This window comes from Dermacentor variabilis, chromosome 2, assembly GCF_050947875.1.
Source record: "Dermacentor variabilis isolate Ectoservices chromosome 2, ASM5094787v1, whole genome shotgun sequence".
NCBI classification, from domain to species: Eukaryota; Metazoa; Arthropoda; class Arachnida; order Ixodida; family Ixodidae; genus Dermacentor; species Dermacentor variabilis.
Genome location: NC_134569.1, coordinates 117,330,366 through 117,402,454, shown reverse-complemented (window position 1 = coordinate 117,402,454; position 72,089 = coordinate 117,330,366). Strand labels below are relative to the sequence as shown.

General features: G+C 44.5%; 1 protein-coding gene across 1 annotated transcript; it reads left to right on the top strand.

Moving 5' to 3' along the window:
* The first annotated feature begins 25,081 nt into the window (after positions 1–25,081).
* On the top strand, positions 25,082–25,519 carry LOC142570418 (cuticle protein 10.9-like). The gene has a single exon (XM_075678802.1). It carries the CDS (start codon positions 25,082–25,084, stop codon positions 25,517–25,519), a length of 438 nt encoding a protein of 145 aa, XP_075534917.1.
* The last annotated feature ends 46,570 nt before the right edge of the window (positions 25,520–72,089 follow it).

Genomic DNA, 72,089 nt, shown 5'->3' with positions numbered 1-72,089 from the left:
GGGGCGGCAGAAAGTTAGGTGGGCGGATGAGATCAAGAAGTTTGCAGGGACGGCATGGCCACAATTAGTACATGACCGGGGTTGTTGGAGAAGTATGGGAGAGGCCTTTGCCCTGCAGTGGGCGTAACTAGGCTGATGATGATGATGATGATGATGATGATGATGATGATGATGATGATGAATCAGTCTGGGACTGATACAGGCCGCTCCCTCGTCGGGACAGAGAGGTCGAGCCCCTCTGCCATCACACGGGCCCTCTGGACAGCCCTGAGTTGGTGCGCCAGCACTTTACTGTAAAGCATCCGCTGCCACCACTGTTCGCCTCGAGTACCATCACCGGCCAACGCAAAGCAGCGCCAAAGAATGTGTTCTAAATCGAGCAAACTCCCACATTTACTACAATAGACTGAAACCCCGCAGTCCAGATTAATTTTATTCATGACGACCGGGTTAGGGTACGTTCCTGTCTGCAGAAGCCTTAATGTAACCGCCTGTGGCTTACTTAATTTAGAATGTGGCAGGGGGAATGTCCTGCGCCCTAAGTAGTAGTGCTTGGTGATCTCGTTGTAGGTTAACAGTTGGTCCCTGTACTCAGGAGCGGGAGATCCAGCCCCTTCGGGGAGTACACGGCACACTAATCGGAGTAATGTGCTGGCAATTTTTAAAGTGTGTGTCCTTTACTAATTAATTAATTAATTAATTAATTAATTAATTAGTGGTGTTGACCGTACAGGTCTAAGCAGGGTGGGACAAGCAACATTCAAACACACACGAAGAATGAGATAGTAGATGTCAATCAGTAACACAATCACTTAGATATGGCAAAGAGTTCCAGCGAATAATTGTTCACGGAAAGAACAAATATTTGAAGAGCTCTGTACGTGCAAAATATGGGGCCAAACATTTCAGTTTGTGGTTCTGGGAGTGTCTAGCTGTCAAGGTTTTGGAATGTATTAAACGTTAAATAATTGAATTATTTCTGATAATTTAAGAATAGAAGTTGAGGCAAAAATTTTCTTCAGCTTTACGTGAGCAACGGTATGCCGTTTGTTGCCATTAATTATGGCAATTAATCAAACTTCAAAACTTTTCAATAAACACACCGAATGGCATTTTCTGTAATATTTCAAGTGTTCTTGAAGTATAGAGATCTCGGTTTACACATGCATACTCAAGTTTAGGCTGATTCAATTATATTTAGCTGAGAGGTTTGACACTTTCCGGTTAGTGCGGTTTAATAAGAAGTTAAGTGAAAACGGCTAAAGGTAGATTTATCTGCCAGTTTAAAGGCGTTTTATGAGACGCTTACACAGTTTCACCGCTTTCCCTAAAGAACCAAAATTGGCCACATCTTTATGTAAAATGAAGGTGGAGCACACGTCATGGGCGACAGGCAGCGAATATTCAAAGTGCCTAGTTGTTTTTCCAGTCTCCTCAGCGAAATAAATGGAGCACAACCTGTACCCTCATCATGCATCCGTTATCATAACGCCATCGTGGTGCCGTCGCGGCCATTCCATCCTAGACATTCCAACTTTATCACCGATTCTCGTTATGCCGTCGTCGTCACGCCATTATCGTCATAGAGTAACAGTGTTACCATTCTCGTCATGCCATTGTCGTTACGCTGTAGTTTTGTCATCGTCATCACTTCCCTAACCTCATCCCATTTTAGTCGTATACTGTCGTCGTCGTAGCAGCTTCATCGTAACGTCAATGAAAATTGTTCATCGTCATTTGGTTGTAATATGAAGGTACCGGTTTGGGCTAGTTGGTTACAATTCTTGATGTGTGCTATTTGCGCATCACTTGGAACGATGACTGGGGGACGACAGACACAAGCGCAGTTGCGCTTGTGTCTGTCGTCCCCCAGTTTTCATTTCAGATGATGCGCAAATAACATTGATCATGAATTGGTTGTAATCATGCTGTCATTCTTGAATCGTGATTATTCCGCCGTTGCCACGCCATCACTGCCATTGCGCCACCGTCAAACAGTCGCTGTCATGCATTCATTATCATACCGTCGTCGCCGTGCCGTCGTGGTCGTGCCATTGTCATCACTCCAGCTTCGTCACCCGTATCTCATCATGCCATCGTGTTCATGTAATCGTCTTCGTAAAGACTTCGGGGTACAGTCGTCATCCCGCCAGTGTCGTCATACAGTCGTCGTCACGTCGTTGTCCTCATACCGTTGTCGTGCTATCGTCGACATAGAGCCATCGTCGGGCATTCGTGCAGGGTCATACTGTCGTCATGATGCTTGATACCATCGTCCTATAACTTTGTCATCGGAATGTCGTCACACCGTCGTCGTCACACAGTCATCGTCATACAATTGGCCTCATACCATCACTGTCACGCTGTCATTTTACCATCGTCATCACTTCAGTGGCATCATGCGATAGTCGTGATGCCGGCATCATCATCTCACTACCTTCGTCGATCCATCGATGTCCTTTCTTCTTTGTTATTCGACTGTAATCATGCTGTCACCATTAGCTCGTGGTCAAACGCTCTTCTCATGCGATTATCACCATTTTGGGGATCTTCAGACAGTCGCTATCATGCATTCGTTGGCCTACCGTCATTGTCACGCCGTCGTGGTGGTGCCATCGTCGTTATTCCAGCCTCGTCATCCGGCTATCGTCACGCCATTGTCACAATACGCTTATGAGCTCACTGTTTTCATTCCATCGACGCCACGCTGTCGTCGTCACGCCATTGTTATCATTAAGGAATCGTCATGTCATTATCGTCATGCCGTCGTTGTCATGCCGACCTTGTCATTCTAATTATGTCATTCCTCCTTCACCATTACATAGTCACTACGTCGGCGTCAAGCAGTCGTCGCCATGTCTCCATGCTCATGGGCAATAGGCGACCTTCTCAAGCAAATGCCCTAGCAAAGTGTGACGATACCTTAGTACATCGCATACAGCCGAAGCAATGGGTGTGTCGCAATGACCACTACAGATAAATAAACGCGACATCAGAAATACGGTGTGTCGCTAGATTGCAAATTCTAATTGCGTTACCATCGACAGTCATCGAGAAGTGAGTACTGTCGTAGCTTTTTCGAAAATAAGGAACATGTCGTGGATGTACTATAAAAGAATTCACCGACGATTGCAATACTTCCTAATGTGAAATTGTAGCGCAGCTCTATACGTGTTTTTATTTTGCGTCTAAATATTTTGTATTATGGTTATAAATAGTAGACGGTGTATATAGAGAAGGAGCTCTGTGAGCCACGTTGCTGGCGCGGACAATATCTCCTGCGCCACATTGCAAACGGAGGGAACTTTGGCGCGACTGCCTCACTAATCGGAAGATCGCGAGAGGCGGCGCGTGGGTAACGCGTGGGCGTGATTCACAGCAGCCGCCGCAGACAGATCTGCGCTCATGAAGCGCTTTGTTGCCATACAGACGACGCGCTACTCTGGTGCCATATCGTAGCCATCGTCGCTGCACAGCCTACCTTGGCGCAGCACAGCGCTCTTCTTCGCAAGCTTTTGTTCACCAACGATGAGATGAGGAAGAGGAGGAGGAAATAACTTTATTCGGGTCCTGTACAAGGTAGTGCCACCTGCCTCAATAGTCCCATGTTGGGACCGGGAGCTAAAGCCTCCCAGTCCCATGACGGGCGTACTGGACCGCCAGGACTTGGAGCAATCGTGCCACCAGTGTCAGCGGCGACAACAGCCAAGGGAGAGTCACATCAAGCCTTACTCGTAGCTACTGGCCGTCGCCGCTTGCAGGAGCAGTGAACACCATCACACACGCTGGTATAGTGCAGCAGGTGACGCTGCGGACGAACGCAGCTATCCCCACCTCACGGCACCCAGCACCGTCGCCCACCCTCCCTGGAAACGCAGATTGGATTGTCCACGAGGCTGCTGACGCCGCAGCCGCCGCTAACTCAGCGCATGCGCAGGCCGTCTCAACTCCGCTCCTCCTCCACCTTATGCTTTCACTGTAGCCTCCATCTCCCACTGCGCTCCGCGTTCTCTTTCATCTTTCGCTATGCTCGTTCGCTCGGTTACGAGGTACAACAACGCTGAGGCACGCTGACACTCAACGCAGGAACATGTGCATAAGAGCTGCGCTCTAAAGTTTAATTCTGTAGTTTTATTACAGCCTTGCGGAAAATTATTTATACAGGTGCTCGAGAGATTCACCGTGGTGTTTTATGAATCGCATAGTAGGTTGTCCCAATGTCCTGGAAAAAGAAAATTCGACATGCCACGCATGTTATATCATGAGGAAATAGGGGCCTTTGTATGGGTGATGTGAGGGGAAAGTTTCAAGCGTATCAGTTAATTATATGTTTTGCGCAAAAAAGGAGCGCAGATATAACTGAGCCCTGGGGGATACCTGCACTTCTCTGGGTCCGTTCTTCGGACTCGAGATCGCCAACCGTCAGGGTGGCTTTCCTTGGTCATGCTGGGTCTCCCCAGCAAATTACGGGAAATCGAAGGAATCCACCACGCTATATACGCAGACGATATAACGATTTGAACGGACCTCAGCAGTGACGGCCAAATTGAGAACGCGCTACAAACGGCCATTCACAAAGTCGAAGAGTATCTCCAAGGAACGGTCCTCAAATGCTCCCCGAGCAAGTCCGAACTTCTCCTTTACCGGCCCACGTGCAGAGGCATGCCACCAAAGAGCTACACGGGACCCCAAAAGTACGAGGAAATCGGCATGTACACCCAAGTCGGAAATGCAATCCCCAAAGAAAACAAGATCAAAATCCTCCGAATGATCATTGAGGCGAACGGAGCTAAGGGCAAAACCACCAGATAGATCGAAGACAAAGCCACCAGCGCTACGAGACTCATAAAGAGGATAACCAACAGACACGCGGGCATGAAGGAAGAAAACGTCATTCGACTGATCCACTCCTTTGTTGTCAGCCACATCGCCTACGTAGTCGCCTACCACAACTGGTACGTCGCGGAAGAGAACAAGATCAACACGCTCATAAGGAAAACGTATAAAGTAGTCCTGGGCCTCCCAGCATCGACGAGCACTGAGCTCCTGGCCCAGCTGTGCATACACAACACCCTGGAAGAAATAGTTGAAGCACAACGCATCTCGCAGCTTGTACGCCTGTCGACCACCACGACGGGAATGCACATTATGAACAAGCTCGGCATAACGTACCACAACCAGCACGGTTGTGGTAGGTTAACAAAATAAGAGACATCATTACGGTGGTAAGCATCCCAAGAAACGTGCACCGTGATTACAACCGAAGCTGAAGAAAGGCAAGAGCCGAGGCTCGGGTCCGTTCATTCGGCAGGGAGAGAAACGCACGCTTTGTCCACGCAGCCGAATATCCGAACGGCAAAAAATACACCGCCGTAGTCATAGACACAAACTACAAAATCAGAATCGCATGCAGTGTATACACCAAACACTCGGAAATAGCGGAGGATGTAGCGATTGCCCTGACCCTCACAAAACAGGAATGCAAAGTCGTACTAAGCGACTCGCAAACGGCAGTAAAAAATTACGCCAAAGGTAGAATCTTCAAGGAAGCCCTGTTCATTCAGGCCAAAGCGGGCCAATCCAAACCCGTGAGCTCGAGGATCATATGGTTCCCCGCGCACGTCACCATAGAAGGCGACGCGCTCCCGAACCTAAACGAGACGGCGCACCGGACGGCGCGAGGCATGACCCGCCGCGCCGAACAGGGCAACGCCTTTCGCACGATACATAAGACTCCTCGCGCAGAACGGGACAGGCTCAGCAGATACAATGACATAACCAGTGCATATCGAAACGCCAGAAGGATACACCCACCGCCGAGTCACAAATTGAACAGGAGGCAGGCCGTCGCCTGGAGCCAGCTCCAGACGAACACCTTCCCTAATACTTTCCGTGTGAAACGTATATTCCCAGATAAGCATCAGGACGACCCGTGAAAATTGTGCCAGGAAGGACCAGCAACACTCAAACACACGCTGTGGGAGTGCAATGGAGTTATAGGAAGGATGGGAGTTGCTCCGGAGATCCTGTCGTCGATGTGGGCCGCCGCTCTACGCAGCTCAGACCTCGGAATCCATACGTGGGCAGTCTAGCAAGCCTGTGAGGCGGCGTTGAGGCAGGGCCTTGCCGTTCCCCCATGGGAGACCTGAGCCCGGGTTGCGTTACACCTTGCCGGATGTACAAGAAAGTGGCATCCATCCATCTATTGCGCAAAAGATAAATCCTAAGGAAGTGCTCGAAAGTATTATACGACCATTAGCCCCACTATTTACCTGTCTCCTGTAGAAGAACTGTACATAACAACAGTTCACATTTAGTGAAAATGGGAGGCATGTTAAGTGTAACATGTTGCGAATATTTAACGCAATAAATAGGAGCTGTGTAAGTAATTACTTCATACTCATTTTCCACGATGTTCATGCGTTAGGAGGCACCCGCAATTTCTCAGTGAACTAAATGATTCACCTTGTTTATATATATATATACAATGAGAATAGGGGCAAGTTATGCATGGTTGACGGTGAATGGGTGAATCACGGTCTTCACGGCAAGCGCTCCGCCGCGTCGTAGGTGTGTTTTACGAACGGCACAAAACGTATCCCGCTGTCCTGAGAGAACTATTCGGGCTGCTGAGAATAAATTTACTCGCAATGGGGCAAAAGTTACGAACGACGTAAATTCGATGGTAAATGTGTGTGGATGAACGGCCGTTCTAAAAAAAAAAGTATTCCCTATGAAGTGCTCAAAACTGTTATGCGACCGTTACTTGTTCTTTCCCGTCGCGCATGGTATGGCACAGCACTACGCAATACCTCTATGACTGCTGGTAACTCTACTGAACTGAATATCTTTGCGTAATCTATTTAGGCAGCATGAACGGAGAACAGTTTATACTGCAGACTTCTGAATTACTTCAGGGATAGCATGGATGGGATCGATAGGTTTGCGTACGAAGAAAGGAGGGGGGGGGGTACACATCTGGCTTTGCCAGTTTATGGTGAGAGCGGGGGAACAAGTCACTTGCACATTCTTTATTCTAAAGTACCCCCAGCCAGCTATGGTGGTTGCTCTGGCTTTTGTTGTGCGGCGCATAGGCTTCCACAGTTCCACATAGGGTTTGCGCGTTCAGCATAAGTCAAGAATGCTTTAAATAAGAGATGGCAGATTGTGTAGGTGCTGCATTGAAAAACACAATGCAAGACTTTTGGAGACGTTCTCTTCTATTTAGGAGTATATTAAATTTTCAAGTTTACTTGCGGATGTAAGGGCACTTAAAAAGAAGCACACCTTTTTGAATGCGCGACAATCTGTAGCTTGTAGACTTACTTGTGCAAAAAGAGAAACCTGTTGATAAAATTTCCTTGTTTGATACAGTTTTCATCGTAGTGGCTGTGCGTGGTTGCAGGTAATTTAAAATAAGCTGAAGACAGAAAACACATTTCCCAGCAGCCTAGTGCGTTACAAAGCACAACTGTGATTATTGATTTTTGAAGACCTAATAAAAGTTATAATCTATCATGCCTCAATAAAAAATCCCTGCGCACAGTTATGACGGAATAAATTGCTAAACATCTCATTCGAAAACGAGCCTGTTACCTGGGTTAATTGTGGTCAAGTGTGGCTCTTAAGTTATTCGAAATTACCGTAACAATTATGCCACACAAAATCTTGAGAAAGGGATAAAAGAAGACAGCGAGATTAACCAAGACTGAGCCGGGCATGCTGCTTTCTACCAGAGGTAAGAAGGAGAAAGGAGAGGAAATGATTAGTAAAAGTGAAGTCAATGTTGCTTTTTTATTCAAATATTTAACACCGCATTCCTTATCAAATTGCATTGCGTCGGCTTTCTTGCATGTCCCTGGTAAGATGGGCGTCAACAGGCACTGCGCAAAAGTGTTGCATGCATTTCGAGTACAATATCCCCACCATTTTTATAATTAGGCCAATTGGTATTCCATCATCTCATAATTTTTTGTTACCCTAATGTTTCTATACCGTCAAAATTCAGTTCTTTCTTTCTTCTTCTTGTCACAATTTTACAGTAAAAAAAAATGACTTTTTCAATAGTTACGGCGTTGGTTCCTGACAGAGCTTCTTTAAAGTATTTTTTTTTTATTTTGCATTCAAGTTTAACAACAAGTGAGCCTCATGTTAAATAAAACCGTAAAATCAAAATTTTTTTTTTTTGTTTTGGAACTGCAGGTAATCTTAAGTAACCTTCTCGCTGGCCGAATTTTAGATCACAGTCTGGGCTCGTGTAAACGTATAAAGTGTAGCTATCCGGGCATCTTTAAAGATCTACCCCATAAATCTGCAATTCAAGAAAGGAACGGCCATTTTGTTGGTATAATCGTGTTAGATCATCCAGCAGACAGCGGATTATAGCGTTGCCCTTAAATTCACAGTAAGGGGGCTGCGATCAGCATCGTCCGCCGCGTGTTTTACGAGCGATTCGAGTCAGCGATATCCGCTGGCGTGCCGTATGAATAGGCAATGACTCGTATGGCGTGGGACCGGCCACGTGGGACCTTGGTGCTCCAAAACTGGAGCACCAAGGTGTTTCATGTTTTAAACTTGTTGGACGGTTTATATCTTCATATAAGCAATGCGACCGCATGCCATCGGGCCGCAACGGTAGTTTCTGTCAGCGCTCGAAGTCATCGTATGTTTGTTGTGACCTTCGCTCGGTGCAGCGTCGCAACTTCAATATGAACACCTCAAAAAGGTGGCTTCATGGTTATTTGTCACGTGCACCTGTGTGTGTGTTTGTTTTCTCTTCTACATCCTTGTGCTATTTGCACTACAGGAAAAATCTGCAAAATGTTACACTAACGCGCACAAACATCTAGGCTATTATCACGTACGACGAAGCACCGGCTCGATGGATGTGCACTCCAGACTAAGCCAAGAAACTGTGTTTACTGTGTGTTCTCATTCTATACAAATTTACTTGGTGCATTAAAGGTGCTGTCTTAATAATACTCACTAGCTAGTTGGCACTGATTCAAACTAGGTCAGAGTACGACGCAAACAGAGTACAAGCAGAAAGGACGCGCAAATAAAAAAACTATATCACAAGCACTGTCGATCTTTATAAAATTTGTTGCGGTGTGGAGAACAGGCCAGTGTCAATAAAATGAGTCCGGACTAAATCAAATTTGAGTTGACAGCAGGTGCTTTTGTCGTTTTTTTTACATGTTTATACTGTGTAGTTTGTATCATGCTTTTTGTTGTTTGTTTGTTTCTGGGGTTCCCAAAGTGAAATTAGCCCTATGTTTTACTTGAACTGGGCACAGATGCTGAATTACGTAATTGACTTTTTAGTAGCCTTACGCTGTGATCAAGAATGCTGAGGATGGCATGTGTGGGTAATTTGACTACCTATTTCAAGATATTTTGGCACGTAAATACGATTTGTCGTATTCCGACTTGCCTTTTGTGTTGTTCATCATGTGCATGATCAACAGCTGCATAGTGCGCTTAGTGAAGATAAAGCTCGTTAATGTGGGGGTAGGTATCTAATCCTGAAAAATTCGCTTGCTATGGCACAGTGCAAATTTTTTTTTTGTTAAATTTTGGGCATATATATATATATCGCTCAATAGATCGTGCTGAGTGCACTGTTATATCAGCGCACTCAAAAAAAAAGAAAGAGAGAAATTCAGTGTAGAAGAGTGTAAGGACTGTGGAAGAATTTGTCGATGGGCGTGGCATAATATTTCTTTTTTTTTATGTCGCCTGGGTTGCCACGCGGCATAATGATTCTTACACTCCTTATGGCTTGCAGTATGTGGCTGCTGTGCTCGCTATATACTGACAAGAGTATATTGGTACCTTTTTACAGTTACCGTTCTTCACCCCTTAACCCCTTTTGTAATGCTATTGCTCGGCGCAACAGGCGCCTACTTGTATCAGAAATTTTCTGAAAGTTGTCATCAATTATATAGCAAAATAACCTTGTGTAATCTGCTTGCGTGCTTGAAGCGAGGAGTGGTGTACATTCTCCAATGAACGGGAACACGGGAAATTGCGCTGAAATGCACTATGAGTCATGTATAAATAACCAGCGCTCTTGATGCGGAGATGAAATTTTTGACGACCGACAGTCGTGCTCACCGCTATCGTGCTATGAGCTTTACTTGTTTTTATGGGCTTAAGTTCGCTCAATGAAGAGTTAGTTTCGTGACTCATGATTGTGCCGGTGCCTAATTCTTCACCGTCACGACAATGTCACATTATACTGCACGTCTCCGCATAATGAGAATTAGAGCACCAGCTGTATTCAGAAACGTTGATATAGGCAATCGTCTCCGGACCAAATCCCAAATGAAAAAAAAATAACGTTGGCTATTAGTGACGTGAGCACGCGTATCTGTCGAAAGGCGTTTTTTTTACTCAAGACATGCCTTACGTTTGGATACGAGCAATTTGTCGTTATCTTTCCTAATGACTATGCCAGCGTACCTAATACACAAGATACAGGACATAACGTTCTTAGAAGTGGTTACAATTATCCTCCACTTTCTTTGAAGCAGGTCACTGTATGTACCATACCATTGTTGCCTGGAATGAGCATTGGGACTAAATTGGTATTATGCTACTTTCTGAGCGTTGTTACCAAAGCAAACCGCCGAGATTTCTACTCTGTTACGGCGCATACAGCGGCCTATGCTCTTACAAATGGGATGGCTGCGATTCGATCAGGGTGCCTTCACATTACAATCAATTGCATAGCTTTAAGTATACGTGCCTATCGAGTTAGAAAAATATAATCCTTTACATTCCTAAATGACGACGATGACCATAAAATTCGTGCAGCTAGCGCACAACTGCTAAGCCGGGTCGATCAAGAGTAGGTATAAACCCCAGAAAGCTGAACAGGTGAAAAGCACAATTAATTTAAGCTTGCCATTTATATTTGGTGCAAGCAATACAGAAAACGACCAGCATTGATGCAGATAAATAAATGAACAAAAGTAAAATAGGTTGCGCGTTGCGTGTCTGTTTTTTTTTTAATTCAATAGTTTACTTTGGGGCCATAAAACGTGAGAAGGATAAAAGTTATATGCACATGTAAAGTACATATTTCTTACACGTATAGTCATGTCAGTATAGCCAGTATTGCCCTGTACATGACTGTATACATACATGTAGTCGGCGTTCATCGAGAAGAAACCAACTTTCTTTTTGGTGTGTTCTACCTTTGGTGCTTCGGAAGAAGACAAGACTGAACAGTTTATTTAAATGTTCATTTACACGAAAATATCCATGCGCCCAGTCGGTTGTTTTATTCACCCTTTGCTCTGTTTCTCTGAGCCCTGTAGGTACGAAAGTGGCAGCCGGGAAGGTCTGATTTGCCTGGCAAGTTCTGCAAAAATGCACACTCGCACGGGTTAGAGATGTTCAGAATCAGATTTTCACTGCCAATGCAGGCAAGGTCCCACTAGAATGGAGAGAGACAACGGGAGACCCGCTAGAATGCAAAGTCATAGCCACGCAACGGGCATGGTCGCCTTTTCCACTTAGCAGCTTCCCGCGAACGCTTTTTCCGCTTACTAGCTTTCCATGACACTGTGGAAGACGATGGGAAATAGCCTGCGCATTTGTCGAAACGTGACGAAATGTTCAGCCGTTCATAGCTACAACAATCAACACTTGGACAGGGTGGCTCAAACGGGACTTGCACGTTTCCTACGTGTACGTGTCTGAAAGGAATGAGCTGAAGCGCAATCCTCTCTTTGTTTTTAAATGTCCGTCACCCATTTCAAAACTCGTAGCTGCCCCTTTCGCCGATCACACAGAAACGTCGCCGATGGCAAAGCGTCCGTCTCCTTATTCCTGTCTCGTACGGACCTGCATGCCTTGAGCTGGATAGTGATCGGCAGTGGACCCGTCGAATACCAAGAGGCCGTACGCGGATAACCATTTAATATTTCTTAGCCAAGCTAGCCTCAGTAGAAGGCTTTCACCCATTTCCATTTCTTGTTTTGTTTTTTCCTCGTTTTCTAACGTGCATTGCCCACAGTGGCAGGGAGAAATTCTAAGTGTCCTCTCATTTGAAAGTCTAATAGCCACACGAGCTTCATACCAGTTCCAGGCGTTCGGAATGGCACTCGTAGGAAGGCGAGTTCTCCGCATCTTTGTAGGAGGAGGAGGAAGAGGAGAAGAAGCGCCGAACCGTTAGCACATTTCTGTATTGTCCTCGAGCGTGTTATACATCAGAACCACCTCAAAAGGATCACCACAAACGCCAAGGTCGGTTAATGCGCCCAACCTCCGCTGCAGACGCTGAGCAAGGAATTTGGCGTCACTCGTTCAAGGCCCTGGAGAGGAAGTGAGCGTCCCAATATATTTTAGAACAAGAAAAAAAAAACGCTAAACAATCCCTTCGTTTTGAGACACTCTTCCATTCTTAGTTTTTAATTGAGCTTGCGCTCAGCTGATGTTCCGCGCGCTCTCTCAATCTCCCTCTCTCCAAGTAAAGTGTCTACGCTTGCATTGGTTGCATTTCGACCTGTCCACGACATGCTATCACGACCGGTGAGGTGTGAATGAAGACTGCAAGTTACTTCGGGGTCTGGTGAGTGAAAAGCGGCACTCGGTGGTCGCTCGTTCCAGGATATCGACAGCGCGACTTACCAAAAAGAAGGATGCTTCTAAAGGTGGGTTTTGCGGTCTGTGCTTGACAACCTTAAGATTATCTGAATACTCGGAACGGAGCGTGAAAATAGCATCTCCACAAGTAGATTCTTGCGGTGTGTGCAGTGTCTGCTGCGTTGGTTCAGGGTCACCTCATGAGGAGGGCAGCAGATGACAACGTAAGTTCGGATTTTTCTTATGCGCCGAAATCTTTGCCTTGACGTAGTACTTGAGCTTAATATGTATTGTTTGTGATAGGTTTATATTGTTATTTATGGAAACGTGTAAAGAGGTTGTTGCTTTATTGATTAGTTGTTTGGATCCTGCAGCCGCTAGTTTCGATAGAGATCGATAGAGATAGAGACTTCGGAGGTTCGGATGAAGGCCTGACGAGGGAGAATGAACTTTTTTTACTGAGTGGTTACCGATACAAACACCCCAAAATGTAAGCCATTCTCAGTGAAGAAAGCAGCTCCGAGTAAGTGAAAGCTACCCATGTTTACACTGAAGCAACTGGCAGAACAGGCTGAACCTAAAATGATAGCTGATTGTAATATTTTATTAAATTGTACTGGCTTATTTATTCATTAGCCTAACGAAATAAAACAGCACTTCAACGTACGCCTCATCAAAGCGAAGGTATATACTCTGCATTGCCGAATGATAACAATAACCTGCGTGGAAGTACCAGAAATGGGTCTTGCACGTTTTAAAGAAAAATCCTTTCCCGTTCACCCTGCCAATGCTTCCTTTATGCGCTTGTGTCGAAATTTCTTGAATAATATATAACCTGAAACTGCCACACCTAAGCAGGCCCGGAACATTGTCATCTTACTTTGTTCGTTTAAATCTATATATGTGGTTGAATCTATGGTTGACAAGGTAGTCCTTGTGTGTGTTTATGTACTCAACCTTGCCGGCTCCATCCATGAACCAATAAAATGCAATAGCCTCGGCAACCAAAGTCCTTTTCCAGCATATTTGACCTCAGTGGAAGTTACAGCTCCTACAGTTTGGTTGTCTGTTGTGTTATGTACCATGGAGTCACTAAGGGCTCCTGGCGGCACCATGAATATGTGAATACCAATGAGATCTGCTTAACCGACTCCCTTTAGGCTCGCTGATACGCTTACCTGTGGCTTGAACATTCTCATCTAACAATATCGTACACTGGCATACTGTTTTCTCTTACATTTATTTGTATTAATATTAATTCACCTATTGAACCGGCGGCCCGTATGACATGACCACAATAAGGAAAGTTTAGCTCCAGGACGTGTGCTTGGAAGGAACATTCAGGTTCAATCACACTAATCAGCCAAAGATTGGTTCGCTTGGCAGTCCAAGGAATTCTGAAGACTCCACGAGAGCACCATAGTGCGAAAGAATCAAGTTTTTTGAATATTTCCTGAAGGTCCAGGATTCATATCTCTACATCACCACAGGAAACGCTAGAGTATTAACCAGACATATTTTCGTTTAAGAGTGGACACTTTTGTCTTCCATAACCTTTGAAAGTCCACCCATTCGCATAAGTTCTTAGTATAGTCGTCATTTTTGTGCTCCACTACCCCACTACCCATACGCCCCTTCGCCCTATCCCAGATCCTAGAAAAACATAGTGTTCTACAAAGCCTATTACGTTATTGGTAATCTACATCTATAGTTCATCAGCTGTTACCATAACTTTAGTCCTAATTATTTTTTACAAGATGCCACCTATTTCGCTTTCTTATTTCACATGGAAAATATGGATTTTTAGGTCCTTTGTGCTTCCAGCCACAAAATTAGTGTAGTGTGCATTTCCTAGGCTGGTTAACTTTGTTCCTCCAATTTTCACGTCTTTTTCAAACTCCTTCAACTTGCAGTTTCTGATTGCACATTCTGTGTAGAAAGTCAATAAACATGGAGAGAGAATACATTGCCTCACATCTTTTTGGACATTGACCCAGTATGTCCTATTAACATTGGTGCAAGCTACAACTTCTTGTCCTGTGTAAATATTTTACTGAGAAGCTGTATATGGCTAAAATCCCGCAATTCTTTCGCGTCCTTCAACAGAAAGCTATCATAATCAATGACTCATACGCCCATAAGCACCCATACCTCCTCTCCCCCCCCCCCCAAGCAAGCAAACGATGCAATGGCTGGTAGCCCCGTAAAGCAGATGCTACAAGCACTCAACAAAGTGAAGCGAAAAGTGCTTAAACTCCTTGGAATCCCGCATGCAACATAAAAAACGTCATGTCGAAAACAATCTTCATCAGTGGCTCTCAGAAACTATCTTCATCAATATGTCTTTTTTTGTGCATGGCTCTTACCTTTCCTGCTATATTTTGAATAGTAATTTACTTATGTGAGATATTAATGCAATGGTTCTACTGTTTTAACATTCTCCGGCATCTACTTTATTTATGCAGTGGAATAAAAATAAACCTCTTCCAGCCTATTAGCCATTCTGCTGTCTTCCATATTCGGTGACATAATTTAGCGATCACTGTTGTTGATTCTGGTCAGGTCTCCTTAACGATTTCAATAGTGCTTGTTGTTTGGACCACATACTTCCTCGGCAGGTAACCGCTGTAATGCCTGTCTAACTTCGTCTTCTAAGGCTGTTGGTTCTAGCTCATATACAACATCTACGCAAAGCTCGTCCTCCATCATACTTTTCTCAAATAGATTTTCTGCGTATTCCATCTATCTTTTCTTTATGTCTTGCGTCATCATTAGATGCTGTCCCTGGGTGTTAAAGGCTGCGTTATTTTTAGGTTAAAAACACTTTTGATTTCTTAACCTTGTTGAAGAGGTGTCTTGTTCTTCCGTTCCAATTGCATTTCTATATTTCCTTAGACTGTGCACTTAATCAGTCTTCCTCGTTTATTCTTCTCGGTTTTGGAAACTTGGCAGTTATTTTTCTTCTGTATGCGGTGTCACCCTTTGCTTTGGCCAACTTCCTTTCTTGTGATATGGTAACTGCTTTCTCTGGCAACCACCGCTACTATTCTCTCTTTTACCGGCTTCTTCGGTAAATTTTTTTTGGGTATCGTTCCAGAGCTCGAGTGCTACCCTGTCAATGAGATCCAAATTTTAAAACCGATTGTTCACAGCTGCATTACATTAAGAAGGAAATAATCAAGCTTCTAACGAGTACGTATAGCTGTATTTTTAATAATTATAACAATTATTTATTTCAATAATTTTTAACAATAACAATAACAAGTTTTACAATAACAATTTAATAATTTAATAACAAGTATTTTTGCGATTAGTAGTTGAGGATCTGACCAATAATCAGTACCAGGCAGTGTTTTACACTGAATTACTGGGCTTTTCTATCTGTTACTTGCTTAGTATACAGTCAGTCTGATTTTTATACTGGCCTCCTGAGGAGGCCTATGTGCATAGGCGGTGTTTGCGCTGCTTAAAGAATGTGTTACATATAAAGAAGTTGATCGTGGAGTAAAAGTTGAGATCGTGATTGCCCAGTACAGCATACTAAATTCTACACCAACTGTAAAACATACTTGCAATCTGAAGTGCTTGAATACTTAATTGACTGTGAAGATTGTAATTAACCCGTACCCTTTGAACATCACCTACACATCATCCATAACATGCCACCAATTTAAATGCACGAAATATGACTACAATGACTTGCTTGGATCAAGGAGTCACGTTGAAGAGTCCGTTTGAAAAAACGGGCACCTCAGCACACAAAAAGTAAAGAGAAAACGAGTGATAAGCTAATAATTTCAAAGTTCATAATTAAGCCTGAATGCTAAGATTTGCCGCCCATTAAACTTAACATGCCCCCTTCGCACTCTTACCGCCTGCTATTTTTTACCAAAAGCGAACTCAGTGTTATGTAGAGTTTTTTTGCAGACGCTAGGACATAATGCTCAATGCGACTGTATAAGGCCTTCAAGCACTTGGTAAAGGAATGTTTTTACAATGGCTAAAATTTGGTCACACACACGCGCATTTTCTTTTTTTTTTGGTCACACACGCAATTTCACGCGCATCCAGGATAATTTTCCCCTCTTTTGATCAAGTTCTACCTCGGTGGCGGTCATAGTTTTCAAAGGACAATGGACTAAATGTTGCGATGTTCGTAAAGCACACCTATCGCACTCCTAACCTCTTGCCTACGTAACTTATTGCACAGGCCATAATTAGCCTACGCACATGGAACTTCGCCTCTACATAAGCCAGAATGTGCCCATTTATTCTAAATATAAACGACGGACTTCGTTCAGTTAGACGGATACACCTGAGGCAGCGCGCATTGTCATAGTCAGAAAAATTGTGAAAAATAAGTGCCAAGCAATTATATCAAATGCTCACAATCAAGCGAAACACCTTATACAATCTCGACACATTTCCCCTAGCATTGTCCCTAGTTTTGTGCGAATGTGAACTCGTTGTCAAGTACAGTTATTCTAGTATAAGCGAAGAAATTACAGACAGCGGATGAATAACACTTTAGAACATTTATCTGACTAATAATTTTTGCAAGCCTCGTAATCATCTGACGCAGTTTAAAATTTACTTTACCATTCCATATAAGATACCCTTTACTTAAATAAAACATCAATTTTCTGGCACCTTCAATTCTTTCAGAATATTGGGCACACTTCTTATGCGCAGACTGTAAGATAACTTTTTAACGCTCAGAAATGCTTGCGTACACTTTTAGCACGGTAACGTTTATTAAAGGGGTATATTCCTCCAAATTTGGGCATCCTTAATTTGTAAGTGAAAGATCAACCTTTACAAAGTTAACTTCTATTAAAGGAAGTAGGCGTGCACTTAGACTAGAGGTTGCAATAACCGTTAACACTTTATCCTTGAGTATAGGGATACAGTATTGAGCGCCTTTGCCTAAATATAGAGGTTACTTGCTACAGTATACCGGTTGTACTATTAAAATGTTTACACAAAGCGGCTTGCTGGAGGTCCCGGATGGAAACCACTGTGCGCATGCTCCGTAGAGCCGGTGTCGCCCAGCAATGGTCACGCGTATCTTCTTTCTTTCGGGCTTCTTTCTGCGGTATGTTTCATAAGAGCCCCGTTGCTCTGCGCATGCTCCGCCCAGGCAGTTGTCGCCTAGCAACCAAAGGTGCGTCTCTTCCTTCTTTCGCGCTTCTTTCTGCTTGCGCCTCTTCTTTGTTACTGCTTCTTTCTGCGGCCGTATTAGGCAGCCTACAACCATGCGCGGGGAAATATGCGCTGTCGCGGAGGGCGCCCCCCGGCCAGTCCTTTTCGGACGCTGCCTTTACACGCGCTTGCGCTTCGAAATAGTTCACGTGTCCACCTCGTGCGGTTTTCAGGCAAAAGGGTGTCCCTGTGTCCCTCTCAGCCTAAGCGAAAAAAAAGAAACATTGCGTTTTGCAGGCAACTATACCTTACGCGGACCGCAACATCTCCTGTTCCAACTCAAGGATATGAAGACATAAAATGCCATTTACTCCTCAAAAAGGCGCAACAAAAGTGAGCGCGGGAGCAACAGATATTTCTTTACTTTCGAATAGTGTAGTGCAAGTGACACACTCATATTCGTTTGGGTTACAATTGTGCAGCTGCTAAGCAATAAATGAGGCAAATTTTCGGTTTGCCAACGTCAAGTGTTGCGACCTTTGGCTCGCGCTGTTGCTGTTTTTCTCCTCCTCCCCATGCATTTCTGTTTACTCGGTCGATTGCTCATAAGGTATCATTTAGCATGCGAAAATGACAAAAAAAAAAGAACTTTAGCTGACTGATTTTCTTCTTTAATTTTTGCATGCTGAATGAGACCTTTGGAACAATACATAAAGTAAACGTAAATGCATACGCAAGCGGAGAAAAACCGCAACAGCACGGGTCAAGGATTTGAACACTTGACGTTGTTCATGGGCAAATTCAATTTTTCTTACTTGATTCGTGAACAGGTACACAACTGTACCCTAATAGAGTATGCGTCTGTAACCTATTTTGCCATTCGTAAGTAAAGATCTGTTCTCCCGCACTAACCTATGTTGTGCTTTTTGAGGGTTAGAGAGCATTTTTTCACTAGATATCCTTGCATTCGAAGAGGAAATGCTACTGCTTGTGTAAGTTGTAAGTGGCCAGCAAAACGCACTTTTTTTTGCTTAGGCTGAGAGACACAGGGACCCCCTTTGCTGTGGAAACCACACGAGTTGGACAGGTGAACTATGTCGAAGCGCCAGCGCGTGAAGAGACAGTGTCCAAAAAGGACTGGCCGCGTGGCGTCCTCCGCGGGGGCTCACATTTCTCCGCGCACGGTTGTAGTCTGCTTAATCCGGCCGCGGAAAGAAGCGAGCAAGAAAGAAGAGGCGCAAGCAAAGAGAAGCGCGAAAGAAGGAAATGATACACCTTTGTTGTTTGGTGACAACTGGCTGGGTGTACCATGTACGGATTAGGCATTTCTGGTAGAAAACGTAAGAGGTGGCGCGTTCCCGTAGCTAGGCCGCGCCCGGCCAGGTGGACCATGCAAAGAGCAGGGCCCTTATAAAATTGTCTGCAAACAAACCGCTCGCCTGAAGTGGGTAACAAAAGCTTACTTCCGTTTAAATCACTTAAATCGTTATATTTTAGCCAGCAAAGGGCTACTACTACTATACTTTCGGATTTCGGGCGAAATGAAACTCCCCGTGAGATAGTCTATTACCCAACAGTTCAGCAAATATGTAATGGTAATTATCCCTACAATACAGTTCAAAACACATATGAAGGCCTGAGGAGTAGGCACAGTTAGCTTGTATAAATAATCCGAGTATAAACTGACAGTGCCACAGCTAGTATAAGGTTCTTTAGAATGCAATATTGTTATTTGAAAATACAGCATAGGATACAACTCAAATACAGCAGGCCTTGCTGGCCACATGACTAGATTTGAAACTTGAAAAGAATAGTATCACTTCCAAAATATCACAAGAAATCCCTTGTATCATATCATGGTGTTTGAGCCATGCATGTCATCATTAAACCTGTGCTAACTGTCCATGTAAATGTTTGTACTGCAGTCAGGAAGAAAGAAAACAAGGCAAAGGTTAAGTATATGAGATTGCAGGCACTAAAGCATGAATGGGACACTTGTGTTCAGACCCACCTTGGACACCACCGGAAAAAAAAAGCTTTACACATCATGTGCAGCTTTAGAGCAGGACAATAAAGATGCTCCCAATGTAATGTAGCAAATGCAAGAAATATACAGAGTTTCGGCTATGGTGACACCTAAAAAAGAAGGCGGGGCCATAAGGCCATGCATGCGTCCAAACCAATATAAATGTAAATTGGCATCAAGACCGAAAGCTAGTCTTTCAGCCTACGTCTCAGCAAAGATAACATTAAAAACAAATTTTGAAATTAAAGCTCTGTATATGTCCATGTAAGCACTGGAGGAAGCAATTTCTCTGTGCATGTGAGCAATAAGTATCTCACAAAAGTAGTAACATTGGCATCATAATAGAGTATACACTGTCAGCTATACACTGTGAATACAGAATACACTGTGAGTACAGAATACAGAATACACTGTGAACTATACATGACGTTAGTGAAATGCTGTTAACTGTCTATATAAGTTTGCACTGCAATTAGCACACAAGAAAACAGGAAAATTTGAACTGCACCATCACGTTACAGGCACTATAACAGGAATGGGACAATTGTTATTATATAACCTTTTAAGACCACACAAGTATTGTTGCACACCCTGGTGTACATTAAGAATATGGTTCCAAAGATACTCCAAATGCAATATAGGAAATGCAAAAATGCAAAATTATAAATGTTTGATTATGGGTAATATCTGAAAAAAGAAGACTACCATAGAGCCATGTGCAGCGCTTCCAAGTCAGTATTATAGGGAAAGCGGCAGGGATAGAAAAAAAAGCAGCCTTCCAGGCTGTAATTGAGCAAGAATAAAATTAGGAACAGATGTTGAAATTACACGTCTATACATGTTCATGCAAGTTGTAGAAGCAATGTTTGCATATATGTGAGCTAATACTAAAATCTTTGCAAATGTACCAGACGAATATTTCAAACATACTGACTAATAATGTGTAACCCCCCTCCCCCCCCCTTTGTTATAGTAAGATCATCATAGTTCAATTGTGGCACTTCTATGAACACACACACTCCACCACAAATATGAAGAATCACCTCAAATAAAGTATAGCTCACTAGTTAACATTTGTAGGTATTTAAATTAAGTGCTCATATTGCAAATAGGAAATCAAGGCTACTGAGTTTGATCATGCTGTTATATACATTTCTATTGCTGGCACCATAAGTATTCACTCTCAAAGTCTACTTTAAATTACGGTAACCTTGTTAAAAAGGCTATGGCATAAGTATGATAGAAGCTTTTCGCTGTGTTTACTGAGATAATGTATCAGGATCCCAGAAGGTCATATGACACTAACAGGTCACCAATAGCATCTATAGATGCTATGTTCGTTTGTACGCGGACAATTTGGGAGCTCGAGGTTGCTCCATGAAGCAATAATGAAAAAAAAACCGTCAAGCACAGCGCTGCGTGGCTGCATAAATTTATTGCTACAGCAGCACTAAGAATGATGCAGTTATGTCTAAATACAGATACAGTTATGTCGAAATAGAGTTACATATAAGTTTTAGACTATCATAAGAAAGATGATCTCAGCCTTGTTGAGAGCACAATCATGTCTGTTTGCGGCCAGTATGTCAGTTGTTAATTCTCCGATCACCTTGCTGGGCAGTGGAGGCTAAAGTACAGAATAGTAATCTTAAAATCTTATGTTTACTAGTTTAAGTCTCACTGCAAACAGCTATCAACATGTAATGAAAGATACATAAATTAACCACAAGTAGATAAATATTGCCACAGAACATATAATTAAATACGCCAAATTTAAGTATGTTCTATCAAGGACATTTCGGTAACAATAAAACTTCAAGGTTAAATATTAAAAAAATATCAGTCTATTCAAACTAATCACGCAAATTAATTTGCAAGTCCGTTCGTACTCCAATACAAAAAACAACACTGGAAGAATGTGACAGCTTAACAGTAAAACGCGATATCAAGTGATTACAATCTCAATTACTGCAATTATTATTCTTTTATTAAGCATAGTTTACAATTCATTTGTAAACATGACCACATCACCACAAAACACCAGTTCCGTGCATGAGGTCTAATGGTGTGCGTACGCACAAAAGTGTAACATGTACTCGAGCTTTAAGAATAACCAACACATTGAATCATAGAGATTTAAAAGAACAGTGTTTATGAAGTGAGAAAGTAGTGCGCTTCAAGAAAATTCAGCAGCGTAAGCCTGAGCATGAATTCACGGTGAAATATACGACACACACACACACACGCCAGCAAATAAATAATTGAACAAGAAGCATTGCTTACCTGGGTCACATTTATTGCTGTCTTCGGTATTCGTTACAGCAGTCACAACATAAGCGATGCTCACCCCTCTCGCGTAAGCGAATAACTTTTACCATATTCCATCGGCAATGCGATTCCTTGCAGCGGCCACGCAGCGCGCCAAACGTGTCACTGCTCCGCGGCGGCAGTGCTTCTTTTGAGCGGCTCGCGCACCTTTAGGGGTATTTTTGGAAACTGTACCATGCGTCACGAGCGACTCAGATACACAACACGCTTGGTAAGCGCGCGCCACAAAATCGGAGAGCGTTGAAACGTGGTTAAAGCGATGAAACAAAGCGCGACATGACCGTTACAAAAAGACCGCATCGGCGATACCCTTCCCGGCATGCTTATTGATAGCTACACAACGTGGAGGAGATATGACTGCGCTCATGTTTGGCAGAAGATGAAGCGCGTTTGATTATGGCGTCCATCTATAGAGCGTAAATAAAAACGATAACCAAGCTACAGCTCCGCCAAAGTGCCACGTAACAGTATATCAAGATTTTAATATTCATAGTTTAAAGATGTTGCTGTTCGTTTGTATTTGTACATTTTCTCTCTGCTCAACTGGCCGGCTGCCATTGTGGCCTCATACCGTGAGCGCCCGTTCATCTCTCTACGAGACCTTACAGGAGCGGCTGTCGCCCGCTGTCATGTGAATGTAGCGGCGTCTTTCTCGCGTGTTAGCGAGCGGGCAGAAGTAGTGCGTGTCTGGCGTTGTCTAAGAAACCCGACATTTGCTGCAGTTTAGGAACCACCCCTATTGTACGTTAAAAAGGAAAAAAGAAACACAGCGGCATATTACATTCTGTTGCAGGGTACAAGACATTTTTCTCCCCTACAGAATAGTTACTGGGCGTGCTCGACGCTTTCATTCTGTCGGTCGACGAGCTTTTACAGTATTCCGGCTAGCACCCGCGTGCGCCCTTCAATGTGCGTCTCGCTGTCAAAGGGTGTCATGTTTCAGGAGAGGATATACAAACGCGATTAAAGGAAGCGTTGATGCTCAAACAAATAAGAAAAATATCGGGTACAAATGTACATTCAGTCACCATAATGCATCTGCGTTTAGTTTTTCTGTGGGCAGGTTTTATACCACAGCATAAAATGCCTGCAGTGGTAGCGGTAGGCTTTCCGCCACTCTGAATCATAGTTATAATTTATGCCACAGCATCGTTCACCGCAATATTCTCCGATGTCGGTTTAATGTTTCTGGGACTTGCTTTTACATTATAATGGCACGTATGCAGTATATTAAATTGATCACTGCATTGCTGCTGGTTGTCTTGAGCACGCGCTTGTGCAAGATATAATTTTTTTTATATATTGCGAAAACAAACATTCCGGCTGGAACCAATAACAACCTAATTTAGTCCAACCTGCCTCCGTACCGCGACCGCAGACCATGTTTCACACGTTAGACCTGGCCCAAAATATCATATCAGGATCGAAATGCGACAGAATAATCAGCAAATTTCCAATCCATGTAGTAAATTCCCTGAGCCACGAATTCCAGCTTTCTTTTTATAAGTTACAATCTAGAAGTTACGAGACATTTGGCGTTGCAGTAACATTCGAAATGGTATACTTCGATACATTTAATCTCTAGCCGTGACGGAAATTAGCAAAAACACAAATATCAAGTTGGTTTAGTAACCAAGTAACCTTTATGTTACAGGTTACTTGCAACTAAAGGTACACTTAACCGTTACCGCGATAGGACTGTATGTATTTTTCTACAAAAACTGTAATTTATCGATTCTGTTCAAGTTGAGAAAATACATTACCGATGATATTTTGATTATTTCAACCCTATACAAAAAGAAGTTTTCTACCTGCGTTCACCGAGGCCTGGAACACCAACTACGTACAGCATGTAACGCACAGACATTTGAAGGAACCGAGCGTTTGGCTATTAATTTCATGATCTCATAAACGCTGTAAACAAATCAAACTAGCAGTGTACATAAGCAATCACATTTCAATCACTCTCTAAATATGAAATAATTTCCATTTTTGTTCTTTGGTGCACAATGGGAAAACTTTGTGAGTGTTTCATAAATGCCGGCAAGCCCTACAGTTACAAATTATACTTGTATAATTCAATATATCCCTTCAATTCCTGTAATTCCTATAATTCCTGTATCCCTTCAATATATTTTTTCTCAAAGCGAGGTGCAGGCTTTGCAAAAGAAAGATAAAAAAAAATTTTGTACCATCTCATGGGGTTGGTGGGCATCATTACAAACAATAATTTATTATGAATATTGACTTCTTATATAAAATTTAACATGTCATAAAAAGAGCTGGAGAATCTATTACACCAAGATAGACTGAGTATGATTGCATAGACCTTGCAGACTGCCTCCTAAATTACCATTGTTTTGCATAACTCTCCTAGCTAAAGTGACTTAAGACGTTGCTTTTACTTTGTACAGCGTTATGTTAACATTCATCATTCAGCCATTGGTCAAGATATTCAAAGCAAAATTGTGTATTCTTATGGAGACTGCGTGATTGAAAGGGGGGTGTTCGGAATTTTAATAGTGCCTGTAATTTACTCACACGTGTGAAAATTTGCCTTAAAATTTACCTCATGTGCAGCTGAGCAAAGGCATAGGTACTAAGCCATTCTTATTTGGGTGTTCCTAATTATTTTTTCAGTCATATACCTCGGGCTCAGTGTTTAATCTGAAGTGCGTGTGTGAAATGCTCGCTTAGTTTTTTTCCCGGAGGGAAATATAAATATTTATCGTATGTTTCATTATTAGTTTAACATAATAAACAGACCATAAACTACGCACTTTGATCTACAAACGTTGCAGCTGTGGTGTGGCTAAGGAGTCCGCATGCGTACCTGTAAAGATGTGAATCGCGTGTCGGTTTTCGCAGATCGCGAGTACGCTAGCTGCAGCCAGAGCGGCAAGCGCTTAGTATAAATACTGGCCAAGTCAAGTTGAGTTTAGCTCACGTGTTCACGCTAAACGTTGCTCGCACTTCGCTTACAGTTGTTTTATGTGTGCTTTCAATCTGTTCTCCAAGGAGGCGGACGTTCCATACACTGTCAACTACGACCACACGGACGAGCACGGTACGCGCATCTACAGGCTGGAGATCACGGACGCCGACAACGTGCGGATGGGCACGTACGGCTACATGGACGCCAAGGGCCTGTACCGCCAGGTGCACTACCTGGCTGACGCCACGGGCGTGCACGTATTCGTGTGCACTAACGAACCCGGCACCGAGACCTCGTACCCCGCCGACGCGGTCATCCACATGCACCACTGGGAGAAGGTTGAACCAAACTCGACGCTCGGAAGGCTGCTTGCCAAGCTGCCGCCAGTCACTCCACCGCCGACTGTTGTTGCTGAAGGCAAGAAAAAGAAGAAGAGGGTACCACATAAGCACAGCAGTGCCACGCTTGTACAGGGGGATGGTGCCAAAGTGTAAATCACGTGCCACGGCTGCTGTCAGCTGGGAGCTTGCAATGACGCGAAAATAACGCGCCTCATTTTCCTGTCGCTCCGTGGACATTGCTATTATAATTCTATTTTTTTGTGTACAGAAATAGGTGATGCCATGAACAGTTCGTTTCTAGGCTAGATATGACTAATTTATAGGAAAAGGCAAATCATTCGTCCGCCTTCAAAACTGTATATGTCGCCACCGTAACGACACGAGCAGGTTTTCAATTTGTACGGCTGCGTAGACGCTGCTTTCAACCAGAAAAAGAGATACCTTGCTGGTGAAGATATTTGGTTACTTTTTTCACTAACCATAGTTGGCGACAGGGGAGCGCTAGAGGCTCCTTGTGAATCGATGACAGAAATGCAAAGCCAGTGGCTCTATAGTCAAATATTTCTGTACTTATAGTTGTTTAGGTTCTATGGTATGGGCGACCATGACATTTAATTGTCCACTCCACACACAAGTCGTTGCAAGCAGCATTCATATTGGAATTCGTGAAAGTGAAGGTTGCCAGGCCAAAATATGCAGAACGGCATCTTTCATTGCTAGCAGAGCTGTAAGCGTTCGCTTACAATATTGTTGGCAAATCAATTAGTTCTACTTGTCACAACAATTAATTTTTAATTTTTATGTTATTTTTTTATAACAGCCAGTTGCTACCGCTGCACTTGTAGATTAAATGATGTGGGCAACAAACTGTGGCACCATATTAAGAAGTGGTTCCACCAGTTGACCGGTTTAATCCCTTTTAATAAGTGTTAGCTAGCCTGCATTTTCCGTCATCAAAAATTTTTAGTTGTGTTCCACGTTTTCACTGGCGAAGAAATGGAAAGAACAATGCCGTACCGAATGGGCATGCCTTGTTAATTATATATATATTGCGAAGAATTGTATACACGCGATACGTTGCTATTGCATACGGTTCTCTATGTCCAAGGAAATGCTTACTTATGAAGTCCTGATAAGTTGTATAAACAATTCATAAGCTGAAATTAGGTAGGTGCAACTTACACTTTGAAAATATCAACACCCGAACCTTCACACTTGAAGTGAATGTGGGCGAATGTGGGAGGTCTGTAATGTGTGAGATCGATATGTTGTCTTATTGTTATTGTAAAATATGTCGGAAGCTAGAACACATAGTGAGAGGGTAAGCCCTTTGTAGATAGTAAATTTTGTTCCTAGAAAAGTTTGGTCTGATGTCGTCCATGTATCTCTCTCAGTGTACAACGCCTGTTGTCGTTCTTAACTTTGTTGCGTTAGTACCAAGAGGCATCAGTTTCACTAACTCAATGTGCTGTTTCCTAAGACATAGACAAAGTTGCCGATATCGTCTTGTCATAGAAAATATTATCTCGACAATTGTGGCTGAACACTACCTGAAATGGTGCATGCGATCTCATTTTCTTCTTGGGTTCTCAGAAATGTCGGAGTGATTACCTATATTTTCTGGCACTTTTTGTCCTCTTCATGTGTTAGCGTCTAGGCTACAAGTTGTGTAAAGTGCTTAAACGTGCTGACAACTAACAATCGAACGGACATTATAATGCGCTTATAATACTTTTTTTTCTTTTAGAGGTGCCCTGCATTCAGTGTTTGCGTTAATAGAATATCTATGTTGAAAGGTCACTTAAGTGTAACTGATGTTTTGATAAGTCAGCTGAGCTGCTGAATGCAAAAAAGCAAGAGTACAAATATTTTACACGTTGTCTGTGTTAGATGGTGTATCTGCCGCGTACCTGTGCATCCAAATGTTCATAGAAATGCAGAAATAGCCCGAAGTAAATGTGATCTAGTGCTGCACTCTGTACCAGTACATAACCGTTCCAACAAAGGTGTGCGAGAATTATTTCACAGACACAAGGCTAGCTACGCATGCCACTGCTTACATGTGGAATGACATATGCACAACACCGAAGGTTACATCAAGCTGCAGTTTTGCATTCGGTGATTCCAAGGCTTTAAAAAGGTAAGAAAAGTGCTTGCAAAAGATTCATGAAGGTTTTATGCTCAAGAATAACCTTAGCGAAAATCAACTTTTTTTTTTTTGCGGTTCGTGCACTTGGAAAAGTGCGGGATTTTTCTTGGTGATAGCCGCCGACTTCCATGTAGGCTAGTGTAGTTACGTGTGCAGCTCATTTTCGGTTTGCGACGACTTCCTTTTCATCATGTCGCCCATAGACAGTATAGACCATTTGCATCTGTCATGTGGTAGCAGAGCGTTCATGATCCCGGAGAACTTCCGGTCAGCCATTTCCGAGAGTCCAGTTAGCCAAGAAAAAAAGAAGTGCTTTGCCGCATAATATACAGTAGGCACATATTCTGGATGTTTTCAGGTATAAAAGAACATGCGCCACACGTCGAGCTCATGTACAGGCTATATTTTGTTACACTTAACAATATAACTCAATTGTCAAGCACTCCAAATCTGCAGCAAAACTGGTGCCAGCTGGAGGGTCCTATAAGTTAATAGGCTATTGTAACTTGTGTTGCTCCTGAGGGCTTAACCGGAAGTCTTCTGGGAACTCCGTTTATAACCATGAAAATTGTCTATATACACAGGAGCGTCATAGGCATAAAATCTGCACCTACAAACTGGTGGATAACGCTATGGGGGAAGCCAATTTAGTCCGATATATAAGTGTAATGATGAGTGCGCGTGTACTGAGATAAATATTATGTTCGTATTGAAATCGAAGGTGCTTTTGTGACCCGGGCAGTATAGGAATTTTCTTTGAACACTTAATTAACGTATGTTAACGAAGTGGTGTACTTGTTTCTGGTAGAATCTTATGCTTCATGTTACGCGTCGTGTACATTAGACGCCCACTGAAATTTGTGAAGTATCCATTTCGTGTTGGTCAGTCCATTTCAGGACCAGTATTAACAACGTAATTGTTTTCTTTGAGTTAAGGTAATTTAACAGCGGTACAATTATAATATTTTGTACAGAAAGATCAGCCATGCTTCTAGCAGACCGAGCTGAAAAAGAACTGTGAAATGGCATATGCTCTATGTCCGAATACTCTTCGTCAGAAAACTGACGTAGGTTTCGACACTTCCTGCGACGCTAAAGTAAGGGGCCGAGATGAGGCTCAGTTAGACTCGTGAGTATTGCATAAACCAACTGAATGGGCTCTTCATGTGGTAACTCTGCAACCTCATGTTTTATTTCTGTGGTGACTTTGTTAAGTCCATGATGCCAGTCCACACTACATGGCAAACAACACGCTGACCCTTCCAACATCTTACAATTGGTTGGGTATATTTTACGAATTAGGAGAAATAGAAGACATATCATCGCGTGCTGCGTCCCAGACTGATATTTAAGGCGGTTGGGGAATGCTATGTGCAGCTACAGCGCTCTCCTTTCCTTAAGGGCTTCGGAGGTTTAAAATGGGCTTGATTAGCCAGATATTTTCAGGAGAACGATGAAATACTAGCTCCAACAATGGCATAATCAATGACCTAGTAAAAGGGCTACTCATTTTTTTTTTGCACTTCTACCTTAGTCTCGCGTCGTTCGTTGTTCTTCAGAGTGTCCTGAAACCATATCAAAAGCGAATAAAAATATTCGCGCAATTGTTTGAAATTAAAATTAGAGCCCACTAACAAGCGCTTGTAATAAAACGGAGTATGCAGCTTGCTTACGCTGACTCACTCAATATCGTGACACTTATAGGTACTGCAACTGACCTCATGAACGCCGACTACAGAAAACAAGGCGTGGACACTATGAAGTACAACGCTATATGTAAAAAGTCTTACAAGCTCTCGCAGCGCATGGCGGGAGAAAAAGTGCGAAATCGATAAGCGCGTTTGTCGCTGTCCCAAGTTCATACTATCGGCTGTCGGCCCACACATGACTTCAGCGTTGGCGAAGAGAGGCTAGAATGCTATAGCGGTTACCACATAACAAATTGGGGGCAAAAGAAGCGAGCAACACAGGGGAAAAAATACAGCTGCGAAGAGAAGCGGTGCCACAGGGCCCCTCTTGCTCTATGCATACTGTGGCTTTTTGTTTAAAAACGACACTTGCAGCTCCGTGGCAGGGATTGACACATACATTAACCTATAGAGAAAGAGCATATGATAAATGAAAGGTGGGCAGGTTCACCAGGACTGGGCCCGGTTGGCTACTCTACACTGAGGAAAGGGAAAAGGGGACGGAAAGATTAAAAAAAGAGAAAGTCCAGCTTCCAAAAGTGCAAACGCACTCAGTACGCAACAGTGTTCGATTGGTGTTGTGAACAGTGTGACAATACATTCCACCGCCAGTGCATCAGAATGGGCACAGCAACCTTTTGAAGGAGGATCTTTACTGATGCGGACAACACTGCCGGAACGTAGCCTTGTTGTCCACAGTTTGGCGTGCGCCAGCTGCCGGCAAACGGCAGTTTCCATAATAGGCGGCAAGATTTCTTGTTTTTCTTTTCTTGAATACGAGATCATGGGAACCCCGCGCTTTGCCGACTGGCGTGGCACCCCCCCCCCCCCCCGACATATGGACCAGTGAACTAACACAAAAGTACATGACGTTAGGGTTGAAGTGTGGCCAGGTACTCGTCGGCCTTGCGATGATTGAGTGCGGTGCGAAAACACCCACTGCAACTTGTTTTTCATAGTACAGAAACTGTTTAAAAAAGTTGATTTCTAAATTGAATCTTCTCGAAACAATAAGTCGTTGCTGCGGGAATATTTCCGCTTATGTGTTCGGGCCTTACCAGTGCTCAAGCCTGCCCGTGTGATAAATTTCATGCCAAGGTTAAAGTGGGAGTCATTCATGTCGTTTATAATACGAATTTTAAGACCACTGCATTTATTAAGACATCAATTCTAGATGGTACTAATGAATGAAAAAAAAGTGTTCCGTGATGTTGCTAAGCTGAGTGAGTTGGCAAAGGTTTATCTTGACGCCTAGTGCGACACTTAAAACACGAGTGCAGCGCTATTCATCTAATCAGACTTGTCTATTTCGTTTTGCACGTAACAACGTAACAACGTAACAACAAGCGTTGTATATATGAACAATGTGTAAAAAGTAAATACGCCGTACGGAATAATTAGACGTGCCCCGCTATAACGTAAATATTTTCTCGAGATGAGTTTATTCGAATCTCTAGACGTTAAATTTACGTGCCTACCAACGCAAGTATGGGTGATTATCAGTAACTTTGCTTGAACAGCCTAATAAAACGCTGTCTTTGTTAACAGGATGTGTTATTTTGCTTAGTTTTAAAGCGAATGGTATTGCCTAGTGCAACAGGCTCTCCTTGTCTAATCGACTGACAAAACGCAGCGAGAACACAGAAGTGGAGAGAGCCTGGGAGGAGTCAGGCTAGCGAAGCGAAAGTAGATAACCGGGCGATAAGTGTAATGTCGGGGCCTCTAATTGGTCCACTTTCCCTTGCTTGGCTCGCGACGTCATGCAGACGATCACGGAGGCGTGCAACGGGTCGTTAAAAATGTCACCGAAATGGATCCACAGTGAAAATGGGTCGGCAGAGTTATGACGCATACGCGCCGAAAGGGCTCGACAGTGTTATACCCCAACTGAACTTTACAGCGAAGCCGTGAGACGCTCGTTGGGCGGCATTGTCCGTGTCCGTGGACAAAAGTGTGGGCCCTGTCCGGAGATATTGCAATAGAGGGCCGACCCGTGTCGGAGGTCAAGCACGCTTCAAGCACTCAGCAAACTGAAACAAAAGTGCACACATTCTTCGCAATCACGCATACAACATATAGAACAACATTCGTTTCAATAAAGAACAAGCACAACACAAGCATCCGAACCACAGGGCAGAGATCATGATTGATAATTATCTAGGCCATGTGAAGCATTTCTCATTGGTATAGACAACGAAAATGACGTAGTAGTTCTGCGGAAACCCGAAACGAAACTATGTGCGTAAGTTTTTATATTTCTTAACTGCTATTTTAAGTAATTTCTTTCATGCTTGTTGAGCGACCATTGATGCTGCCCAGTTCAAATAGCATAGCGGCGTATGCGTACTGAAGTATGACACGTACTTCTAAGTGGCTAGATCGACCGCTATGGTGAGCACGTAGTCGCTGACACTTCCACGTTGCGTAGCAGCACTCCATTTGCGGTGTTTAGGGCGACGCCAAACACTTTCTCCGTGTAAAGCTGGAACCACTGGCTGGCCTTGTTCAAGAGGTAAGCGCTGAAATCCCCCGAGACGATCGTGCGGAGTTTCCTCTCTTTGGAAGGGTGCAATTCCGTTCAAATTCAAATTCGAATTCTTTATTTTTCTATGAAAACACAACAAAAGTGTGTCCAGTACTGTTTGGACCCGTAGCCGTAGGCTAGTTATGGGTCCAAGAAATGAAATCCTATAATGCAGACACTTCGTCACAAAAAAACAATAAAAACTTGGAAAAGTGGATAGGGGGATATATACATCCACCTCATATACATCCACGCGTGCGGCCACCTAGGAGACGGAAAAATGAGCAAGCCTTCTCGAGCACGTCCGTTCCTCTGGGCACCTAGCGCTCATGCGAGCTCTCCGAACCTTAACCTGTGCCGCTTCCCTTGCGCACACCAAAACAAGACGAGAGGCCGCGTGGTAGCGCGCAGTGGTGGCTCTTCATAATGCCCCTGTATGCCGCGTGGGCCAGCATACGTTAGTCAATCTGTTTAATGAAAAAAAAAAGACATATTTAAGAAATCATGGTGCAAAAACTATTATAAGTCTTGCGGTGTTAAATTTCAGTGATCTGACGACCGAATAGGGTAGGTATAGTAAAATCGTATATTTTACCATATTTTCTAAACCTTTCCTTTCAGCAGCTTGGCTAACTTCAGCGGGGTCACCCTATATGCCCTCAAAGGGAGCAAAGTTGAGCATACTTCCACCAATTTGTTGCAATACTATGGCATAAAACCACACCTGGCTTTAAAAATGCGAGGCATCATTTTTTGGTTACTTCTGGCACGTTGAGTCTATCTATCTATCTATCTATCTATCTATCTATCTATCTATCTATCTATCTATCTATCTATCTATCTATCTATCTATCTATCTATCTATCTATCTATCTATCTATCTATCTATCTATCTATCTATCTATCTATCCATCCATCCATCCATCCATGCATCCATCCATCCATCCATCCATCCATCCATCCATCCAACCATTTATCCTGTGGCACCGTCGTGGTGCCGTGGTGATAGTTTGATTAACTAAATCACCTTGAACTGAATTTAATAATGATATGCATGACAATACATCATAGCATGCAGAACATTGTATGACAAGATATACATTCATTTATGGTATTCATGACATGTTATGAGATGCACATATGATACGCATGTATGATTATGAAATGAATATGCCATGACATGTATACTATAACAATAACGACAACGTGTATGCAATTACCTGATTTGCATGAATGACATGCTTGGCACTACGTGCATTTTTCTCATGTTATGTCACACCATTCATATCATATCATGCGTTGCTAGCTTGGGTCGCTATATATGTGCGCGTGCATGCAATGACATGCCATGTCATTCATATCAAGCAAGTAATGCGAGGTGTGCATGTCATTAGTGTCTTGCTTGTCGTGTCGTGACAAGTCATTCGTCACGCCATGCATGCATGTCATTGTTTTGTCATGACCTGCGATGTGATGTATCTCACGTACGCATGCCATGACATGTCATGCATGACGTTCATGATTTCATGTTACCCACGTAATGTCATTTATGTTACGACACGTTACGCATGCATGTTATTCATCTGACGTCATGCTATTCGTCACTATACATGTCATTGATGTAATGTCATGCGCTTCACGGAAGTAGAGGATGGCGATGTTGATGACATTGAAGGTAACGAAAAGTCGGTACAACGTGATGGCGCTTGATGAGTAGCGGAGCGAACGGCTAAAGCAAAAGGTTAGGCGCAACGCTACTTCTTTCGGGAGCATATACAGGGGCAAAAGCTTTCTGGGTTTTACGATCTCCGCGATCGGCACACATTTTTATGAGTAATTCGTTGCATCTTTGAGCGTGACTTTGCTGTGACTATGGCTCTGACTAGACAAAGTAATGCTGCGCATTTAGAAATGATACCTTATCGTCGATATAAATGCAAACATCGGAGTGATTGGGAAAGGTAAATTATGTTTTACCTGGATAGACTGCAGGCAGCAATACAAGATGGAGCGAGCACGTTGGCGTTGTCGAAAAAACATCGGCAGAGTTTCGTGATCGGCTCTGAAGACATTAATTTTGGCAGCAGCAAGCAAGCTTCAAAAATAATGACCACATCATCTTAAAAACAACTTCTTTGCAATGCGTACATCATTTTCCTCGGCCGGTATACTGATTGCTCTGCACTTCGAAATACAATTATTCTAGTTAATTTATATAACCGCGTAACTCCTGTCTATCCTGTTGAATATTCAGGGGCCAATATTTATCTCTAAGCAGTGCCCATCAGCGGGCGACATATTCTTTAATTCTGACGCACTGAAACACAGCTCCACATGTAAATATATAATCTTCTCGCAATTATTTCCTGCTTTCAGGCCATGAAAAGTACTCGCAAAAATAAAACACAATGAAATGGTTTTTGAGTTGAAAACGTAATCAGTACATAATAAATTAAGCAGAAATTCGTTTGATGAACTACCCACAACAGAGAATTCGCTCCAGCGTATCGTATTAGAAACGCATCGGTAGGCGATGCGTTAAGTTTCCAAGACTGATATGATATGTTGGCCATTAAAGGACTACAGTCATCATGTTTATCATTGTCATCATCAACACCACCATCGCGGTCGTCGCCACTACATGCACAGACCCCACCACTTTGAAGAAGTTTTCAAGGTACGCAAAGACAAATAAAATTCGCCAGGTCATACAAATCGCCTAGGTGTCAGAGGGGAAACAAGATGCGTTTTTTTTCTTATCTACAAAAACAATTTTACGATGGTTAGTGATCCTCGGGAACTTCACCAAGTTCCCGGTAGGTCTGTCTGTCCGTCCTCGCCTAACCGTTTTCCCACTAACTTGTCTCACTCGGCCTTATCAAAAGTCGGCCTTTACCAGTGTGCTTCAACGTGCAATTCAGCATAGGGATCCAAACGAGACACATGTTCAAAGTAAGATGGAAACTTCAACAATGAGTAGTAGTCGAACAAAGAATATCGAACATCGAATGTGGAACAAAGCTAATGCTTTGACAAAAGGGACTTCGTCAGGGCAGCAACACTTGAACACTAGCTGCCGCAGTCTAACCGGCATGCGGCACCGCGGCAGATTGCTGCCCTGACGAAGAAAAGTTCCCATGTCAAAAACTTGACTTAACGCGGCATACCTTCTGCTGCTAATCAACTCAGCATTGTGTAAGTTTAGATCGAATAAAAAGAAATAATTAAAAATGACGACGGTGACAACTATAGACGAGTTTGCGCACTAACATCGGTAAACTGACATATGAGTCGACTCAGCGTAAGCCAGACTCAAAGCAGCCCTGTGAGTGCCATGAGTACGAGTGAGAGTGAGTTTTAGCCTCACGGAGCTTCCTTGCGCCATGTTAAATAGTGTGTGTCTTAATGAGTCTGAGCGGGTTCAAGTCGGACTTGGTCTGGGCAAAATTACTGCGGTGTGTGCCCAAGCCTAAGAATTCAGGTTAGTTGAAGTGCGTATGAACATGAGTTAGTATAGAAATGCGTTCGCGTAGATGCCTCAGTGAGTCGAGGTGAGCGGAAGCGGGCATGAGTCCCAGTGTGAAACCAAGCAAATCGGAGCTTGTGTGAGCTTGAAAGCGTCCAAGTAAGTCTGAGCCACATTTGTTTGCGATTGTTTTTGAGAAAACAAGGCTTCGTATGACGCTTAGTACAGATGATTCTCAGTTAATCTTACGTAGTGTATACACGGGCGGTAACCGCTGGAAAGAGTACTAAGCGAGACTAAGTCCATGTAAATCAAGCGTTACTGTCCATAAAATATAAATAAAAAATTTTGCAGTTGTAAAGTTGCGGGTTATACTGTAATCAGATAAGTTAACGCAAAAAATCAAAGAAATGTAGATTATAGCAAAGCTCGAACAAAAAGAGCATTCTGATCTGCGCATCACTCGGCGACAGCTGCCAGCTATCAAGCGAATGGAGCGTTTCTCGGCAGCAGAGTGCTGGGCTTACGCGACTGCGCGTCTGATGTGCGTAGATGCAGGCACGCAGGCACCCATGCAGGGCCTTGATGTAGCCTTCTTGGATTCCCGCGGAAATAGTGGTGCAGCAAACACACTTGAATACTCGCTGCTGCAGTGTATTCCGCACGTGGCGCCGCGGCAGAATCTATTAAGCTTCTATAGCGCGCATGGACTGCTAGCCGACAGCGCTGAGGCACTCCTATGGCTATAGGCTGTTGTGTCTGGCGATCTCACGGAACAAAGGAGGCTTCACCGGCAGATGGGCACGTGTCTCGGGTGCTATTCACGCTTCGTGGTTTGCTCAAGGGGACTAAGTCAGCCTCACCTGAGTCTTACGGACAAGCAATTATGTTCCGTCTCATCCGTTTTTCGATCGCCTAAAGCTGACAGGCGATAAGAGTGTGCTCCGAGAGTTGAAGGCGTGTTTGTCAAAAGTCAATTATGTACATTTGAATATAAAACCTTTTCTCATTTCTTAGACGTCACTCGAGACCTTTCTTTCTCCCGGCACCTGGCACGGCACCATCCATGGAACCTTCGTGACCGCAGGGTCCCCCGACTTCGCAACAAGGCATACTCTTGAACTCGTCGTGACTGACTTTCTAGGGTATTCAAGTCTCACAATCCGACTGCTCTACGAACAGCGACTTCAGTGATGGCATGCGGCTTAATTGCAGCAAACATTGTGTGTAGCGCCACACACGTGATCTATGGTAAACAATCTGACGCAGTCGCGAACCTTGGATGCAGAATGCAAAATCTAATCTTCCTTTCTGTTATACCAGCTTTCCTCCCCCCCGCCCCCCCGTCCTGTTCATCACATTACCCTGCCCTCCTCCCTCCGCATCTGGTCAACGTTCAAGAGCCAGATTCTCTAGGCAGCAGGTTACGGTCAAGTAAATGGCAATTTTCTGCCTTATTTCTATATTTTAACAAAGAACCAAAATGAATTTCACCGATGTTCTAAATTTTCTTTACTAGAGAAGGCAATAAGTGAGCTATTTTATCCTCGCAATCATGAACGCAGTAATCTTCCATTTGCCCAAGGTAATATTCTTGCTGTGGTAGCAATTTCAACACGTGCAGATACAAAAAAGTGCGACATATTTTCCCCGGCTATAACTCGTTGAAATGCGCCAGTAAATTTATCTGTTTCTGTTAGGAGCTCTTTCAGGCACACGCATTTTCGCACTTTCATTTACACAGCTTGTCAATTACTATACCATGGTTGTATTCGCACAGTAAATGGCACCTGAAGGCTCTTTGCCGAGCGTTTCCAGTCACAGAAAGAAATGTGGTATAATAACGTTGAAGGAACAGGTCTTAAGATGATTATAATAGTATGCGTGATTGCACCGGGCCGTCGCGATACGAGCGTTCAAAATGGCACGGTCATTCAGGGAACGAGTCTATGTCCAGAACATGGTTTGGCACCGTCATGTCGCTTAGCAGAGACAGCGCATCGAAACCATCCAGCAGGGCCGTCTCATTGGCCGCCTCGCTTTTTGTCGGGACGCTCGTGGTGTCGAAAGCGACTATGGACGTATCGGCACTCGCGGTGGTGGTCGTCATCCTTCCCGCCTTGGCCATCGCCAGCGAGGTGAGCAGCCACAGGAGCAGCAAGAGCAGGAACGGGATCGAGAGGTACACGCACTGCCTGGGAAGCAGAGAATAAAAATTACTATTGCAGATAAAACAAAGCAACTAGAAGGAAAATAGGAAATTAAAAGCCTCACGTAAAACAAAATTGAATCCTTCTGCAAAGACCGCGATCGACGGCATGCTCATACACACATGTGCCATGGAGTGAATGAGACAAGAGGGCCATTCTGCCGGTACGCGTACATCTGCCTCAGATTCTTGTCTGTTAGTGCCCGTCATGCGAGTGCCTATATAGGCAAAGTATAGAAATTGCTGCAAGTAGTTGCCTAGCTTTTGGAGGAAGTTAATGGAATTATGCTGTTTTACGTGCTTAATTCACGATATGATTGAGACACGTCGTAGTGGGGGACTCCGCATTAATTTTGACCACCTCAGGTTCTTTAATGTGCACCTAAATCTAAGTACACAGGTGTTTTTGCATTTTGGCCCATTGAAATGCGGCCGCCGTGGCCGGGATTCGCAACTTCGCCCGTAGCAGCGTAACACCAAAGGCAAGGAGCAACCACGGCGGGTGCAGGCAGCAGCGTCTACGAACGCTAACTGATTTCATTCACGGCGGCGCACTGGATTCCAGTCAGGAACGGAAGCATACGCACCTGAGCGCCTTGGACTGGTAGATCAAGACGCCAACAAGTGCTATTCTCAGCACGGTCGTCATCACGCTGTTCCCTGGTTGGCGGCCCTTAAGCGCTTCCTCCAATACCGTAGTGTGGTCGCCAGTTTTTTGCTCCGAGTACATAGATGATACGTTCATGGTCATCATAGTCATGGCCCCTTCGGGCACACCCGATTCGGCTGTCAGAAACACCTCCGAAGACTGGATGCCGCTATTCGTTGTTTCCATGACTTAAGCTGTTGGTGGACTTCTGGCGAGAGGCGGAAGGAATGAGACGAACAGGGCAAAAAACAATGCGCACAGCAGAGAGCAGATCGATGCGAAAGGGAGGCTGCGATGACCAAGGCTTTGGACTAGCCTGAACACGCTCGCTTCTTCGTCCTTGCCTTCTTCTCGATCCTCTTCCCATTTGTTGTACGAGTTTTGATGCATCCTGTTGTTGACGCTGAGTCTTTCTTAACAACTTTTTATCATTTGCCACGTATTTCCAATGACTTCTTTTTCAAATATACGTATACTTAAGGGCGTTTTCCTTCCTAACAAATCTTTCCGTTAACATCAATGTTCCCATCTTATTTCCCTTTGAAGTTACCACGTTTGGGTAGAGCCACCAGAACGTTTGGCCTGCGCTGTAAAAGACCTTATTGTAGACTTACATCATCTGAACTTCTTTTAAAAAGTAGATTTATTATTACTTCTCTTACTTTATCGATTTTCAGTTTACTCCAGTGTGTTAAATATTTCACCATGAACACGGTAGATAAAAACCGTTTTCTCAGTAAGACATATTTCATACTCTAGATATTTTTTTACTCATGTTGTGCCAACAACCTGATTCTTCGCTGATCTCCAACGATCTGCCTATTTGCCCCTTGTGCAACAGTAACAACAATAATAACAACATAACATCGCTATGTGAGTTTGTAAAACGTAACCTCTCTATGATACTCTTTAAAATTTTAAGAGAGGGCCCCACTGCGGCATTAATTAAAGCATGGGCCCCTTTTTTAGTTTATCACAACGCACTGCTTCTGATTTGAGTGATGCAAGTAATCAAGAATAAGCAAGGAAACAGTGAATGTTGTCAGCGAGCTGCAAAATCGAAGCGTGCTTCATTTTAACTGCCTTGATGTGATGTGACTGGAAGAAATATATTAGTTTTAAATCAGTGATCAATGAATTCATTCAACGACCTTATGAATTTTTCATATCTGACTAGTAGAACGTCACATTTGACCCGAAGTTTTATGTTATATAAGAGAGAACTTTATCCGTCATTTATTTTAGTCACTAAGTAGTACAATTGGCACAAAGAGGAAAGTATAATTTGTTGAATTACTTCAATAGTAGCACATCGTTACAGTCCGCGTTAAAACCAGCCGGAAATCAAGGTGGTTCTTCTTAATTTACTTCAAACTTAGCTATTGGCATGGCGCAAATCACAAATGCCTGTGACCAATATATCCAACTATACCTTCCCCGAAAAAAAAATAATGAGTCATCATTTTTTCCCACTACAAAGCGAAATGAAAAATATCTGAGGACACCTAAGCGCTTCTTATGAGTTGGAAAAGAGAAATCATTAATGTAAAATTGTCTATTAATATCCAACGAACTCCTCACAGGCAAGCTAGCGCATTGAGACGCTTGGCTAACGCCTCCTATAGATAATGCAAGGCTCACTTGTGCACCCGTTGTACTCTTGAGCGCAGCACTATAGCAACCGCACAAGTGCCCCATCACGTAGTTCTTCTTGTATTTCGCGAGCTTTTGTTTTCGCTCGGCAAAACCAGCAGGCAAATTCTAGCACGAAAAAGAAAGTTTGAGTCTGAAGTTATTTCAGGTGCTCTATAAATTTATAAACGACATGTTAGAGATGTAATGAGGAGGGAAGATAACCGATGATCATTAAGGTTACTGACTGGATTTAAGAGATGGGGTGTGTAGCAGGGGGTGGCAGAAGGTTAGGTGAGCGGATTAGATTAAGCAGTTTGCAGGGACAACATGCTCAGAATTAACACATGACCGGAGTAGTTGGAGAAGTATGGGATAGGTCTTTGCCCTGCAGTGGACGTAGCTAGGATGATGATGATGATGATGGTTGTGGATGTTAGAGATTCAGGCAATAATTAAACAGATGACCAAACAAAAGCAACATATTAAATTATCAATGTTTAGTGATGAAAAATACTGCTTGTAAGGAAACACGACTATCGCTAATATGCAGCTGGTACGATTTCTTCTGTAGTATTCTGTAGTATTCTGGGTATTCTTGACCTGTTGGTAATTTCTTTGGGGATGGCGGTAATCCCCTCTCGCGATTCTGAGCTCTGGTAGCGCAGTTTCCTCTGGATGGATCTGCCCGTTTTCTGCCAGTTAGTCTGACATATTGTGCCGTGGATTTCGCCTGCTACATTTACTCTGGGGTGTTTGACACTCCTAGGTTCAGGATCGTCTCTCGGTTGATGCGCACGGTGATAAACCTTGGACAGTTTTGACACCTTTCCTGGTGAGGATGTCTACCTTGTCTATTTCAGCTTTAGTTGTTCTTAAGTACGGGATAGCGTAGGTGATTCGGCTAATGATGAAAGAGTGGACAAGCCTAAGTAGGTTCGCCTCCTTCAACCCAGCATTTTTGTTTGCTATCCTCCTGAGAAACCTGCAAGTTTGATTGGTCGTGGGTTCTAGTCTGTTTATCGTTCCGGTGTTTCTTCCATTTTCTTGTATCCGCATACTCAGTATCCTGATCTTGTCCACTCTTGGGACCGGGGTGTTGTTGACCATGAGGTGGATAATGACCTAACTCTTGCTCATGATTAGCATCTCCGATTTTTCCTGCGAGCATTTTAGCACTATGGGTCTCAGGTAGCTTTCCGTTTCCCAGATTGCTCTTTGTAGGGCGTCTTCTATATGGCCATCGCTCCCGCCTCTGTCTACGAAAAGGGTGAGGTCGTCAGCGTAGAGAGTGTGGCAGAGGCCCACTAGCTTTCTGAGTCTTTCTGGCAGCCCGATCGTTGCAGTGCTAAAAAGGGTAGGGGATATAGCACCGATCCCTGCCGTGTTCCCTTGTTGCCTATAGCTTCATGTTTTCTCTTATTATGCCCCCGATTTCTATGTTCACCTTTCGGTCTACGAGGAAGCTTTTGAGATAGTTGTATAGCTTGCTTCCTATTAGGTGATTTAGGTGTGACAGGATCGCTTGGTGTTTGACGTTGCCAAACGCTTTGCTGACGTCCAGTCCCACTATGGCTGTCGAGCCGCTAGTCTTTCTTTCTAATACTTGTTCAATACACTCTAATCCATCAATTGGCAATCCTTCCGCGATAACGGAGGGGGTTGCGGGGAGACCACTGACATAGCTGAACGGACCAATAGCATCAAGCAGGTGTGCAAAGAGGCTGAGGAGGAAATAGAATTAGCTGAGGAACAAGACTAGGTTGATAGCCACATGAGACAATGAGACAACTGTGGCAAAAGAAAGAAGAGGCAGAAACCGAGCTCTCCTAAAAAAGGGGCAACCGTAAGCTGATAAGGAGAATAGCAGCTTTCAACAAGGAAATTGAGAGCCATGCCCATAAACTAAACAAACAACACTGCAACTACATGAGCTATAGACAAGACGAGCGATTAAGCTCCGTCACCACTTGGAAACTATTGGGACACCTCCTGGACCCAGACAACACCAAGGCTGAGACCAGGGAAAGAATGCAAAGACTAACAGACAATTTCCAGGGTTTGGAGGAGGATATGGTGAAACAGATAAAAGAGGGGTACATATGGGAAACAAACACCAAAACATTCCCCGACTATAGCGGCGAAAACAACGAGGAGCTAGACCAAGCAATCACCATAAGAGAGGTCCAAGCTGCCTTAAACAAGCTCAGAGGAAAAACTGCGGCTGGCCCTGATGGGGTCAACAACAATATACATAGAAACCTCGATGACAACTCCCTCCAGCAACTAACGGCATCCATGCAAAAGTGTTGGAAGCGGGGGGAGATACCCGGGGAATGGAAGAAAGAAAATATAGTCCTAATCCCCAAACGAGGCAATGAACTCAAACTAGAGAACCTTAGGCCAATATCGTTAACCTACTGTGTAGGCAAGCTCATAGAGCACGTCATACACAACAGGCTCAACAGATACTTGGAAAGTAAATAGCTCTACCCAGACAGCATGGCTGGATTCAGACAAGAACTATCCACAAGGGACGTCATGCTACAACTCTTAATGCGAAATTTTAGCGCAGCTCTGCAGGTGGTTTGATTTCGCAATAAATTGTCTAGCATGCGCAATCTGTCTCGTGCGGCACTTGCAAATGGAGCCAAGTTCGGCGCGACCACCACATTAATCTGGAGATTGCAGGAGCCAGCCCGGGGCGGGGGGGGGGGGGCGGCGCGTGGGTGCGATTCACAGCACCCGCCACCGACAGAACCCATAGGCGACGCGCGCTACTCTGGCGCCATCTCTTAGCTATCGTCGCCGCACTGCGCTCTTCTGACCCTTTCGCCATACCCTCCTCCTCCGCTTTCCTCCTCATGGTTCTGCTCACCCTCTTCTCCTCTTTCCTCCTCGCGTCTTTCAACCCCCGCTGCGCTCTGCGTTCGCTTTCGTCCTTGACTGTGCTCCTTCGCTCTGCTATGCCACCTCTGCCGCTCCCCGCACGAGCGGACGCCTAACAGCTGTGCTCCAAAATGTGGAAGATCAGGCGCGTGCTGCTGAGGGTGTACGGGCTCTACACATAAATGGCGTATAAATGGCGTAGCCAAACATGCAAGTATCATTTCTTCAGGCATCACAAAGCTTACATTCTTAACCTTTGATAACCAGTGCGTGCACTACGGGCTGTTCTTGCAGTCGTGTTCGCTCTCTTCTGTATTAGGGACGTCGTCCTAAAACGTGGTGAGCGCGAATTGGAATCCATATGTCTTGCCACCCGAGTCTCTTCACTACATTTCTTGACTGAACGTGTAGAACGTAGGGGCGCCACAATCGAGCTAGCGTGAAAACTCTGCAACAAATTGACCACTTGAAGTCTACGAGTCTACGAGGCTACGAGTCTCATTTATTACACCTGCTATGATACAGCGAACTCTGTCAAACGGCACCACTCCCGCTCGGGTATATTGGCACGTTGACACTTTAGCCACGTTGACACATGAGTATTTAAATGACTTTACAAAATCCGCGGAGAAGTCGCCTACTTCTTTAGGAAGAGAAGGGGCGATGATGGCTGGTAAAGGAAACGAGTTTATATTCATTAACGCAGATCGTCATCAGCCAACTATCCTTCCTACTTATGCGCTTTTAAGGTCAATTTGAAGAGCTACTCGGATAGATTCTTATTGACTCTGCGGTGACTAATGCAGTCATCGGGAAACATACGAATGTGGCAAGACACTATGCAATGTTAGAATTGTGGTTGTTACTTAGGCGTGCCTTAAGCGCTTAGTTACGAATTCCTCAGGTCACTTTAGAATGACAAGGCGCCGATACGAATGAGAAAGGTTTTGTAATAGCCACTGATGAAAGATCTTGTCAAATGCTATCGCATAATGGTAAAATATGACGTCTGTTCGTACGACGCGGTGTGCATTGACATGAATGGCCCGATGAAAGAGCGCAAGCTGGTTATCGCAAGACAAGTTCTTGCGAAACGCGTGCTGCCAGCCAGTCAGTCGGTCAGTCAGTCAGTCAAGAACTTTATTGAGGTCCTGAGGGGCCTAAGCCGTTGGAGATCGCACACGGGGAGCTCCTCGTGCTGCCAAATATGCAAAAAGTTGTTAGCGTGTAGAAGTTTGTAATACAAGAGTAGATTACAAGCTCAGTAAACTTGTCGATGAGATGGGCTAGCAATTTTATGAAGAGCTTTTGTTGCTTGATTTTTTAACTGGAAGGACATTCCTGATCTTCCACTAAACTGGCATCGTTCCTGTGGAAAGCGACTATGAAAATAATAAACACGGAATTGCCGCAGACATACATGTATGCATCGTGTTTCCCTAGTAGTTCGGAGTTATTGTCCTCTATGGCAGCTGATGAAGACCGCTTAGTACTTTCTATTGCAGATGAAAGTCCACTTGCTGTAAATGTGAGAGCTGGCATGTTGCCTTGTTATTTGCGGTGGGTGGAGAATGAAATGTCCCCATTTATCAGGTGAACACGTATGAAAGCGCGTTGTTGAGTATGTTAGCACAGTTTGTATACGTAATCAAGTCACAGTTCATGAGTAAGAGTAACGCTTATTCAGGGGTTTGAAATACATTTGAACACTTTCCGCTGAAATGTAGCACGTACGCGGCGGCGCGGGAGAAGCTCTCCAGCTTTTATCGCGCGAACGGACTGCTAACTCACGAGGCTGAGGGACTCCTGTGGCTATGCGCCGCCCCTAGCACGCACTCACATGACTCTCTAGAACATTCGTGTCTCGCACGCCGGCTGCCCTACGAACAGTGAATTCAATGACGACGTGTGGGGCTGTGCCATTAACATTGTTTGTAGTGCCAAACAATTTAACTGCGGTAAACCATCTGGCGCCGTCAGAAAGCTTGTACATACAGCCTAGAATTTTCGGCGCCTGTAAGCGGCCTCCATATTTTTGTTATGATGTTGATGATGGTGAAGGGACTGCGGGAACGGCATGGGCGGCAGCGGGCTACACCGTGTTCGCGATTGTCAGTCACCCGCGATGGCTGGTTCCGAAGACGCTGCAGCAGTCTTGTGACCTTTGAATACCGTTAATTATATTTAATCTATTGCGATCACATTGCCGATCACAGAAATGTACCATGGAGATAATTTAGCGAGAGCACCCGCCCTCACCGTCTGCTTAAACGGAGCTGCATAATCGTCTGCTTTAGCGCAGTTGTAACGTCGGGCGGCTTTTACGTCTTTTACTATACGATACTACCTAGATGCTATACGACATCTGGTACGCTATAGTTTGTGTCTTTTCTTATCAAAGGCGAGTATCCTATTTGTGCCAAGCACTACCACCATACTTCTCGTGCTGCATTTTTACCTTGCTTCGCCACCCTGATCGCCGTGCGATTTTGGCACACCACGATCGATATGAGTGCAATAAAGTTACTTTCCACTTTTGTCAAGCTGGACGCAATTGCTCTGAAAGCTCTAGCTCCTACGTGTTTATGTAAGAGTTTGGCAGGAAGGAAACGTGTGCAGCATTTCACACTAACAACGGATATATTTAGCAAACATAACCTATTAGTGGGCCAGTGCCGTCTGCATGAGTTAAAAGGAATACCTTTTATATCTTGTGTGCTGCCAGTTTCATGCTTTTCATTGTTTTCTCCCTGGCAGTCAAATAGAACCCACAATAATTTGTTTATACATGTACGGCTTCGGTGAGGAGGATACCGACTGTGTTAGAAAGGCCTGAACATGCTTCTCGCGTAGATGAGCGTAAGCATCGCACAATTATAGTAGTTCAAGCACCACACACTCCGCGAAAGAAAAAGAAATCAAATGTGCCATTTTCAAGCCAAGTCAGATGAGCCCGGTACTTGTGCACGCTAGTCAAACGCTACTTATTCTTTTCGCGGTTACAAGTACTCGAATGCAGCCCAGTCCTGTGCACGAAAAACGCAGAAAACTCGGTTCAGTTCCGTGTGGTCTTGTTAATTTGCCGTAATGAAACAATCACTGCACAAGTTTCGAACGCTACACGTGCACCCCAACGTTTCCGATTACCTCTCTTTCATATCGAAAACGCAGTTCTTGGTGCGGGTTGACATCCGTGGGCTTTCCGTTCGGAAACTTAAGTGAGCTGACTCAAAATAACGAAGCCGAAAGGCACTGTTATGGTGTTACTGCTATAGGGTTTTCGCTGGACGCACACAATCGTGTAGTTTACCCCAGAAAAACGCATACCAATCCGATCAACCTTGCTGGACACAAAGCATTTTACAGCAAAGCAATTGGCCTTTGGTTGGGGGTAATTTTTCGTGTCGCCGTCCGTGGTCCAAAATGAGGGCCGTTTCAGGAGGTAGTGCAATACCGGCCCGACCCGCGGCGGAGGTGAAACAGTTTTTTTTTTAAATTCTGGTGTTTTACGTGCCAAAACCACTTTCTGATTATGAGGCACGCCGTAGTGGAGGACTTCGGAAATTTCGACCACCTGCGGTTCTTTAACGTGCACCTAAGTCTAAGCACACGGGTGTTTTCGCATTTCGCCCCCATCGAAATGCGGCCGCCGTGGCCCGGATTCGATCCCGCGACCTCGTGCTCAGCAGCCTAACACCCATGAAATAGGTTTCAAACACTCAGCAAAGTGAAGCGAAAAGTGTATATATTCTTTGGAATCGCGCGTACAAGAAACATAAAAGCATGTGTTTCAATAAAGAACCAGCAGAAAACAAGCATACGAACCACATAATTGAAGATAAGGCGCTCCTGATAACAATGCAAAGCTCGTAGCGCCTCCCCGCATATGTTTCCCAGTAAAGATGACTCTTGCGCTAGCTGCCGCGGCGACGGCGGCAGCTAGCGGAATTTCATATTTCGGCAGATAGAATTTCATATATAAAAGAACCAGCCTAGGGACTGATTCCATTGTTGTCGCAGCACCAGTATGGGTAGGCAAAGCATAGTTAAGACTACCGAGGAGCATCGTGAAAATGAAGAACGACAAAGTGAAGAAGAAATGGCAGTATGGCCAGTGGCGGCGTGCTGTCAAAAATACCATTACTTCCGTTACTAACATTACTCTAAATTCACTTCACTACAATTACTCTAAAGCAATGCTACTTTCTTAAGCAGTTGTAGTGGTGGTTTTCAACAGCCTCGTTGGACGCCCACTTTCGGAGGGCTGAGATGGCGAAGCCATTTTTTTCTATTTAAGATCAAAATCCTATAGTGTCGTTTATCATGCGCCGCACGAAAACTTGTCCAGTGAACGCACTCCACATAGACACAAGCTTCTTGCGTCTCCGTTAACATTGCAGAGCTCTAGCATGCAGAGCTTTTGCTGTTGCAGAGGTCGTGCCGCCCGGCCGAACAACCTATACACACTCCGCTCAGGAGGTGCGGCAAGAACATGTCTAAAAACACGAGAACATGGGGAACCACGCCGCCAGTGCAGCCATTTTCTTCCGTCCCCCGCACCCCTCACCAAAAGGCAGCACTTAGTGGTGAGGAAGGCGCAGAGGATGACCTTCGGGCTACGAGGCTGTAACAAATCTGATGTACAGAATGCTAGTATAACAATCTGTCAAATTTCCCTCTTTTATTTCAGGCACTGTCTACCCCTTTCCTGTTCCTCCCATAACTCCTCCTTGTCCTTTCGAGTACCATTCACGCCCTACCCTCCGCCTCCAGGTGCTCAAGCCAGACAATCAAACTCAGTCCAGCGTGAATTTTCTGCTTTCCTCAAATAGTTAAACACCGAACCAACTTAAGGTTACCAAGGGTCTACGTTATTTATACTAGTAGCCATTAGGTCAGCTCCGTTACCATAGCAAAATTGAACACAGTAACCTTCTGGTCTCCCAACCTCATAGTTTCCCTTTGCTTCCAATTTTAGCACGTGCACATCAGGTTCAGAAAGTAAAACCAATATTTTCCCTAACTAGAGCTCATCGAAATGAACCTGTAGAATTAAATATCGCCGAGTGGAGCTGTTAAACAGTACTTTCATCGCGTGCAGAATCTCCATTGAAGGAACGGTACTAAGCTTCTTAGAGGGCAGCAATGTTTCATAAGCTACTACGCCTTGCACACTTACAGAAAAAGTGGTTCCACGTACTTACTACTATATAAATTCTTTTGCGACCTGGTTTGCTTATTAAGCTCTTCGTTTTCCTTGGTTACAAGTGCATTACTTTCTGCCCAATTGTGCTATTGTCTTTTTACGTCTACTTATGCAGAGACGTACGATACGAACAACAGGAATGACAAGCAGTAGAACGGCGCTATGAAGATATTGTAAACTTTTCTTTCATGTTTCTCTGTAACATCTCTCTTACAAAATCCCTACTATTCATATGGTTATCCTTCTCATCTCTCTCCAATACGACTTCCGGATGGGGTCTTAAGGCACTCAAATAACGCCGCTGCCGACCATTTTTGCCTTGCCACGGCACTTAGGCACACGAACGTTCACGCTTCTTTTTTTTTCGCAGCTTGGCAATTATTATACCTTCATTTCTCCCGCCCCAAAAATGGCACTTGAAGGCTCTTTTCTGAGTGTTATCAGTTGCAGAAATAGTTATTTTAATAACATGGAAGGCACACGTCTTCAGGTGATGATAGCATAGGTTATCGCACCAGGACTTTGCCGACACCGGCGCGCACAGTACCATGGTCATTCAGGGAATGAGTCTATGTCCAGCACATGGTTGGGCACCGTCATGTCGTTTAGCAGCGATAGTGTCTCGAAGCCGTCAAACAGCACCGTCCGGTTAGTTGCCTCGTTGCTTGTCGGCGCATGCGTGGTGTCGATTGCCTCGTTGCTTGCCGGGGCATGCGTGGTGTCGAAGGCGACGATGGACGTCTCGGCGCTCGCGGTGGCAGTCGTCGTCCTTCCCGACTTACCCGTCGCCAGCCAGGTGACCAGCCACAGGAGCAGCAAGAGGAGGAACAGGATTGAGAAGGACCCGCACTGCCTGTGAAGCAGGTATCAAATGTTATAATGTTGGGCTTAAAGTTCCGAAACTGTGCAGGGAATGAGGAGAAATACGCGCGCATTTGAACAGCAGCGCAAGACACACTCGCGACACAGAGAGGAGAGACCACGAAACACAACGCTGAACTTTAGTGGAAGTAAACGAAAGAATATAGATGCACTGCAGGTTAATAATTACGCATCCATAATCGTAGGAGCGAAAATACATAAATAACGGGAAGAAGGTAGGAATTCGAAGCATCGTGTACAAAAAATCGCATTCACAGTCCTAGAACGCGACTGACGTTGGGCTGATACAAGTAAACGCTTTTTTTTCGTATAGCGTAAAAAAAAAAAAAAAACACCTTCTGTCAACTCTTTCTTCAATAGATCTTTGTGCTCTTTAAGTTGAAGAATGACGCATCCAATGGGTGCAACGTGCAACCTTTATCAACGTTCGTTTTTTTTTCTTCTCGTCCCCATCTATGTGCGCCGCCGCCGACCAGAGACCCTATATAAAGTAGAACTATTTAAAGCGAATCTTTCTTTGCCTCTTTCTTCGACTTTCCCACTGCTGCTGCTAGAGGTGTGGCTGCTATGGCTGCTGCTGTCGGGACGGGGGGGGGGTGGCACACCATGTGCATAAAGGACAGAAGCGAGTTAGAGGCAAGGCGATGCTAGAACCTCGTTCTCACCCCATCTCGTCGAATGTGCACAATGACCTGTGGAGCTCCCCGGCCGTCGCCAAATTAGCCCGTTGACAGCTGTAATTATCCGTGACTCCCCTCAGAAGCATTGGAGAAATTGGAGCGCTTCCCTTTCTAGTAAGGTGCGAGTCCAGAGAGTACGTGGATAGAACTGTAGGGAGGAGGTAGGAGAAGAGGCAGTTCCCATACACGGGAGCGGGTGAGCGGGGAGGTGACGTGAGAAGGCAAGCAAACCCTACTACTATACGACGGCGATTGCGGGGAAATTGGATAAGCTTAAGTTCAAGGTGCACTACAGCGTGTTGCTGCTATTTCTGAAAAATAAACGCCATGCAAATATGTCAAGCGAATAATCTACGCGAGGCGTGCAGATACAGAGCCGCATTAATTAAAGCACACGGCAGGGTCCAGGTGACACTACGGAAGCGGTCGACTGTCCAATGAACACTTCTGCGCCAACACGTTAGCTTTTCGGTTATGGCATTGCTAGAGGTCATGGATTTGAACTTGAGCCGCATTTCGACGGGGCCGAAATAGAAAACGCACGTACACTTAGATTTTGGGACACGCTAAAGAACATCACGGTGTCAAATTAATCCGGATTCAGCTACTACGGCGTGCTGCATAATCTGATTGTGGTTTTGGCACGTTCAGCCTTATAAGCCAATTCAAGTTTAATACGTCTGCCACAATGCGATGTGCCATTGAGGCAATGAATATGCTCAAACCTCTCAGAGGTTATGAAATATGGCGCATCGCAAAATATGGCGCAAGCAAACATCTCTCCCTGTGCGTTCTGTGTACTACACAGACAAACAGCAGCGGTGCCGGCAAGGTAACGTTTTACATCAACTCATCACTCTCATGTTGGACTAAACGTTGAAGAAATTAAGCTTTAGCCTTCAACATCACCGCTAATTATCGCCACTCAAAGCATCCAGCACGGAACTTCCCGCTTATATCGATGCCCACAATGCGTGGCATATGCATATTTTTCCACTCTGATTTCATTCCAATACGCTAATGTCACGTTTACGTAACCACCAGAGCAAGTATCGGGCGGTGACCCGCAGTGCTATTTGAACCAGCCCGGTCAAACAATATCCTCGTTTAATGAGGTTACTTTTGTTTGTTTCGAAAGCACGTAACATAGCCTCCTTGACAGCTAGCTGTCTTTGACTGGCTGACAAGAGGTGAGGAGCACGCAGAAGTGCACAGGGTTTCAATGGTTTGAGCTTGCGCAGGGAAAGTAGATAACCATATGAGGAGTGTGGTGCCAGCGTCTACGATTGGTCCGCTTCTCCTTGCTTAGCTTGTGGTGGATGGTGAAAAATCGGCGCAGTGTGCAAGGGAAGGTTAAAAATAGGCTAAATCGGATCCTCAGCGAAGACAAGATGACAGAGCCGAGATGACAAAGACGAGACGTCGTACAGGCGCTTGAAAGGCTTCCACGACGGTATACTTCCAACAGAAATTATTATTATGTACAGACAAATCCATTCTGCCAGGCAGCTGGAAGCAGCCGATTCGAGAGCGATTGGACGCAAGCTTTCCTGTATTTCATCTGCGACGGGGCAGCTTCGAGATATTCCCAAAATTGTTCAGTTTTGCTACACACATTAATGTATCGTTAGTGCGTACACGTCCCTTTTACATGGTTAGTTCATGCGGTTTTGTGATGCCGTGTGACAAACAGGAAAATTCGACGCCGGTCGAAAAATTTGAAAGAATAGGGGACGGGTTATGAAGAAGGAGAGGTGGAACCACGAAAAGATATATTTTTATGTTGTTCGGCCTAATCATGTAGATTAACTGTATACACGTCATTGCCGATAGAAAGTTTTCACGGTGGTCGTGACGACGCGTGATAGACAAGCAAAGTGGGGATGGCTCGAATAAATTTTTTACCTACCGTGCAGTGTTAGTGGCACTAATACAACAGAAACAGATTGGAATAGGTATACTGTATAGCGCCCCAGGAATCTAACACGCCACCTGGAGGTCAGTAGCACAACGCCATAGCCACTCAGCCACCAGTGCAGGTAGGTGAACCAGAACTGGGAGCATGAAGGTGGCAAATATATCCAATAAAAGTTGGAACGTGACTCAACCTCTAGTTGATGTCGAGGAATGACAATATCTTCTGAGATAGTTGGGACTGAAAATTTGGAGGACGCTTAAGCTTCGCCTTTAAGAGTGGAGCCCGATAGCATTCAAAGATCACTGTGCATTTCTCTGGCTTCCCGGCAACTGCAGCTTAAGCAACCGTAATGTTTACCGGGAAACGCTGGCGGCTAACGCTATGCATTAAGGCGAGCTTGGTGGTTCTTTTTTAGTGGTGTGCAAGGAACCGAGGGGGCAGTGCCGCTCTTACTACCTCGAACGGGCAACTGGAAAACGCTATCGTGTTTAAAGGTGTTTGTTTTGGACTTCCCGCGAAACAAAATTATGTTTTCTCGTCCATTCAAATTACAGCCAGACGCTATCGTGTCTGTAAGTTTTGTGTAAGTCGTACTTTATGATTTTTCTTATGCATTTTACTTTAAGAAATTCAATTAATTCAGTAACTTCTTCGCGCTACACTGAGGGCCTGCGTGGTTAGGTTTGATTGATTGGGTATACGTGGCTCGGAATGATCACAGAGTTTCACATTAGTGCACCTAGAGGGAAATCTGGCGCTGCGATCGTACAACAATCATGGGAATGATGGGAAGTACAGGCTTCGGATTGGCATTCTGCTGACTGGCGAACTAGTCTACAATTGGCAGTTTTGGTTTCGCTCCTAGCGCAATTGCTGTAACCTGCAGTGGGACAGCGCAAGGCAAAGCTCTCTGCCTTTCTTATGTTGCTCGAAGTGGCGATAGCGCGCTGGCCCAGCGACTAGGACGATGTTTGTGTCGCGGTGTGGTGTCGAAGCCCTGACGAGAAAGTGACGGCATCATAAACGTTGAAAGAACATGTTTTGAGCGTTTGGACCTTGGTTTGTTAAGTGTGTTAGGTTAGCGCTGTACCGTTACGTGCTTTATGAAACTTCAGAATAGAAAAAAGAAAGCACTACTGATACAAGACATATAAAGTTGTACTTCTAGTGGCTTGACAATCAAATTTTATTGAGGGCTTCATTATGCATTATGTGCTCATTGAAATGGGTGTTTTAGGACTTTGAGAACACAAACTTACTTGTGGTAGGAAAGGTTGCTGCTTCCTGGCTGTAGTCTAGTTTCGCCAATTGGGTACGTGCAAAGCCACGCCGTAACGCTTCGGAAGTGGTACGTCAATATAAAATATGATGAAGCGTACTTGTAGGAGGCCAATAGCGTCCTAGCTAGCACTGTAGCAGATGTGCTTAAAAGTATTTGAAGACGGTCAGCAATCGTGACAGCCGACGCAGCTATTCGAAAGAGCGAGAGGGTTCGCAAGTGCCTGTCGTCTGCGAGAAAAGTCTCGCGTTTGCAGCGAGCATGCGTCGTAGCAGACGACACTTGTAGCATTCCGCTCAAGGGCACAACACTTTCTCACGATACAACATTTTTATTTCCATAAATATTTGATGAGTATTTTTATATAAGTGCATGCACGGTTGTTATTGCTGTTGCAAAAATAAATAAATAATTATTATCTGGCGATAAATCGGGAACAGAATCGCACAAGAATGCATACCATGGTGTGTCCTGGTGATAAACCATAGTAAACCATGCTTCCATCGCAATGTCATACAAAGTTTATGTAGCGTGTTGTATATTATATAACATACCGCAGAAATAAAATTAGATTTTACGCGATAATATTTGAGTATAGCTTTGTTTACTGCGCCGCAAGCAAACGCCACTAGTCTAAAGATCGAAGTCAATCCGAAGCCTGTACTTCCCATCATTCCCATGTAGGTCGAGGCAACGCTCATGAGAGCCCCCGTAGACACTAGCGCCATATTTCCCTCTAGGGTATTTATTTAGAAACTATATGGGAATGATCGTTCTCAAAACGATAGTCGACGACGAACGCGGGACGCCGACGGCAGATTTTCTGCGACACAGGGTCCCGTTAACGCATAGAGTTTCATATTAGTATACCTAGAGGGAAATCTGGCGCTGCGATCGTTCAACCATCATGGGAATGATGGGAAGTACAGGCTTCGGATTGGTGTTCTATTGACTAGCGAACCAGTCTACAAGCATCTTTTTTCCAGCTTTGGTTTCGCCTCAATCTCAATTTCTATAACCTGCAGTGGGACAGTGCAACGCAAAGCTCTCTGCCTTTGTTATGTTGCTCGAAGTGGCGATAGCGCGCTGGGCCAGCAACTGAGACGATGTTTGTGTCGCGGTGTGGTGTCGAAGTCCTGACGAGAAAGCGACGGCATCGTAAACGTTGAAAGAACATGTTTTGAGCTTTTGGACTTTGGTTTGTTAAGTGTGTTGGCGCTGTAGCGTTACGTGCTTTATGAAACTTCAGAATAGGGAAAAGAAGGCACTACTGATACAAGACATATACAGTTGCACTTCTAGTGGCTTGACAATAAAATTTTATTGAGGGCTTCATCATGCATTGCTCGTTTGCATTGCTCGTTTGCATTGCGTCATGCATTGCTCCTAAAACACGCATTGAAATGCGTGTTTTAGGACTTTGAAAACACAAACTTACTTGTGGTAGGACAGGTTGCTGCTTCCTGGCTGTACTCTAGGGTCGCAAAATGGGTAATTTGAAAGCCACGCCATAACGCTTCGGAAGCGGTACGTCAATATAAAGTATGATGAAGCATATACTCGTAGGAGGCCACTAGCGTCCTAGCTAGCACTGCAGCAGATGTGCTTAAAAGTACTTGAAGCCGTTCAGCAATCGTGACAGCTGACGCAGCCTTTCGAAAGAGCGAGAGAGTTCGCAAGTGCCTGTCGTCTGCGAGAAATGTCTCGCGTTTGCAACAAGCGGGTGTCGTAGCAGACGACATTTGCAGCATTCCGCTCAAGGGCACAACACTTTCTCACAATACAACATTTTTATTTCCATAAATAATTGATGAGTATCTTTATATAAGTACATGCACGGTTGTTATAGCTGTTGCAAAAATAAATAAATAATTATTTTTTGGCGTTAAATCGGGAACAGAATCGTACAAGAATGCATACCCTGGTGTATCCTGATGATGAACCATAGTAAACCGTGCTTCCATCTCACAGTCATACAAAGTTTATGTAGCGTGTTGTACATTATATGACATACTTCAGAAATAAAATTAGTTTTTACGCGATAATATTTGAGTATAGCTTCGTTTAATGCGCCGCAAGCAAACGCCACTAGTCTAAAGATTGAAGTCAATCCGAAGCCTGTACTTCCCATCATTCCCATGTAGGTTGAGGCAACGCTCATGAGAGCCCCCGTAGACCCTAGCGCCACATTTCCCTCTAGGGTATTATTAGAAACTCTATGCGTTAACGCCTTCACGTTAAAAAAAAACAACGCGTATAAACCGTACAATTTCTTTCGAGAAGCTTATAGCGTCTCAAACGACGTCCGGGTCATCGACCAGGGACGCAGCGTCTCAAAACGTTAGCTCTCATGTAAGAAGAATGCGAGACCGCTGCCCTCATTAGTAGTACTAGCGGTACCGCAGGTGTTACAGCCAGTACCTATAGCACAAGTGCAACTGGAACCGCCACTACTACAACTGACACCACCGGTGGCAGCGGTACCACTGGTGGCATCAGTATTACCGGTACCAGATCTATCTTCGGGATCGGCCTATGGAAGAAGTTAGAAATATATCGATAGAAACATAGCGACGAAAGATATCATCTATAATATTTCTGAGTAATTATATATAAGCAAGGTGGTTCATGCTAAACGTATTGAAACTACCAACACCTTTATGAGGAAGAACACACTACGTGCTCGTCGCTTCATTTGGAGCGTGTGATGTGAGTGATGATCAGAGGGAGGGATAATTTAGATGAGCGTTTACCTTTATCACCGTTCCAAGCTGAGGTCGAGGGAATTGCAGCGGTCAATGAAAAGAGCCATTATAATGACCCTATTCGGACATTTTGGCCTCACCAAATTCACCTCCTTGCGTGCGGAGTAGGCTACAAGAGTGTTGATATCCCTTCTGTTGTCTTATAAAACAGGATATCGAGGACCTGGCAGTATTGCAGAGTGTCCCGAATAACGCGCGAGATTGCTTGGCCTATTATAAAAGATTGCTAATCTTAGACACTCGTCGATGTCATCCGTATGGTTAGGTCAGCGAATGACGGGACATTCTTTGTCTCTTAAGCGGCAGCGCAGATGACGTTCCATATGTTCGATGAGAACGAAATGCGAAAAGGCTCGTTTTCTTGTATTTAGGTGCACGTTAACGAACTCAAGGTGATCAAAAATAATCTGCAGTCCCCAACTGTATGGTGTGCCTAAGTATGAGCTCGAGGTTTCGGCACTTAACACCCAAGAATTATTACTAGAAGATTTTTGAGGACGTGCCATATGCAGGGCGTTTCAGCTAACTTTTGCCGAGCCTTGGAAATACGTGTGTGCACTAGGAGAATGCAACGGGTTCAGTACTGTTTTATTGCAATAGGACGTTAAATGGACGGTCAAGAAGAAAAAAATACTGTCAAGCCACCACCACTCTCGTGTGCGACGGCTCAACGGCACATGCACGAGTCGCACGCGGAGTGTTAAGAATATTCTTAAGAGATATGGGCCCGTATAACGTAAAGCTATTCCAATCTGTTTTTATTCCAAATGGACAATTAGCCCTTTCTGAAAGGTTAAAACGGCTCGAACTTTGCCCATATGGGCGTTGCGCCTGCCCATATGGGCCGAGCACGAGCCATTTTGACCTATCAGGGAGGGCTAATGGTCCATTTGGAATAAAAACAGATTGGACTAGTTCCACGTTATACCGGCCATGGATTGTGTTTAGTTGAGAAAAAAAAATACGAAGGAAAGTCAATGCACCATCAACGCTGCTGGGTCACCTGGGTGGCGGAGCCTGGGCTACATTGTGATTTCCGCTTCTGGCACGATCGTTGCGCGCATCTATTATGGGGACACTTTAGTCAGTGACACCATAAAATGCATTACAAGCTCCACCCCTAAAAACGCATTGCACCCGGCCTTCCCCTCTAAAAGAGAGCCGAAGAAACTTGAGTCCGCTCGCAGATTAATGACCTTGCTAGACAATGGGAATGCTAGGCTTACCGAAAATAAGAGCGCGTTGTTTCAAGCTAAAATGTTACTTTGATTGAGGACTGATATCAAGATCAGCCATAAAATTGGCCCATACGTTCAGGCTTCATCATAAAACCATGTTTCACATCTGTGAGGAGAAAAGAGCCGTTTCTAAGAGCCTTCCGTTTCCGCGCCGATTCGAAAAACTAAACTCGCACGTCCACCTGAAATTACGGTAGGAATCAAATCTAATTGACTGATGCACCTAATCAAATCGCGTTTGCGTTGTACAGCCGTACATATAATCGTTTCCTCTTAGGTCACCGACTATAGTGTTCCTGCCGAGCTGCAGTGTGCATGTAATACTCTCAGCGGAACGATTAGAAAACGTAACGTTAACGTTATTTCCCATGTCGCTGACTAACGCCAACAGTTTCCCGTCGGTCTTATCTCGTGCACAATCGAAACGTGACGCATACAACGCCACTGGCGACGCTGAAAGACCCTTGGAAGCTGCCTAAGCACAGTTCTTTGTGCACAGCAGGAATTGCTTTGCGTGATGCGCCACGCAAAAATGTCGCACCCACCATAGCGAGAACACCGTCAGAGGAGTAGAAACGCCACACTAAACCTTGCTATCACTGTCACTGCTTCACCCTTGGGCCGAAATTTGTTTCTTTGAGGTGCGGCCAATAAATATAAGCAATTATTTATCTTCGCGTTGCTGCTTAAAAAGTGAACCTTTCAATGGAAAAGTTGTAGAGCCTACTGAGAAATGCTCAAATTACTTCTCCGTAGAGAAGGCAGCTCTGGTTTCAATTTTTACGGGCTCCAAAGAAAGCACGCGAGATTTGAAACAAAAAAAAAAACAAGAAAACACATGATTGGTGCTTGTGCGCAACAGCATTTGATCCTCCAAACTTGCTTCCATTGAATGATTGTTGCTGCACGTAAACTGTGTACGTATGCTCTGCCACAAACAACATGGACACACACACTGTCATGGGCAGTAAGATAAATGGCCCAAAGTATGACGGTTATTAAAGATGTAGGACAAAATTACAGGCGGAAAGCTATAGAAGTTTGCATCAAAAGTTGCATTAAATAGATAAAATAGGCTACAGCGAACAATATGCAACTGCAGCTACTGGAGCCATGTTACATCACGCACAACAAGACGCCTCGCTTTGAAGTCGAGTATGCGTATATGACCCTTACACGTTTGTATAAGATTGATGCTACCTTGAGACCTCTTGAAATAAGCAAGTTAATGAAGGTTCCGACAACCTTGTTGACATTTACGATACAAGCGCCACTTACTCATGTAATGTGATAATTCTGCAAATTTATTGTTCTAAATGCTACTGTGTTTAGAGAGCATCCTTGTTCAAAATTGTTTTTGTCATCGAGCCGGCTCGATAACATTTATCTCGAGTCATTGTCAGACTAGTTATGTGTTTTCCTACATATTAGTGCTACTTATATAGTAACGCCGTGCTTTTGCAAGATTTTAGAATGAAACCAGTACACAGTGAGGCGGCAGCTTCATCACCTCTTGACGAAAGATCGGTTTCGCGAGTTACGAACCACATTACCACGCATGGCACTACAGCGATGTTAAATAACGGAGTCTCATCACTAATGCCCGCCATAAAAGCGATGAATGAGATAACCTTTTGTTAGATACGCTTGAAAAAAAAATGGTGTTGCAATGACTTATTTTGCCTAGCAGTCGCTCCGCGGGAGGCATGATTAAGTAAATACTCCGTCAAGTGGTTTTGCTTTTCGAAGACAGCAGGCTCCATGAGCGATAATTTAAAGTATCGACAGTTGCTGGACGTCTTCCAGACAGGAACGGAAGCATACTCACCTGAGTGCTTTGGACTGGTAGATCGAGACGCCAACAAGTGCGGTCCTGACCACAGTCGCTGTAACGATGGCCCCTGGCTGTCGACTCCTGCGCTCCTCACTGAGTGCCGTGGTCTGGTCGGCAGTCTTGTGGTCCGTGTACAGGGCCGAGATGTTCATGGTCATCATGGTCGTCATACCCCTTTCCTGTGCATCCGTCTCGGCCGTCAGAAACTCCTCCGGGGACTCTTTGCCGCTATGCGTGGCTTTCATGACTTAAGCGGTCGATGGACCTCTGAAGAGGAGCGGACGGAATGAGGCGAACAGTGCAAACAACAGTGCGCACGGAAGACGGCAGAGCGATCCGAAATAGAGCCTGCGATGACCCAGGCTTTGGACTAGCCTGAACACGCTCACTTCTTCGTCCTTGTCTTCTTTCTTCTCGGTTCATTTGCCAATTGTTGTGCGAGCTTTGACGCACGGATTTCGTTTCTTTATTATCAGAGCGCTTTGAATAGCTTTTCTTTTTCACTAAATAGGCGCATTCCCCTCTAACAAGTTTAGCCTTAAATATTAATGCTCCCGTCTTGCTTGTCTGTAAAGTTTCCATACTTGGGCACAGCCACCAACGAAATCTTTTCCCTACGATGAAACTGTTTATTGGACACTTGCCCTGCCTGCCGTCCTAAAAAGAAAAAGTAAATGTATCCTTATTTCGTCGTTCTTTAGATTTTGGGTTCACTCTAGTACGATAAGCCTTTAACTATGAACACTGTGAACAAAAGAAAATCTTGTTCTCACAGTAAGATACTTTTTATCTTGCAAACATTTTTTACTCATTTGGTGTAAATCACCCAATTCTTGGCCTATTTCTCACGGCCCTGGATGTCACGCTTGTACAAGAGTAACACTAACAACAACAAAACGCCCTACTGTGTGTTTTGAAAACGAAACCTCACTGATCTTTACTATGTTTTGGTATATATAGTAGAGATCAGTGGTGCTAACATTTAAAATTGTGAGACAGTGCCCCGCTACGGGCATTAATAAAGTTAAATTTAGTTAGTTTAGTTAGGAAAAAAGATTTAGTACACCACATTTATGATGCACGCAATTAATAATAAACAAGAAAAGAGCCAATGCCGTTGGACAGAAGCATAGTCAAAACGTGCCTGAATTTAAATGTCATGATGGGAAAAACGTTAGCACTATTTACGGCTTCCGGTCGTTTTAGAACACTAAGCGCTGTTTTGGCTGCTTTCAGTGTTGCTCACCAGGAGGCAGGCTTGTTTGTAATGCACTCGTGAGCGTCTGCAATTGGTGACTACCAAGTACATTGTTCTCAAGTAATTGGAGACCTACCTACGTATCTAGTAGTTGGAAAATGCCATATGGAGGGAGCGTGCGGAGGGTCGCAAGGGAGGCAAGTGATATGGTATATGTTGCCTAACCTTTAGCAGATAACGAACAGACGAAAATAACGTGGTCGGAGCCAGTTCTTTCGACAAGCCGGGAGCCACCTCATAATGGGAGACACCGAAGTCAGGTGCACCGGCTTGTGTCGATGACCATACGTGCAGTGGCGTAGCTAGGTCGTCTGGCACCCGGGGCCCATAGGTCTTCTGTCACCCCCCCCCCCCCCCCGGTGTAGTCAAGGAAGGCGAGGATATCGACAATTTCCGGGTTTCAGCACCAGTACAGCCGCCTTGGATATCACGCACGTTCCCCGGGTCCCCCTCTATTTCGCTTTCTTTCCCAGAGATCGGGAATGCAGCAAATATACACGCTGTTTTTTCTGCGCCAAATAACACAGGGTGCTGCACTGATAACCTGTGATAAGACCATGTGCACATCTTCTGTCAGACTGCGAGGCTTGGCATTCAATACAAATGCGGCATGGTGGAAAATATGGCTCACGTTACAAGTAACAAAAAATATATTTATAACAAAGTTTTAATTACCAATTTTTGCGGCAATATTGCATTTGCAATATTGAAGCCCGACATTCATATCTTGCCCAACAGCAACTTCACAAAAATCATCGTAGGTACTATGGCACGCAGTATTTCGTCTGTGGGCAGTCCTGAACGAAAACGAAAATTAAATTGTGTGTCAGTGACGCTGATCTCCCCACCCTATTAGAAAACGCTACCTGCCTCCCTGCTGCGCGGGCGCCAATGCTATGACAATTACGAGTTCTCTTCATTCTGATCAATAAAGCCTGTCTTTCATTTGCGGGTATACGGACAAACGTGATTATCCGAGCTGCGGTACCACCGCAAGATTGGGAACAGAATAGAGCACGCTTCGCGTCGATTTTTGGCGTCACAATAAAAAAATGAAAGAAAAGGCCGCGATGAAGTCCGTGCCAGCGAAAGCTTGCACTACTGTTGGTCTGCACTCGCAATGGGGAGGATTAAGCGATCAACGTCACTGGTCCACTATTTCATATTTCTTTCGCTGCTGCCATATACTGGGCGCCGTCCGCAGTGCCAAAGTACTGTAGGTCGTAGCACCCAAAACGATATTGTTTAAGAAGTTTTTGTTGAGTTAATAATATGACATTGAGTCCTCAATTCTCGAATTGAAGTGTTTCCTCTACAAGTACTAATTACGGGATTATTAACGATATGGTTCTTACTTATCTGCCATATTTTTCGCGCTACCGAGTTCCTAGTAATCACAAAAAGACATAACTTCATAGAATCTCGATTGGGAAATATCCTTACAAAATTCACCTTTTTTTGTAAGATTCTGTGCAGCTGATACAGACACTGTACTTTGACATGAAGTCACGCAACAACAATAGTTTTCTGAAACTTTCGAGGGTAAGAAGGAAAGCGCGAAACATAACGGCAGGTTTCACAGCGGCTTCTCGGAGCGAGCGGGAGAGGGGAAGTAAAAGCGAGCCGAACATCGCGGCGAGCCCGCGATTACAACCTGTCGAGTCATACGCCGCCAAACTATTCGGCCACACCGAGTCTGAAGACGATCCAGAGAATCCCATTCGCGACTTTTGACGGCCGCACTTATGCAACGTCTCTCTCAACGAACGCTTCGCCGTAAACGCGAGCGCCGGGCGCGCTGGTTGAACGCCACACTTGCTGCTGTCTTTGTTCGTCTTCACTGCGCGTTCTGAACGGAAGAGGGACCCAAGAACCCCAACGCCTTACAACGCCTCACTGTGTGTATAGCGACTCCTGCTCCCAGCATGAACGCACAGCACGAGCGCACCCCACATGAAACCTTCCGCTAAGGCAAGCAGTTTAGCGACCATTTCGAGAATTAAATTTTTTTTAGCCAGCACATTCGTTGAATTATTTCGTGGGGTGTTGATAGAGCTGCAGCCGACAATTCTGCGGCGCAAAGCATCGTGTGCATGAGCTCGAGATACTGGATACCGGAGCATTCTTTGCAATTTGCGCCCAGTCAAGCCGGCGGCAAGAGGGATGTCTTCAGGCGTATATGACATCTCCCCCCCCCCTGCCACTGATCCCTTGAACCCGGGGCCTCCGCCCCCTCCCCCCCCCCATGTTGCTACGCCACTGCATACGTGTACCTTTTATAGTATCATCAGAAAAATACGGATGGCCAGGGATCGTAAAATGGTACTATTTCTTTTAATTTTATCCCTAACATGTTAGAGGAAGCACTAAATAAAGTTACAAATGCAGTTGACAGAACATCTTGTGTCATGGGGCACTATAACGCAAAGCTATTTCATTCTGTTTTTAAGGCTAAAGCCTTTCTAGGCTCATGGTGAATTTTGTGTCAGCAGAACTGACCGCCGCAGTGTCCGCCGAAGCGTGATTACGCCATATGAAGACAGATTAAAGACAGATTAAAGAATTAAAATATGATTGATAGTGACAGTTAGTGAATGATAACGTTATAATCGAGATTGCTAGAGGTTAATAATGACTAGTAATGACTAATAACGACTACCAATGGCTCCGCAATGACCAATATGTCTAACGACGGCTTTTACTGACCACAATTCATTAGAAATGACTAGAAATGTCTAGTAATCAGTAGAAATGATTGGAATGACTACTAATGACTTGTAATGACTACTTATGACAACGAGATGACCAATATGTCTAGAGACGGCTTGTAATGACCACAATTGATTACAAATGACAAAAATGCTTGCTAGTAAGCAGTAATTGCTAATTATGTCTGAAAGTGTTTGTAATGATTAGTGATAACTATGAAATGATGAATATGTCTAACGAGGAATTATAAGGACTACAATCGATTAGAAATGACTAAAAATGCTTAATAATGACCAGTATTCATGAATAATGACTGAAACCACTTGTAGTGATTACTGATGGCTATGATAGGACCAACAAATCTAACGACGGCTTGTAATGACCACAATTTATAACAAATGACTAAAAATACTTAGTAGTAAGCAGTAATGATTTGTAAAGACTGAAAATGACTTGTAATAACTAGTAATCACTACAAAATGACCAATATGTTTAGCAACAGCTTGTAACGACTACAATTCGTTAGAGATGACTAAAATGCTTAGTAATGACCAGTAATGACTGATAATGACTGAAATGACCCGTAATGACTACTAATGGCTATGATATAACCAAGATGTCTAACGACGGCTAGTAATGACCACAATTGATTACAAATAACTGAAATGTTTAGTAGTGAGCAGTAATGACTAAAAGAACGAAGAGAAAGAGAAGAAGCAAAGCGATAGAGGCGAATCATAAGAGGAGGAATAGTAGGCTTTCGCAGTTCACCGCTTAAGAGAAATCTCAAGAGACTAATTTTTAACCCAATGTGCTGACGTCCAATTATACGCAAGCACAGACGCAGGCATCGGGCGGCAATCCGCAGCGTTTCCTGAAAAGTCCAATAAAACGGGCTTATCGTTTGTAGGCTGTCACGTCTTTTTTTGCTTTCAAAGCGAATAGCATTGCCTACATTCAGCAGTTTTTCTTATCTAGTTAGCTGACAAGCCGCGAGGAGCACGCTCAAGTGGAGGGAGTTTCGAAAGAGCTGAGACAGCACAGTGAAAGTAGATAACCAGATGAGGAGGGCGGTGCCGGCATCTGCAAATCATCTGCTTCCCCTTACTTAGCTTGCGTTGTGTGGTCGAAAAGTGCGGCAGCGTACAACGGAAGGTTAAGAATGCCGCTAAGACGGAGTCTCAGCAACAAAGAGTTGGCACAACGATGTCGTATACTGGACGGAAGGTCTCGACGATGTTATGTTGCCACGAAAAATGTTTTATTTCACGTAAATAGATCCATGCTCCCACGCAGCTCCAAGTAGCCAGTGCCAGAGTAATCGACGGCAATAATCAGCGTGCACCTACCCAGTCATATGGGGCGCTTTCGCGGTTTTCATGACGTCGCATACAGACAGGTGCAGGGTATGGGGAGGGTGGCCCGAACAGTTTTAACCAGTCTTCAAGCGCTGTAGGGTTCTATAACGTAAAGCTATTCAAAACTTTTCTATTCCAATTCTGCAATCAGCTCTCCACGATTGGTCAAAAACTTTTATGAACCACCCCCACTTCGCCTGTCTGTCACGCGACGTCACGAAAACCGCGATAGCTCCCCATCTTATATTACGCGTACGCACTAATTATGCATCATTGTACCGAAGAAAAAAATAGTTATTTCTGACTTTACGGCTTTTTCCCATAAACCCTTGGCTATCCGCGAAAAACTGCGAAATTGTGTCACGTCAAAGTTACGTGTACGCGTTAAAGATGCATTAATAGGCCGAACAAAACTGAATTTTCTTTCTAAATAGCCGCAGGCTGCCCCGTTCCGAAAGGAATAAGAGATGGCTGCTGTCGATCGCTCAGGCGTTGGCAACTCGCACCTATCAGAGAGCATCTCTTTATTTGAGTAGCATAAACGTTTCTGCGTGGCTGTGTAACGTTTTCAAGCACTTACGGCACGTTTACAACCTTGCTCTGCCAACTCTACTTTGCCGAGGATCCGTTTTAGCGGCATTCTTAAGCTTCCGTTGCATGCCGCCGTGATTTTCGACCAGCCATCGCAAGCTAAGTAAGGGAAAGCGGACCAATCGCAGACGCCGGCACCACTCTCTCATCCGGTTATCGATTTTCAGTGCACTGGCTCGGCCCCATCACATCCCTCTCCACTTGAGCGTGTTTCTCCCCTCTTGTCAGGCAATTAGATAAGGCAAGCCGCTCACTGTAGGTGACGTTATTCGTTTAAAACAAAAAACAAACATGACCTCCTATAAACGAGGAGAGCGTATGATTGATCTATTCAGAATGCCCTGCGGGTCACTGCCCGATGCTTGCGTCAGCCGTTACGCAAATTTGACGTCAGGAAGCTTGAATAAAGGTATATTGTAATAGTCTGACGCTATAGGGCGCCTGGTTGTAGAACTAGAAAAGAAAATTTTGGAACAGCTTTGGCTATAGCACCCATGGTTGCACGACTTGCCAGCGCGGAGGTGCGGCGCGGCTTACAGAAAAATATGCAAAATTGGTATATTTGCCAAAATACAGGAACATTCCCACACGATAAAATACTTCTCGATACAATACTACAGTGATCAATTTTGTAATTTCTTGTAATTTTACATATGGCAAAGGTTTACGTAGAAAGCTTAACCCAGAAAGAAAAACGTAACAGAACAATAATCCTTACTTTTAGAGAAAAACAAGAATGTACTCTTGAATATAGAAAGGCAAGATGGTGAACAGATGCATATTTATTAAATGGTCAATGTCATATTCAACTTGTATATCTTGCTGGCATATCAAAAATTTCGCAGGTGTAAGCTCAAGCATATGATATATTGATGTGTCTCACTTACATGCGGGGGGGTTGAGCCTGCACCACAGTTTCAGTCAAAATCCGCTTATAACAGAGCCGACTATCCAGAAAAGAAGTTTAATTAACGAAGTTGACTTCCGGTTATAGTATAAGCGGCTCACAGTATAAAAGTAATTAATTAAGTTATGGGGTTTTACGTGCCAATACCATTATATGATTATAAGGCACGCCGTAGTGGGGGACTCCGGAAATTTGGACTATCTGGGGTTTTTTATGCTCGCACTATAAGGGACCCTAGTTACGCGGCCCGCAATAATTCTGCTCGTTTTGTTAGCCAGGCCATTCTACTTCATTCAAAAGATCAAAAAGGAAAAACCACGCTTACGAGGCAGCGCGCCTCTTAAGTAGGACATATTTATGTGACACAAAAGTTCAAAATATGAACCCTTAGCACGCGGAAGCATTGGAAAGCGTTGCCGCCCTTTCAGCGTCTCTGAAGGCCGGTAAATGTGTCTTCTGTAATGCGATCACGTTGCAGATCACGAAAAAAATATGCCACGGAGATAATTTAACGAGCACGCTGCGACATTGCCTGCTTTAGCGGAGCTGCAGCGTCGTTTGCTTCATTGAGGTTGCAACGGCTTGAGGCACTGCATGGACTACACTAGACGAGATATAGCACGCAATATTTGCTTCTTTTAAAAGACGGTTATCGTATTAGTGACACGCTCTACCGCGATACATTGTGCTGCATTTTTACCCTGCTTTGTAATCTCGATCGCCGTGTGGTCTTAGCATACCACAATCAATATGAGTACAATAATGTTTTTTTTCTATATTTTTCAAGCGGCATGCAGTCGCTGGGAAAGCTATAGCCCCTACCTGTATACGTATGAGTTCTACGCAAACCAAATATAAGCAGAATTTCACACAGACAGCGGGAACACTTAGCAACATAACCAATTAGTGAGCCAATGCAGTCTGCATAAGATAGAAGCATTACAGCTTACATCGCGTGTGCTGCCAATTAGAGGCGCTTTCTTTATTTTCTCCCCCGTAGTCAATAGAGAACACGCAATAATTTGCGTATCCATGTGCGACATCGCTGAAAGGGGCATCGTCTCTGTTAGGAACGGCTGAACATGCTTCTCGTGTACAGTGTGTGAGCGTCGCGCAAGTCTAGCAGTTCAAGCACCCCCACATTGCGCGAAAGAGAAAAAAAAAATCTACCAATGGAAGTGAGGCAATGACGCGTGCGCGTCCCTGTTTCTGTGCAAGCTAGTTATACGCAACATTCTCTTTTCGTGGTCACCAGCACCCGAATGCGGCTCATTCACGTGCATGAAAAACACATGTCATCATCAAGTTCCGTGCAGTCTCGTTTGTTTGCAGTAACGGAACAATCGCTGAGCAAGTCACGCGCCCCCGTAACCTTTCTGCTGCGTAACATCTTCCCTAAAGAAAACGCAGTTTTCTATGCGGTTTAAACTCCCTGAGCTTTCTGTTCGGAAAAGGAACCGAGCAGACCCAACATAGAGACAGCGGAAAAGCATTAAACGCCACTGTTATGCTTTTTATAGCAGGCCCACACTGCGGGAAGGCAATACCCGCACTGTCGCGTAGTCCACGACAACAAAACGAATTACCACCCGAGCAAGTTTGGCGGGCGCAATCTCTATTTTATTTAAAGCCACTATCTTATAGCGCCATTTCTCAGGTGCCGCAGGAACCTTGTGAGCAAAGCCAGTGCACTACAAACACACACCCACTTCTTGTGTCTCCGTGAACGTCGACCATTGGGCTCTTGCATGAGCAGCTTCCTTGTTTGTTGGCTGTTGATGCAGTCAACAACGGCACAGCGCCGCTCGGACGAGTAATCTGTGTACGGCCAACACAAACTATGCGGGAAGAACAGACATAAAATATAACATTATGCGAACACGCACCCCAGGTGCAGTCAGGTGTGGCCACTTTCTCCCATCTCCTGCAGTAGTCACCAGAAGGCAGCAACTCGTATCGAGAGTAGCGGCACGGCTGAGACTCGCGCTATGAGGCTATAAAAAATCTTGTCTATAGGCACAAAATCAAGGAAGGGGCTGACAGATGGAATAGCACACTGTGGTATAAAGTTTGTAAACAGGAATAAAGTGCCTCAGAAAGGCTGGCCAACGTTTCGACAGGAGGACCTAACTTCGTCAAAGGCGGCCTTGTCATCCTCGGCATGTTAGTTTTGAAGGGTTAGTGCAGTGACGTCACGTGCGGGTGTTGTCGCTGGCGGCTGGTTTTAAAGGGAGAGACTTCAGAGGTAACGAGCGCTGTCGTCCGACGTCTGTGAGCTTCGTTCTCAAGACGAGGAGACAAGAGCGGGAGATCGGGAACGCGGGGAGAAAAGAAAAGAAAGAAAGGCAGAAGAAAAGAACAAGAAAGATAAAAAAAATTTAAGAAAGACGGGGGCCAGGGGGCGCGTTGGGGAGGCGAAAGGAAGCAAAAGTCTATAGGCATCGCCTTTTTTGTAAAAAGGCGACATGTATGACGCCTGTGTGGTGTTCTTGTGTGTACTTTAACAGCCTCCGTTTGAAGTCCTGTGTGGTGTCTGCAATTATTCAAGTTATAGTTCGGGACTTTAAACCGTAGAAATCGGTATTTTAAATAGTTGTGCGATTATGATTTAGTCGTGTTACTTGAAAGTGTAATATACAAGATTATATGTGTCATTTAAAGTGGTGGTTGTTATGATGGTGCTGCCTCGCAAACCTCGCCGTCGATTGCTCAGCCTCCAAGCGCGAAGAAGATAACACATCGCGCCGTGCTGTTTATCGTGGGACATAATGTGAACATCATGGTGACCCACACACACACCCACACACACACACACACACCCACACACACACACACACACACACTCACACACACGCGCACGCGCGCACGCGCACACGCACACACACACATACACGCACACACGCACGCACGCACACACACACGCACGCACGCACGCACACACACACACACACACACACACACACACACACACACACACACACACACACACACACACACACACACACACACACACACACACACACACACACACACACACGCACACGCACACACGCACGCACACGCACGCACACACACACACGCACACACACACAGAGAGAGAGAGAGGCCTCTTTATTAGAGAAACAGAAAATTTTGCCGGCGCGTATATAACCGCTGGCATGCTACTCTGTACAGGGATGGGGAATGACATTAAAAGATTCCAGAGGAGAGTGGGAGAAAAAGAGAATAAAAATAAATATGAAAAGTCCGAGTGGACCTGATACTGATATTTATAGGTGACATGGAGGGTAAATTTAGCCTTTGTATATTTATAGGTGACTGATATTTATAGGTGACTGATATTTATAGGTGACATGGAGGGTAAATTTAGGCTTTTGTATTTGCCTTAAAACCACGGCGCTGCAAGTTTGCTTTCTTTTCCTTCCCTCTTCTCCGCCCTTAACCTGGCTCTCTTAACTACTACACGCAGAGGCAAGAAACAGCGCGCGCTTTAGATACTATAGATGAGATGAATATTTACAATTATTATTAGGGTTATAATTATATTCGAGTGCTGATTGCCGTGTTATAGTTTGTTAACGAAACTACCCCTCAATTCTAAATACTTTAAGGCAGTTTTCCTAGTCTCTAATGCAGCTCGAGTTCACGCTGCTCCTCTGGCGGCCATTTTTCCAAGAAATTATGCCTTCCAACCACTCAATCGACTGTCGCGGACAACACCAGCCCCTTTCCACATAAGTATGAGGCTCGGAGCAGGAGCTATAGCGCTTGAAAGTAACCGCTGGCTTGACGAACCAACCGACTGAGCAGTACTTGGCTACAACCTCCTATATGAATACAACAATCAAACCCGGCCCTCAGTCCCCAGCAGCCGCGAAGCAACTGACCACGGCGGCGGTCAGATCTGTAACGCTGCAGAGGGTGCTAAGAATACCTGGCTCCGGACAGGCCGCCATTGGAATCTGAACCTGGCAACGTTTAACGTTAGAACGCTATCTAGTGAGGCGAGTCTAGCAGTATTATTGGAGGAATTAGAGGGTAGTAAATGGGATATAATATGGCTCAGTGAGGTTAGGAGGACAAAAGAAGCATATACAGTGCTAAAAAGCGCGCATGTACTGTGTTACCGGGGCTTAGCCGAGAGGCGAGAACTAGGAGTCGGATTCCTGATTAATAAGGAAATAGCTGGTAACATACAGGAATTCTATAGCATTAACGAGAGGGTGGCAGGTCTTGTTGTGAAACTTAATAAGAGGTACAAATTGAAGGTGGTACAAGTCTATGCCCCTACATGCAGTCATGATGACCAGGAAGTCGAAAGCTTTTATGAAGACGTGGAATCGGCGATGGGTAAAGTCAAAACAAAATACACTATACTGATGGGCGACTTCAATGCCAGGGTAGGCAAGAAGCAGGCTGGAGACAAGTCAGTGGGGGAATATGGCATAGGCTCTAGGAATAGCAGAGGAGAATTATTAGTAGAGTTTGCAGAACAGAATAATATGCGGATAATGAACACCTTTTTCCGCAAGCGGGTTAGTCGAAAGTGGACGTGGAGGAGCCCGAATGGTGAGACTAGAAATGAAATCGACTTCATACTCTGCGCGAACCCTGGCATCATACAAGATGTAGACGTACTCGGCAAGGTACGCTGCAGTGACCATAGGATGGTAAGAACCCGAATTAGCCTAGACTTGAGGAGGGAACGGAAGAAACTGGTACACAAGAAGCCAATCAATGAATTAGCGGTAAGAGGGAAACTAGAGGAATTCCGGATCAAGCTACAGAACAGGTATTCGGCTTTAACTCAGGAAGAGGACCTTAGTGTTGAAGCAATGAACGACTATCTCATGGGAACCATTAAGGAGTGCGCAATAGAAGTCGGTGGTAACTCCGTTAGACAGGAAACCAGTAAGCTATCGCAGGAGACGAAAGATCTGATCAAGAAACGCCAATGTATGAAAGCCTCTAACCCTACAGCTAGAATAGAACTGGCAGAACTTTCTAAGTTAATCAACAAGCGTAAGACAGCGGACATCAGGAACTATAATATGGATAGAATTGAACAGGCTCTCAGGAACGGAGGAAGCCTAAAAACAGTGAAGAAGAAAGTAGGAATAGGCAAGAATCAGATGTGTGCGTTAAGAGACAAAGCCGGCAATATCGTTACTAATATGGATGAGATAGTTCAAGTGGCTGAGGAGTTCTATAGAGATTTATACAGTACCAGTGGCACCCACGACGATAGTGGATGGGAGAATAGCCTAGAGGAATTCGAAATCCCGCAGGTAACGCCAGAAGAAGTAAAGAAAGCCTTAGGAGCTATGCAAAGGGGGAAGGCAGCCGGGGAGGATCAGGTAACAGCAGATTTGTTGAAGGATGGTGGTCAGATTGTTCTAGAGAAACTGGCCACCCTGTATACGCAATGTCTCATAACCTCGAGCGTACCGGAATCTTGGAAGAACGCTAACATAATCCTAATCCATAAGAAAGGGGACGCCAAAGACTTGAAAAATTATAGACCGATCAGCTTACTGTCCGTTGCCTACAAAGTATTTACTAAGGTAATCGCAAATAGAATCAGGAACACCTTAGACTTCTGTCAACCAAAGGACCAGGCAGGATTCCGTAAAGGCTACTCAACAATAGACCATATTCACACTATCAATCAAGTGATAGAGAAATGTACAGAATATAACCAACCGTTATATATAGCTTTCATTGATTACGAGAAAGCGTTTGATTCAGTCGAAACCTCAGCAGTCATGGAGGCATTACGGAATCAGGGTGTAGATGAGCCATATGTAAAGATACTGGAAGATATCTATAGCGGCTCCACAGCCACCGTAGTCCTCCACAAAGAAAGCAACAAAATCCCTATAAAGAAAGGCGTCAGACAGGGAGATACGATATCTCCAATGCTATTCACAGCATGTTTACAGGAGGTATTCAGAGGCCTGGAGTGGGAAGAATTGGGGATAAAAGTTGATGGAGAATACCTTAGCAACTTGCGATTCGCTGATGATATTGCCTTGCTTAGTAACTCAGGAGACCAATTGCAATGCATGCTCACTGACCTGGAGAGGCAAAGCAGAAGGGTGGGTCTGAAAATTAATCTGCAGAAAACTAAAGTAATGTTTAACAGGCTCGGAAGAGAACAGCAGTTTACGATAGGTAGCGAAGCACTGGAAGGGGTAAGGGACTACATTTACTTAGGGCAGGTAGTGACCACGGATCCGGATCATGAGACTGAAATAACCAGAAGAATAAGAATGGGCTGGGGTGCGTTTGGCAGGCATTCTCAAATCATGAACAGCAGGTTGCCACTATCCCTCAAAAGGAAAGTGTATAACAGCTGTGTGTTACCAGTACTCACATATGGGGCAGAAACCTGGAGACTTACGAAAAGGGTTCTGCTGAAATTGAGGACGACGCAACGAGCTATGGAAAGAAGAATGATGGGTGTGACGTTAAGGGATAAGAAAAGAGCAGATTGGGTGAGGCAACAAACGCGGGTAAACGACATCTTAGTTGAAATCAAGAAAAAGAAATGGGCATGGGCCGGACATGTAATTAGGAGGGAAGATAACCGATGGTCACTAAGGGTTACGGACTGGATTCCAAGGGAAGGGATGCGTAGCAGGGGGCGGCAGAAAGTTAGGTGGGCGGATGACATTAAGACGTTTGCAGGGACAACATGGCCACAATTAGTACATGACCGGGGTAGTTGGAGAAGTATGGGAGAGGCCTTTGCCCTGCAGTGGGCGTAACTAGGCTGATGATGATGATGATGATATGAAGTGTACAATCTTTAAAGCTTTCCTATTTGACCAATGTCTGACAGGTATTCGAACAATAAATCCAAAACCCGTCGCAGTATTGAAGGGTCGGG

Bases quoted from the DNA above. Each gene is read 5' to 3' on its own strand.
- LOC142570418 (XM_075678802.1), top strand. From the start codon at position 25,082: ATGTGTGCTTTCAATCTGTTCTCCAAGGAGGCGGACGTTCCATACACT.